This window comes from Heptranchias perlo, chromosome 3 (assembly GCF_035084215.1).
Source record: "Heptranchias perlo isolate sHepPer1 chromosome 3, sHepPer1.hap1, whole genome shotgun sequence".
Lineage (NCBI taxonomy): Eukaryota > Metazoa > Chordata > Chondrichthyes > Hexanchiformes > Hexanchidae > Heptranchias > Heptranchias perlo.
This window is the reverse complement of record NC_090327.1, coordinates 140,026,805-140,098,893: the sequence shown is the minus strand read 5'-3', so window position 1 is coordinate 140,098,893 and position 72,089 is coordinate 140,026,805. Positions and strand designations below refer to the sequence as shown.

Here is a 72,089-nt window from a genome sequence, read left to right as displayed (position 1 = left end):
TCACCTCTCTGACTCTCCTTTTACACCACGCTCACCTCTCTGACTCTCCTATTGCACCACGCTCTCCTCTCTGACTCTCCTTTTACACTGCGCTCACCTCTCGGACTCTCCTTTTGCACCACGCTCTCCTCTCTGACTCTCCTTTTACACTGCGCTCACCTCTCTGACTCTCCTTTTACACCACGCTCACCTCTCTGACTCTCCTTTTACACGACGCTCACCTCTCTGACTCTCCTTTTGCACCACGCTCTCCTCTCTGACTCTCCTTTTACACTGCGCTCACCTCTCGGACTCTCCTTTTGCACCACGCTCTCCTCTCTGACTCTCCTTTTACACTGCGCTCACCTCTCGGACTCTCCTTTTGCACCACGCTCTCCTCTCTGACTCTCCTTTTACACTGCGCTCACCTCTCTTACTCTCCTTTCACACTGCGCTCACCTCTCTGACTCTCCTTTTACACCGCGCTCACCTCTCGGACTCTCCTTTTACACTGCGCTCACCTCTCTGACTCTCCTTTTACACTGCGCTCACCTCTCTGACTCTCCTTTTACACCGCACTCACCTCTCTGACTCTCCTTTCACACTGCGCTCACATCTCTGACTCTCCTTTTACACTGCGCTCACCTCTCGGACTCTCCTTTTACACTGCGCTCACCACTCTGACTCTCCTTTTACACCACGCTCACCTCTCTGACTCTCCTTTTACACCGCGCTCACCTCTCTGACTCTCCTTTTACACCGCGCTCACCTCTCGGACTCTCCTTTTACTCCGCGCTCACCTCTCGGACTCTCCTTTTACACTGTGCTCACCTCTCGTACTCTCCTTTTACAATGCGCTCACCTCTCGGACTCTCCATATACACCGCGCTCAACTCTCGGACTCTCCTTTTACACCGCGCTCACCTCTCGGACTCTCCTTTTACACTGCGCTCACCTCTCTGAGTCTCCTTTTACACTGCACTCACCTCTCTGACTCTCCTTTTACACTGCGCTCACCTCTCTGAGTCTCCATTGACACGGCGCTCACCTCTCTGAGTCTCCTTTTACAACGCGCTCACCTCTCTGACTCTCCTTTTACACCGCGCTCACCTCTCGGACTCTCCTTTTACACCACGCTCACCTCTCGGACTCTCCTTTTACACCACACTCAACTCTCGGACTCTCCTTTTACACCGCGCTCACCTCTCTGACTCTCCTTTTGCACCGCGCTCACGTCTCTGACTCTCCTTTTACACCGCGCTCACCTCTCTGACTCTCCTTTTACACCGCGCTCACTTTCTGACTCTCCTTTTACACCGCGCTCACCTCTCGGACTCTCCTTTTACACCGCGCTCACCTCTCGGACTCTCCTTTTACACCACGCTCAACTCTCGGACTCTCCTTTTACACCGCGCTCACCTCTCGGACTCTCCTTTTGCACTGCGCTCACCTCTCTGACTCTCCTTTTACACTGCGCTCACATCTCTGACTCTCCTTTTACACTGCGCTCACCTCTCTGACTCTCCTTTTACACTGCGCTCACATCTCGGACTCTCCTTTTACACTGCGCTCACCTCTCGGACTCTCCTTTTACACTGCGCTCACCTCTCTGACTCTCCTTTTACACTGCGCTCACCTCTCGGACTCTCCTTTTACACGGTGCTCACCTCTCGGACTCTCCTTTTACACTGTGCTCACCTCTCGGACTCTCCTTTTACACTGCGCTCACCTCTCGGACTCTCCTTTTACACGGTGCTCACCTCTCGGACTCTCCTTTTACACTGTGCTCACCTCTCGGACTCTCCTTTTACTCCGCGCTCACCTCTCTGACTCTCCTTTTACACTGCGCTCACCTCGCTGACTCTCCTTTTACACTGCGCTCACCTCTCGGACTCTCCTTTTACACTGCGCTCACCTCTCTGACTCTCCTTTTACACTGCGCTCACCTCTCGGATCTCCTTTTACACTGTGCTCACCTCTCGGACTCTCCTTTTACACTGTGCTCACCTCTCAGACTCTCCTTTTACTCCGCGTTCACCTCTCTGACTCTCCTTTTACACTGTGCTCACCTCTCGGACTCTCCTTTTACTCCGCGCTCACCTCTCTGACTCTCCTTTTACACCGCGCTCACCACTCTGACTCTCCTTTTACACCACGCTCACCTCTCGGACTCTCCTTTTACACCGTGCTCACCTCTCTGACTCTCCTTTTACACCGCGCTCACCTCTCTGACTCTCCTTTTACACCGCGCTCACCTCTCGGACTCTCCTTTTACACTGTGCTCACCTCTCGGACTCTCCTTTTAGACCGTGCTCACCTCTCTGACTCTCCTTTTACACCGCGCTCACCTCTCTGACTCTCCTTTTACACCGCGCTCACCTCTCTGACTCTCCTTTTACACCGCGCTCACCTCTCTGACTCTCCTTTTACACTGTGCTCACCTCTCGGACTCTCCTTTTGCACTGCGCTCACCTCTCTGACTCTCCTTTTACTCCGCGCTCACCTCTCTGACTCTCCTTTTACACCACGCTCACCTCTCTGACTCTCCTTTTACACCGTGCTCACCTCTCTGACTCTCCTTTTACACCGCGCTCACCTCTCTGACTCTCCTTTTACACTGCGCTCACCTCTCTGCCTCTCCTTTTACACCGCACTCACCTCTCTGAGTCTCCTTTTACACTGCGCTCACCTCTCTGACTCTCCTTTTACACTGTGCTCACCTCTCTGACTCTCCTTTTACACCACGCTCACCTCTCTGACTCTCCTATTGCACCACGCTCTCCTCTCTGACTCTCCTTTTACACTGCGCTCACCTCTCGGACTCTCCTTTTGCACCACGCTCTCCTCTCTGACTCTCCTTTTACACTGCGCTCACCTCTCTGACTCTCCTTTTACACCACGCTCACCTCTCTGACTCTCCTTTTACACGACGCTCACCTCTCTGACTCTCCTTTTGCACCACGCTCTCCTCTCTGACTCTCCTTTTACACTGCGCTCACCTCTCTGACTCTCCTTTTGCACCACGCTCTCCTCTCTGACTCTCCTTTTACACTGCGCTCACCTCTCGGACTCTCCTTTTGCACCACGCTCTCCTCTCTGACTCTCCTTTTACACTGCGCTCACCTCTCGGACTCTCCTTTTGCACCACGCTCTCCTCTCTGACTCTCCTTTTACACTGCGCTCACATCTCTGACTCTCCTTTAACACTGCGCTCACCTCTCAGACTCTCCTTTTACACCGCGCTCACCTCTCGGACTCTCCTTTTACACTGCGCTCACCTCTCTGACTCTCCTTTTACACTGCGCTCACCTCTCTGACTCTCCTTTCACACTGCGCTCACATCTCTGACTCTCCTTTTACACTGCGCTCACCTCTCTGACTCTCCTTTTACACCGCGCTCATCTCTCTGACTCTCCTTTTACACTGTGCTCACCTCTCGGACTCTCCTTTTACACTGCGCTCACCTCTCTGACTCTCCTTTTACACTGCGCTCACCTCTCGGACTCTCCTTTTACACGGTGCTCACCTCTCGGACTCTCCTTTTACACTGTGCTCACCTCTCGGACTCTCCTTTTACTCCGCGCTCACCTCTCTGACTCTCCTTTTACACTGCGCTCACCTCTCTGACTCTCCTTTTACACCACGCTCAGCTCTCTGACTCTCCTTTTACACTGCGCTCACCTCTCTGACTCTCCTTTTACACTGCGCTCACCTCTCTGACTCTCCTTTTACACTGCGCTCACCTCTCTGACTCTTCTTTTACACTGCGCTCATCTCTCGGACTCTCCTTTTACACTGCGCTCACCTCTCTGACTCTCCTTTTACACTGCGCTCACCTCTCGGACTCTCCTTTTACACTGTGCTCACCTCTCGGACTCTCCTTTTACACTGTGCTCACCTCTCGGACTCTCCTTTTACACTGTGCTCACCTCTCAGACTCTCCTTTTACTCCGCGCTCACCTCTCTGACTCTCCTTTTACACTGTGCTCACCTCTCGGACTCTCCTTTTACTCCGCGCTCACCTCTCTGACTCTCCTTTTACACCGCGCTCACCACTCTGACTCTCCTTTTACACCACGCTCACCTCTCTGACTCTCCTTTTACACTGTGCTCACCTCTCGGACTCTCCTTTTACTCCGCGCTCACCTCTCTGACTCTCCTTTTACTCCGCGCTCACCTCTCTGACTCTCCTTTTACACCGCGCTCACCTCTCGGACTCTCCTTTTACTCCGCGCTCACCTCTCGGACTCTCCTTTTAAATTGTGCTCACCTCTCGTACTCTCCTTTTACACTATGCTCACCTCTCGGACTCTCCTTTTAGACTGTGCTCACCTCTCTGACTCTCCTTTTACACCGCGCTCACCTCTCTGACTCTCCTTTTACTCCGCGCTCACCTCTCTGACTCTCCTTTTACACCGCGCTCACCTCTCTGACTCTCCTTTTACACCGTGCTCACCTCTCTGACTCTCCTTTTACACCGCGCTCACCTCTCTGACTCTCCTTTTACACTGTGCTCAACTCTCTGACTCTCCTTTTACACTGCGCTCACCTCTCTGCCTCTCCTTTTACACTGCGCTCACCTCTCTGAGTCTCCTTTTACACTGCGCTCACCTCTCTGACTCTCCTTTTACACCGTGCTCACCTCTCTGACTCTCCTTTTACACCGCGCTCACCTCTCTGACTCTCCTTTTACTCTGCGCTCACCTCTCTGAGTCTCCTTTTACACTGCGCTCACCTCTCTGACTCTCCTTTTACATTGCGCTCACCTCTCTGAGTCTCCTTTTACACTGCGCTCACCTCTCTGAGTCTCCTTTTACACTGCACTCACCTCTCTGAGTCTCCTTTTACACTGCGCTCACCTCTCTGACTCTCCTTTTACACTGTGCTCACCTCTCTGACTCTCCTTTTACACCACGCTCACCTCTCGGACTCTCCTTTTGCACCACGCTCTCCTCTCGGACTCTCCTTTTGCACTGCGCTCACCTCTCGGACTCTCCTTTTACACTGCGCTCACCTCTCTGACTCTCCTTTTACACTGCGCTCACCTCTCTGACTCTCCTTTTACACTGCGCTCACCTCTCTGACTCTCCTTTCACACTGCGCTCACCTCTCTGACTCTGCTTTTACACCGCGCTCAACTCTCGGACTCTCCTTTTACACCGCGCTCAACTCTCTGACTCTCCTTTTACACTGCGCTCACCTCTCGGACTCTCCTTTTACACTGCGCTCACCTTTCTGACTCTCCTTTTACACTGCGCTCACCTCTCTGACTCTCCTTTTACACTGCGCTCACCTCTCTGACTCTCCTTTTACACCGCGCTCACCTCTCGGACTCTCCTTTTACACTGTGCTCACCTCTCTTACTCTCCTTTTACAGCACGCTCACCTCTCGGACTCTCCTTTTACACTGCTCACCTCTCTGACTCTCCTATTACACTGCGCTCACCTCTCTGACTGTCCTTTTACACCGCGCTCACCTCTCTGACTCTCCTTTTACACTGCGCTCACCTCTCTGACTCTACTTTTACACCGCGCTCACCTCTCGGACTCTCCTTTTACACTGCGCTCACCTCTCTGACTCTCCTTTTACACCGCGCTCACCTCTCGGACTCTCCTTTTACACTATGCTCACCTCTCTTACTCTCCTTTTACACCACGCTCACCTCTCGGACTCTCCTTTTACACTGTGCTCACCTCTCTGACTCTCCTTTTACACCACGCTCACCTCTCGGACTCTCCTTTTACACTGTGCTCACCTCTCTGACTCTCCTTTTACACCACGCTCATCTCTCTGACTCTCCTTTCACACTGTGCTCACCTCTCTGACTCTCCTTTTACACCACGCTCACCTCTCTGACTCTCCTTTTACACTGCGATCACCTCTCTGACTCTCCTTTTACACTGCGCTCACCTCTCTGACTCTCCTTTTACACCGCGCTCACCTCTCTGACTCTCCTTTTACACCACGCTCACCTCTCGGACTCTCCTTTTACACTGTGCTCACCTCTCTGACTCTCCTTTTACACTGCGCTCACCTCTCTGACTCTCCTTTTACACCGCGCTCACCTCTCTGACTCTCCTTTTACACCGCGCTCACCTCTCTGACTCTCCTTTTACACTGTGCTCACCTCTCGGACTCTCTTTTTACACTGCGCTCACCTCTCGGACTCTCCTTTTACACTGTGCTCACCTCTCTGACTCTCCTTTTACACCGCGCTCACCTCTCTGACTCTCCTTTTACACCGCGCTCACCTCTCTGACTCTCCTTTTACACTGCGCTCACCTCTCGGACTCTCCTTTTACACTGCGCTCACCTCTCTGACTCTCCTTTTACACTGCGCTCACCTCTCTGACTCTCCTTTTACACTGCGCTCACCTCTCTGACTCTCCTTTTACACTGCGCTCACCTCTCGGACTCTCCTTTTACACCGCGCTCAACTCTCTGACTCTCCTTTTACTCCGCGCTCACCTCTCGGACTCTCCTTTTACACTGCGCTCACCTCTCGGACTCTCCTTTCACACCGCGCTCACCTCTCTGACTCTCCTTTTACACCGCGCTCACCTCTCTGACTCTCCTTTTACACCGCGCTCACCTCTCGGACTCTCCTTTTACACTGCGCTCACCTCTCTGACTCACCTTTTCCACCGCGCTCACCTCTCGGACTCTCCTTTTACAATGCGCTCACCTCTCTGACTCACCTTTTACACCGCGCTCACCTCTCTGACTCTCCTTTTACACTGTGCTCACCTCTCTGACTCTCCTTTTACACCGTGCTCACCTCTCGGACTCTCCTTTTACTCCGCGCTCACCTCTCTGACTCTCCTTTTACACCGCGCTCACCACTCTGACTCTCCTTTTACACCACGCTCACCTCTCTGACTCTCCTTTTACACCGCGCTCACCTCTCTGACTCTCCTTTTACACCGCGCTCACCTCTCGGACTCTCCTTTTACACTGTGCTCACCTCTCGGACTCTCCTTTTACACTGCGCTCACCTCTCTGACTCTCCTTTTAGACTGTGCTCACCTCTCTGACTCTCCTTTTACACCGCGCTCACCTCTCTGACTCTCCTTTTACTCCGCGCTCACCTCTCTGACTCTCCTTTTACACCGCGCTCACCTCTCTGACTCTCCTTTTACACCGTGCTCACCTCTCTGACTCTCCTTTTACACCGCGCTCACCTCTCTGACTCTCCTTTTACACTGCGCTCACCTCTCTGAGTCTCCTTTTACACTGCGCTCACCTCTCTGCCTCTCCTTTTACACTGCGCTCACCTCTCTGAGTCTCCTTTTACACTGCGCTCACCTCTCTGACTCTTCTTTTACACCGTGCTCACCTCTCTGACTCTCCTTTTACACCGCGCTCACCTCTCTGACTCTCCTTTTACACTGCGCTCACCTCTCTGAGTCTCCTTATACACTGCGCTCACCTCTCTGACTCTCCTTTTACACTGCGCTCACCTCTCTGAGTCTCCTTTTACACTGCGCTCACCTCTCTGAGTCTCCTTTTACACTGCACTCACCTCTCTGAGTCTCCTTTTACACTGCGCTCACCTCTCTGACTCTCCTTTTACACTGTGCTCACCTCTCTGACTCTCCTTTTACACCACGCTCACCTCTCGGACTCTCCTTTTGCACCACGCTCTCCTCTCGGACTCTCCTTTTGCACTGCGCTCACCTCTCGGACTCTCCTTTTACACTGCGCTCACCTCTCGGACTCTCCTTTTACACTGCGCTCACCTCTCGGACTCTCCTTTTACACTGCGCTCACCTTTCTGACTCTCCTTTTACACTGTGCTCACCTCTCGGACTCTCCTTTTACACTGCGCTCACCTCTCTGACTCTCCTTTTACACTGCGCTCACCTCTCTGACTCTCCTTTCACACTGCGCTCACCTCTCTGACTCTCCTTTTACACTGCGCTCACCTCTCTGACTCTCCTTTCACACTGCGCTCACCTCTCTGACTCTCCTTTTACACTGCGCTCACCTCTCGGACTCTCCTTTTACACTGTGCTCACCTCTCTTACTCTCCTTTTACAGCACGCTCACCTCTCTGACTCTCCTTTTACACTGCGCTCACCTCTCTGACTCTCCTTTTACACCGCACTCACCTCTCTGACTCTCCTTTTACACTGCGCTCACCTCTCTGAATCTCCTTTTACACCGCGCTCACCTCTCTGACTCTCCTTTTACACTGCGCTCACCTCTCTGACTCTCCTTTTACACCGCGCTCACCTCTCTGACTCTCCTTTTACACTGCGCTCACCTCTCTGACTCTCCTTTTACACCGCGCTCACCTCTCGGACTCTCCTTTTACACTGCGCTCACCTCTCTGAATCTCCTTTTACACCGCGCTCACCTCTCTGACTCTCCTTTTACACTGCGCTCACCTCTCTGACTCTCCTTTTACACCGCGCTCACCTCTCTGACTCTCCTTTTACACTGCGCTCACCTCTCTGACTCTCCTTTTACACCGCGCTCACCTCTCGGACTCTCCTTTTGCACTGTGCTCACCTCTCTTACTCTCCTTTTACACCACGCTCACCTCTCGGACTCTCCTTTTACACTGTGCTCACCTCTCTGACTCTCCTTTTACACTGCGCTCACCTCTCTGACTCTCCTTTTACACCGCGCTCACCTCTCGGACTCTCCTTTTACACTGCGCTCACCTCTCTGACTCTCCTTTTACACCGCGCTCACCTCTCGGACTCTCCTTTTACTCCGCGCTCACCTCTCTGACTCTCCTTTTACACTGCGCTCACCTCTCTGACTCTCCTTTTACACCACGCTCACCTCTCGGACTCTCCTTTTACACTGTGCTCACCTCTCTGACTCTCCTTTTACACCGCGCTCACCTCTCTGACTCTCCTTTTACACCGCGCTCACCTCTCTGACTCTCCTTTTACACTGCACTCACCTCTCTGACTCTCCTTTTACACTGCGCTCACCACTCTGACTCTCCTTTTACACTGCGCTCACCTCTCGGACTCTCCTTTTACACCGCGCTCAACTCTCTGACTCTCCTTTTACTCCGCGCTCACCATTCGGACTCTCCTTTTACACCACGCTCACCTCTCGGACTCTCCTTTCACACCGCGCTCACCTCTCTGACTCTCCTTTTACACCGCGCTCACCTCTCTGACTCTCCTTTTACACCGCGCTCACCTCTCGGACTCTCCTTTTACACTGCGCTCACCTCTCTGACTCACCTTTTCCACCGCGCTCACCTCTCGGACTCTCCTTTTACAATGCGCTCACCTCTCGGACTCACCTTTTACACCGCGCTCACCTCTCTGACTCACCTTTTACACCGCGCTCACCTCTCGGACTCTCCTTTCACACTGCGCTCACCTCTCTGACTCTCCTTTGACATGGTGCTCACCTCTCGGACTCTCCTTTTACACTGTGCTCACCTCTCGGACTCTCCTTTTACTCCGCGCTCACCTCTCTGACTCTCCTTTTACACCGCGCTCACCTCTCTGACTCACCTTTTACACCGCGCTCACCTCTCGGACTCTCCTTTTACACCGCGCTCACCTCTCGGACTCTCCTTTTACACTGCACTCACCTCTCTGATTCTCCTTTTACATGGCGCTCACCTCTCTGAGTCTCCTTTTACACCGCGTTCACCTCTCGGACTCTCCTTTTACACTGCGCTCACCTCTCGGACTCTCCTTTTACACTGCGTTCACCTCTCGGACTCTCCTTTTACACCACGCTCACCTCTCGGACTCTCCTTTTACACCACGCTCACCTCTCTGACTCTCCTTTTACACAGCGCTCACCTCTCGGACTCTCCTTTTACACTGTGCTCACCTCTCGGACTCTCCTTTTACACTGCGCTCACCTCTCTGACTCTCCTTTTACACTGCGCTCACCTCTCGGACTCTCCTTTTACACTGTGCTCACCTCTCGGACTCTCCTTTTACTCCGCGCTCACCTCTCTGACTCTCCTTTTACACTGCGCTCACCTCTCTGACTCTCCTTTTACACTGCGCTCATCTCTCGGACTCTCCTTTTACACTGCGCTCACCTCTCTGACTCTCCTTTTACACTGCGCTCACCTCTCGGACTCTCCTTTTACACTGTGCTCACCTCTCAGACTCTCCTTTTACTCCGCGCTCACCTCTCGGACTCTCCTTTTACACCGCGCTCACCTCTCTGACTCTCCTTTTACACTGTGCTCACCACTCTGACTCTCCTTTTACTCCGCGCTCACCTCTCGGACTCTCCTTTTACACTGCGCTCACCTCTCGTACTCTCCTTTTACACTGTGCTCTCCTCTCTGACTCTCCTTTTACACTGTGCTCACCACTCTGACTCTCCTTTTACACCGCGCTCACCTCTCGGACTCTCCTTTTACTCCGCGCTCACCTCTCGGACTCTCCTTTTACACTGTGCTCACCTCTCTGACTCTCCTTTTACACTGCGCTCACCTCTCTGACTCTCCTTTTACACCGCGCTCACCTCTCGGACTCTCCATTTACACTGTGCTCACCTCTCAGACTCTCCTTTTACTCCGCGCTCACCTCTCGGACTCTCCTTTTACACTGTGCTCACCTCTCAGACTCTCCTTTTACTCCGCGCTCACCTCTCTGACTCTCCTTTTACTCCGCGCTCACCACTCTGACTCTCCTTTTACTCCGCGCTCACCTCTCGGACTCTCCTTTTACACTGTGCTCACCTCTCAGACTCTCCTTTTACTCCGCGCTCACCTCTCTGACTCTCCTTTTACATCGCGCTCACCACTCTGACTCTCCTTTTACTCCGCGCTCACCACTCTGACTCTCCTTTTACTCCGCGCTCACCTCTCTGACTCTCCTTTTACATCGCGCTCACCACTCTGACTCTCCTTTTACTCCGCGCTCACCTCTCGGACTCTCCTTTTACTCCGCGCTCACCTCTCTGACTCTCCTTTTACACCACGCTCACCTCTCTGACTCTCCTTTTACACCGCGCTCACCTCTCTGACTCTCCTTTTACACCACGCTCACCTCTCTGACTCTCCTTTTACACCACGCTCACCTCTCTGACTCTCCTTTTACACCGCGCTCACCTCTCTGACTCTCCTTTTACACCACGCTCACCTCTCTGACTCTCCTTTTACACTGTGCTCACCTCTCTGACTCTCCTTTTACACCGCGCTCACCTCTCTGACTCTCCTTTTACACCGTGCTCACCTCTCTGACTCTCCTTTTACTCCGCGCTCACCTCTCTGACTCTCCTTTTACACCGCGCTCACCTCTCTGACTCTCCTTTTACACCGTGCTCACCTCTCTGACTCTCCTTTTACACCGCGCTCACCTCTCTGACTCTCCTTTTACACTGCGCTCACCTCTCTGAGTCTCCTTTTACACTGCGCTCACCTCTCTGCCTCTCCTTTTACACCGCACTCACCTCTCTGAGTCTCCTTTTACACTGCGCTCACCTCTCTGACTCTCCTTTTACACTGTGCTCACCTCTCTGACTCTCCTTTTACACCGCGCTCACCTCTCGGACTCTCCTTTTGCACCACGCTCTCCTCTCGGACTCTCCTTTTGCACCACGCTCTCCTCTCGGACTCTCCTTTTGCACCACGCTCTCCTCTCGGACTCTCCTTTTCACTGCGCTCACCTCTCGGACTCTCCTTTTACACTGCGCTCACCTCTCGGACTCTCCTTTTACACTGCGCTCATCTCTCGGACTCTCCTTTTACACTGCGCTCACCTCTCTGACTCTCCTTTTACATGGTGCTCACCTCTCGGACTCTCCTTTTACACCGCGCTGAACTCTCTGACTCTCCTTTTACACTGTGCTCACCTCTCTGACTCTCCTTTTACACCGCGCTCAACTCTCTGACTCTCCTTTTACACTGTGCTCACCTCTCTGACTCTCCTTTCACACCGCGCTCACCTCTCTGACTCTCCTTTTACACCGCGCTCACCTCTCTGACTCTCCTTTTACACCGCGCTCACTTCTCTGAGTCTCCTTTTACACCGCGTTCACCTCTCGGACTCTCCTTTAACACCACGCTCACCTCTCGGACTCTCCTTTTACACCGTGCTCACCTCTCGGACTCACCTTTTACACCGCGCTCACCTCTCTGACTCACCTTTTACACCGCGCTCACCTCTCGGACTCTCCTTTTACACTGCGCTCACCTCTCTGAGTCTCCTTTTACACTGCACTCACCTCTCGGACTCTCCTTTTACACTGTGCTCACCTCTCTGACTCTCCTTTTACACCACGCTCATCTCTCGGACTCTCCTTTTACACTGTGCTCACCTCTCGGACTCTCCTTTTACACTGCGCTCACCTCTCTGCCTCTCCTTTTACACCGCACTCACCTCTCTGAGTCTCCTTTTACACTGCGCTCACCTCTCTGCCTCTCCTTTTACACCGCACTCACCTCTCTGACTCTCCTTTTACACTGTGCTCACCTCTCTGACTCTCCTTTTACACCACGCTCATCTCTCGGACTCTCCTTTTGCACTGCGCTCACCTCTCGGACTCTCCTTTTACACTGCGCTCACCTCTCGGACTCTCCTTTTACACTGCGCTCACCTCTCGGACTCTCCTTTTACACTGCGCTCACCTGTCTGACTCTCCTTTTACACTGCGCTCACCTCTCGGACTCTCCTTTTACACCGCGCTCACCTCTCGGACTCTCCTTTCACACTGCGCTCACCTCTCGGACTCTCCTTTTACACTGCGCTCACCTCTCGGACTCTCCTTTTACACTGCGCTCACCTCTCGGACTCTCCTTTTACACTGCGCTCACCTCTCTGACTCTCCTTTTACACTGCGCTCACCTCTCTGACTCTCCTTTCACACCGCGCTCACCTCTCGGACTCTCCTTTTACACTGCGCTCACCTCTCTGACTCTCCTTTCACACCGCGCTCACCTCTCTGACTCTCCTTTTACACTGCGCTCACCTCTCTGACTCTCCTTTTACACTGCGCTCACCTCTCTGACTCTCCTTTTACACCACGCTCACCTCTCTGACTCTCCTTTTACACTGTGCTCACCTCTCTGACTCTCCTTTTACACTGCGCTCACCTCTCGGACTCTCCTTTCACACCGCGCTCTCCTCTCTGACTCTCCTTTTACTCCGCGCTCACCTCTCTGACTCTCCTTTTACACTGCGCTCACCTCTCTGACTCTCCTTTTACACCGTGCTCACCTCTCTGACTCTCCTTTTACACCGCGCTCACCACTCTGACTCTCCTTTTACACCACGCTCACCTCTCTGACGCTCCTTTTACACCGCGCTCACCTCTCTGACTCTCCTTTTACACCGCGCCCACCTCTCGGACTCTCCTTTTACACTGTGCTCACCTCTCGGACTCTCCTTTTAGACTGTGCTCACCTCTCTGACTCTCCTTTTACACCGCGCTCACCTCTCTGACTCTCCTTTTACTCCGCGCTCACCTCTCTGACTCTCCTTTTACACCGCGCTCACCTCTCTGACTCTCCTTTTACACTGTGCTCACCTCTCTGACTCTCCTTTTACACCGCGCTCACCTCTCGGACTCTCCTTTTACACTGCGCTCACCTCTCTGAGTCTCTTTTTACACTGCGCTCACCTCTCTGACTCTCCTTTTACACCGCGCTCACCTCTCTGACTCTCCTTTTACACCGTGCTCACCTCTCTGACTCTCCTTTTACACCGCGCTCACCTCTCGGACTCTCCTTTTACACTGCGCTCACCTCTCTGAGTCTCTTTTTACACTGCGCTCACCTCTCTGCCTCTCCTTTTACACTGCGCTCACCTCTCGGACTCTCCTTTCACACTGCGCTCACCTCTCTGACTCTCCTTTTACACTGCGCTCACCTCTCTGAGTCTCCTTTTACACTGCGCTCACCTCTCGGACTCTCCTTTTACACTGCGCTCACCTCTCTGAGTCTCTTTTTACACTGCGCTCACCTCTCTGCCTCTCCTTTTACACTGCGCTCACCTCTCTGCCTCTCCTTTTACACTGCGCTCACCTCTCTGACTCTCCTTTTACACTGCGCTCACCTCTCTGACTCTCCTTTTACACTGCGCTCACCTCTCGGACTCTCCTCTTACACTGCGCTCACCTCTCGGACTCTCCTTTTACACTGCGCTCACCTCTCTGACTCTCCTTTTACACTGCGCTCACCTCTCTGAGTCTCCTTTTACACTGCGCTCACCTCTCTGACTCTCCTTTTACTCCGCGCTCATCTCTCGGACTCTCCTTTTACACTGCGCTCACCTCTCTGACTCTCCTTTTACACTGCGCTCACCTCTCTGAGTCTCCTTTTACACTGCGCTCACCTCTCTGAGTCTCCTTTTACACTGCACTCACCTCTCTGAGTCTCCTTTTACACTGCGCTCACCTCTCTGACTCTCCTTTTACACTGTGCTCACCTCTCTGACTCTCCTTTTACACCACGCTCACCTCTCTGACTCTCCTTTTGCACTGCGCTCACCTCTCTGACTCTCCTTTTACACTGCGCTCACCTCTCTGACTCTCCTTTTACACTGCGCTCACCTCTCTGACTCTCCTTTTACACTGTGCCCACCTCTCTGACTCTCCTTTTACACCGCGCTCACCTCTCGGAATCTCCTTTTGCACCACGCTCTCCTCTCGGACTCTCCTTTTGCACCACGCTCTCCTCTTGGACTCTCCTTTTGCACCACGCTCTCCTCTCGGACTCTCCTTTTCACTGCGCTCACCTCTCGGACTCTCCTTTTACACTGCGCTCACCTCTCGGACTCTCCTTTTACACTGCGCTCATCTCTCGGACTCTCCTTTTACACTGCGCTCACCTTTCTGACTCTCCTTTTACACTGCGCTCACCTCTCTGACTCTCCTTTTACATGGTGCTCACCTCTCGGACTCTCCTTTTACACCGCGCTCAACTCTCTGACTCTCCTTTTACACTGTGCTCACCTCTCTGACTCTCCTTTTACACCGCGCTCACCTCTCGGACTCTCCTTTCACACCGCGCTCACCTCTCTGACTCTCCTTTTACACCGCGCTCACCTCTCGGACTCTCCTTTTACTCCGCGCTCACCTCTCTGACTCTCCTTTTACTCCGCGCTCACCTCTCTGACTCTCCTTTTACTCCGCGCTCACCTCTCTGACTCTCCTTTTACACCGCGCTCACCTCTCGGACTCTCCTTTTACTCCGCGCTCACCTCTCGGACTCTCCTTTTACTCCGCGCTCACCTCTCGGACTCTCCTTTTACTCCGCGCTCACCTCTCTGACTCTCCTTTTACAGCACGCTCACCTCTCTGACTCTCCTTTTACACTGCGCTCACCTCTCTGACTCTCCTTTTACACTGCGCTCACCTCTCTGACTCTCCTTTTACACCGCACTCACCTCTCTGACTCTCCTTTTACACTGTGCTCACCTCTCGGACTCTCCTTTTACACCGCGCTCAACTCTCTGACTCTCCTTTTACTCCGCGCTCACCTCTCTGACTCTCTTTTTACACTGTGCTCACCTATCTGACTCTACTTTTACACTGCGCTCACCTCTCGGACTCTCCTTTCACACCGCGCTCACCTCTCTGACTCTCCTTTTACACCGCGCTCACCTCTCTGACTCTCCTTTTACACCGCGCTCACCTCTCGGACTCTCCTTTTACACTGCGCTCACCTCTCGGACTCACCTTTTACACCGCGCTCACCTCTCGGACTCTCCTTTTACACCGCGCTCACCTCTCGGACTCTCCTTTTACACTGCGCTCACCTCTCTGAGTCTCCTTTTACACTGCACTCACCTCTCTGACTCTCCTTTTACACGGCGCTCACCTCTCGGACTCTCCTTTTACACCGCGTTCACCTCTCGGACTCTCCTTTTACACCACGCTCACCTCTCGGACTCTCCTTTTACATGGTGCTCACCTCTCAGACCCTCCTTTTACACCGCGCTCTCCTCTCTGACTCTCCTTTTACTCCGCGCTCACCTCTCTGACTCTCCTTTTACACTGTGCTCACCTCTCTGACTCTCCTTTTACACTGCGCTCACCTCTCGGACTCTCCTTTCACACCGCGCTCTCCTCTCTGACTCTCCTTTTACTCCGCGCTCACCTCTCTGACTCTCCTTTTACACTGTGCTCACCTCTCTGACTCTCCTTTTACACTGTGCTCACCTCTCGGACTCTCCTTTTACTCCGCGCTCACATCTCTGACTCTCCTTTTACACTGTGCTCACCTCTCTGACTCTCCTTTTACACTGCGCTCACCTCTCTGACTCTCCTTTTACACTGTGCTCACCTCTCGGACTCTCCTTTTACACTGTGCTCACCTCTCGGACTCTCCTTTTACACCGCGCTCACCTCTCTGACTCTCCTTTTACACTGCGCTCACCTCTCTGACTCTCCTTTTACACCACGCTCACCTCTCTGACTCTCCTTTTACACCGCGCTCACCTCTCTGACTCTCCTTTTAATCCGCGCTCACCTCTCTGACTCTCCTTTTACACTGCGCTCACCTCTCTGACTCTCCTTTTACACTGTGCTCACCTCTCTGACTCTCCTTTTACACAGCGCTCACCTCTCGGACTCTCCTTTCGCACTGCACTCACCTCTCTGACTCTCCTTTTACACTGCGCTCACCTCTCAGACCTCATGAAGCATTGCATCATAGAATGGTTACAGCACAGATGGAAGCCATTCGGCCCATCGAGTCTGCACCGACTCTTTGCAAGAACAATGCAGCGAGTCCCACTCCCCCGCCCTATCCCCGTAGTCCTACAATTATTGTCCTTTCAGGTCATTACCCAGTTCCCTTTTGAAGGCTTACTTGAATCTGCCTCCACTGCCCCCTTGGGCAGTGCATTCCTGATCCTGACCACTCACTGTGAAAAAATCTATTCCTCACGTCAACTTTGGTTCTTTTGCTGATCAGCTTCAAATATGTCAATGGTTTAGACTTAAAAGTAGGGGGACGATTAAGAAGTTTGCAGCTGATAAACAAATGGCAGTGCAGTTGATCGTTAGAAGTAAAGCTGGAGACTTCATACTCTCTTTTTGTAGCTCTTACTATTTGTTTTGTGACCCTTTGTTGATCTTTGTATCTTTCCCATTCGCCAGGATCTGTGCCATTTTTTGTCTTTTTGTGTGCCCTTTCCTTACGTCTTATCATGCCCCTTACCTCTTTAGTTGTCCATGGCTGCTTTTTTGGCAAGTAAAGTTCTTGCCCCTCAGGGGTATAAACCGGTTCTGTATCACGTTAAATGTTTCTTTACATATTGCCCACTGATCATCATTTGGTCTCCTTATCTGAGGAAGGATGTCCTTGCCATGGAGCGAGTGCAACAAAAGTTTACCAGACTGATTCCTGGGATGGCAGGACTGACGTATGAGGAGAGATTGGGTCGACTCGGCCTGTATTCACTAGAATTTAGAAGAATGAGAGGTGATCTCATCGAAACATATAAAATTCTAACAGGACTAGACAGACTAGATGCGGGCAGGATGTTCCCGATGGCTGGGGAGTCCAGAACCAGGTATCACAGTCTCAGGATACGGGGTATGCCATTTAGAACCGAGATGAGGAGAAATTTCTTCACTCAGAGGGTGGTGAGCCTGTGGAATTCTCTACCACAGAAGGCAGTGGAGGCCAAGTGATTTGATGTATTCAAGAAGGAGATAGATATATTTCTTAATGCTAAAATAATCAAGGGATATGGGGAAAAAGCAGGAACAGAGTACTGAGTTAGACGATCAGCCATGATCATTTTGAATGGCAGAGCAGGCCCGAAGGGCCGATTGGCCTACTCTTGCTCTAATTTTATATGTTTCTATGTTTCTATTATATACCACAAAAAGCAAGGGACCAGGTACTGAGTCCACCAGAACACCACTGGCAACAGCCTTCCAGTCACAAAAATAACTGTCGACCATTACCCTTTGCTTCCTGCCACTGAGCCAATTTTGGATCCAACTTGCCAGTTTCCCTCGGATCCCATGGGCTTTTACTTTTCTGACCAGTCAGGCTTGTGGGGCCTTGTCAAAATCCTTGCTAATATCCATGGAGACAACATCAAACGCGCTACCCTCATCGACCCCCCCCTTGTTACCTCCTCAAAAATTTCAATCAGGTTAGTCAGACATGACCTTCCCTTAACAAATCCATGCTCACTGTCCTTGATTAATCCGTGACACTTCTACGTGACGATTAATACTGTCCCTCAGATTTTTTTCCAATAATTTGCCCACCACCGAGTTTAGGCTGACTGACCTGTAATTACTCAGTCTATCCCTTTCTCCTTTCTTAAACAAAGGTACAACATTAGCAGTCCTCAGTCCTCCGGTACCACTTCTGTAACCAGAGAGGATTGGACAATGATAGACAGACCCTCAGTTATTACCTCCCATTCAATATTTCACACACTTCCTCCTTAACTACAATGTCTGAAACCTCCCCCTCTTTTGTGAATTCAGATGCAAAGTATTCATTAAGAACCATACCCACATTTTCCACCTCCACACACAGGTTAGAATCAAAGAATCATAGAAAGGTTAGAGCACAGAAGGAGGCAATTCGGCTCATCGAGTCCGCGCTGTCTTTATGCAAGAGCAATCCAGCTAGTCCCATTCCCCGCTCTATCCCCGTATCACTGCAAATTTTTCACTTTCAATTACTTATCCAGTCCCCTTTCGAAGGCCATGATTGAATCTGCCTTCACCACCCCTTCAGGCAGTGCATTCCAGATCCTAACCACTCGCTGGGTAAAAATGTTATTCCTCATGTCACCTTTTGTTCTTTTGCCAATCACCTTAAATCTATGCTTACGGGTTCCTGACCCTTCCGCCAATGGGATCAGTTTCTCTCCATCTACTCTGCCTAGACCCTTCATGATTTTGAATACCTCCATCAAATCTCCTCGCAACCTCATTTGTTCCAAGGAGAACAAGCCCAGCTTCTCCAGTCTATCCACGTAACTAAAGTCCCTCATCCCTGGAATCATTCTAGTAAGACTCTTCTGCACCCTGTCGAAGGCTTTCAGATCTTTCCTAAAATGTGGTGCCCAGAACTGGAAACAATACTCCAGTTGTGGCTGAACCAGTGTTTTGTAAAGTTTCATCATGGCTTTTGCACACTAGGCTTCTATTTATAAAGCCCAGGGTCTCATATACTTTTTTAACCGCTTTCTCAATCTGCACTGCCACCTTCAACAATTTGTGCACATATACCCCCCAGATCTCTCTGTTCCTATACCCCTTAGCTATTTGCCCTCTAGTTTAGATTGCCTTTCCTTGTTCTTCCAACCGAAATGTGTCAATTCGCATTTTTCTGTGTTAAATTTCATCTGCCACGTGTCTGCCCATGACACCAGCCTCTCTATATCCTCTTGAAGTCTATCACTATCCTCCTCACTGTTCACTACCCTTCCAAGTTTCACGTCATCTGAAAATGTTGAAATTGTGCTCCTTACACTCATGTCCAAATCATTAATATATATCAAGAAAAGCAGTGACCCCAGTACTGACCCCTGTGGAACACCACTGTACACCTACCTCCAGTCCGAAAAACAACCGTTCACCACCACTCTCTGTTTCCTGTCACTTTGCCAATTCTGTATCCATGTTGCTTCTGCCCCTTTTATTCCATGGGCCGCAATCTTGATGACAAGCCTACCATGTGGTACTTTATCAAACACCTTTTGAAAGTCCATATACACCACTCTGTTAACTCATCAAAAAAAACTCTATCAGGTTAATTAAACATGATTTTTCTTTAGCAAATCCGTGCTGGCTTTCACTAATCAATCCACACTCGTCCAAATGACCGTTAATCTGGTTCCGGATTATCGTTTCTAAAACTTTCTCCACCACCGAGGTTAAACTGACTGGCCTATAGTTGCTGGGTTTATCCTTATATCATTTTTTTGAACAACGATGTAACATTTGCAATTCTCAGTCCTCTGACACCACCCCCGTATCGAAGGATGTTTGGAAGATTATGACCAGTACCTCTCCAATTTCCACCCTTGCTTCCCTCAGCAACCTGGGATTCATCCCATCCAGACTGGGTGACTTATCTACTTTAAGTACAGATAGCCTTTCTAGTTCCTCTTCTTTATCAATTTTAGCCCATCCAGTCTCTCAACGACATCATCCTTCACTGAGACTCTGGCAGCATCTTCTTCCTTTGGTGAAGACAGATGCAAAGTACTCATATAGTAGCTCGGCCATGCCCTCTGCCTCCATGAGTAGATCTCTTTTACGGTCCCTATTTGCCCCCCTCCTCTGACTACCCGCTTACTGTTTACATGCCTGTAGAAGACTTCTGGATTCCCTTTTATGTTGGCCACCAGTCTATTCTCATACTCTCTCTTTGCCCCTCTTGCTTCCTTTTTGACTTCTCCTCTGAATTTTCTATATTATTCCTGTTCTCACTTGCGATATCAACCTGACATCGACCATACGCCCCATTTTTCAGTTTCATCTCACTCATTATCTCTTTTGTTGTCCGGGAAGCTCTGGCTTTAGTTCCCCTACTTTTCTGCATCATGGAATGAGCCTAGACTGCACCCGAACCATCTCCTCTTTAAATAACGCAGACAGGTCGAGACAGCTGCTAGACAGACACAGGCAATCCTGTGTGTGACTCAGTGTCATCTCCTGTACATGTACATCTCACTGCGGGTAAGAACATAGGAACAGGGATAGGCCATTTCGCCCCTCGAGCCTGTTCCACCATTCAATGTGATCATGACCGATCTGTGACCTAACTCCTTATGTCCACCTTCGCCCCATATCCCATAATACCTTATGCTAACAAAAATATATCAATGTCAGATTTAAAATTAACAATTGAGCTAAGATTGACTGCCCTTTGTGAAAAAGAGTTCCAAACTTCTACCATCCTTTGCGTGTAGATGTGTTTCCTAACTTCAATCCTAAAAGTCCTGGCTCTAATTTTTAGGCCACGTCCCCTCGTCCTGGACTCTCCAACCAGCGGAAATAGTTTCTCTCTATCTACCCTATCAGTTTCCCTTAATATCTTGAAAAAATCGATCAAATCACCCCTTAATCTTCTAAAGGAATACAACTCCAGTTTGTGTAATCACTCCTCGTAATTTAACCCTTGGAATCCAGGTATCATTCCTGTAAATCTACGCTGCACTCCCCCCAAGGCCAATATATCCTTCCTAAGGTGCGGTGCCCAGAACTGAACCCAGTATTCCAGGTGTGGTCCGACTGGGGCTTTGTGTATCTGTAGGATAACTTCTAACCCCTTGTATTCTAGTCCTCGAGCTATAAAGGCCAGCATTCCATTAGCCTTTTTGATTATTTTCTGTCCCTGTCCATGACATTTTAATGATCTATATTCATGGATCCCGAGGTCTGTTTGGACCTCCACTGCTTCGACCTCTTCACCATTTAGAAATTACTCCGTTCTATCTTTTTTAGGTCCGAAGTGGATGACCTCACAATTGTCTTCATTGAAATCCATTTACCCATTCACGTAATCTATTAATATCTCTCTGTAATTTCATGCTTCCACCTACACTGCTTACAATGCTGCCTATCTTTGTGTCATGGGCAAACTTGGATATGTGGCTCTCTATCCCGTCATCTAAGTCATCAATAAATTCAGTGAATAGTTGAGGCCCTAACACACTTTCCTGTGGGGCACCACTAGTCACATCTTGTCAATGTGAGTACCTGCCAATTATCCCTACTCTCTGTCTCCTGCCACTTAGCCAATTTCCGATCCAGATCAATAATTTGCCCTCAATTCAATGACTTTAGCTAATGATCTCTTTTGAGGGACTTTTTGGAATGCCTTTTGGAAGTCCATATAAACAACGTCCGTAGACGTTCCCCTGTCCACTTCTTAGTCACCTTTCAGTGCCATTATTTTCTTCATTACTGTTAATTTGCTTACGTTAATTATGGTGAGTGCCCGACCTAATGATTCAAAAGTAGTTTCCTTGGGGTGTCCTGCTTTCCACCCTCTTCCTCTACTCTAAATACTGAGGTAAAGTAATTATTTAACATGTCCACCATTTCCTTATTTTGATTTATAATGTCACCATTTTTAAGGAACCCTCATTGCTCTTGGCTACCGTCTTTTTCTAATATAATTGTAAAAAAGAAATATTTGATTTTGATACCCCTAGGAAGTTTCTTTTCATACTCCCTTTTTATAGTTCTTACCATCTGTTTTGTCATCCTTTGCTGTTCTTGGTATCTCTCCCACTTGCCAGGATCTGTGCTATTTTTGGCATTTTTGTATGCTTTTTCTTATAGCTTCATGTTGTGCCTTACCTCTTTTGTCGTGCATGGCTGGTTTTTTTTGGTAAGTAGAGCTCTTGCCTCTTAGGGGCATAAAGTGGTTCAGTATCTCATTAAATGCTTTTTTGAACAACTCCCATTGATCTTCTGTCGTTTTACCCATTAACAGATTTCCCCAGTTTACTGTGGACAGTCTCTGTCTCATCCCATTGAAGTCGGCCTGACCTAAATTTAGAACCTTAGCAGCTGATATGGATTTCTCCCTTTTAAACTCACCGATGAACTCATTCACACTATTGTCACTATTGTTAGATAAATGTTCACGCACCATTCGTCTGTTGACTAAATCTGGCTCGTTACTCATTATTGAAGCTAATATGGCCTGCTCCCTTATTGGTTCCAGGACATATTGTTGCAGAAAGCTGTCCTGAACATACTGAAGAAATTCGTTACCTTTCTGACATGAGCTCGTCTGCTTATCCCAATCTATATGAAAGTTAAAATCCCCCATTAAAACCACTCTGCCTTTGCTTCATGCTTGTCCAATCTCTGCATTTATACATTCCATCACTTCACAGCTGCTACCAGGGGGCCGATACACAACTCCCACTACAGTCTTAAATCCTTTTCTATTTCTAAATTGTACCCATAAAGTCTCCACTGCCAAATTGCCTCTCGTTATGTCCTCTCTTATCATTGAAGTCATTTCATCCTTAATCAGTAAGGCTGCTCCTCCCCCTCTACCAGTTTCCCTCTCCTTCCTCTATTCCTTATAACCTGGTTTATTCCGTTCCCAGTCCTGCCGCCTTGCAGCCGTGTCTCAGTAATGGCAAACACATCGGACCCACTAAGTTGAATTTGCGCCTGCAATTCATTGAGTTTCTCTTTTATACTCCGTGCATTCGTATAAAAAACGCTTATTTGAGCCACACACCCTTATCTGTCCTTCTACTAATTTTGCCTTTCTCACACATTTCTTATTTCTCCCTCCCGATTTAATTACTTTCCATCTTTTCGTTTTTCCTTTACCCGTCGTGCCTAAAGCATAATCCCTGACTCTCACTCGACTCTCTTCATTTTTGTTTGTTTTAGAATTATTATTTATACTCCCTTTACCACCTGCGCTGTCCCCCAAACCACCATTTACTCTTTAAAAGTCCTTGTGACTAATCGTTTGGGGTCAGAGAGGGGAAGGTGAGAGGGGATATGAAAACACGACAAAGTGTGAGATTGGTGGGAGGGATGGAGTCAGAGGAAAGCAAAGGGGAACAAGGATCAGGAGGGGCGCTGATATCTAAAGCTTGTTGAAACTTGCAGTCCTTGACAAATGAAAGGAAAAAGAAAAGTTTGCTGTTAAAGCACCGGATGAGGTGAAGGATAAAATGGAACTGTGGACCAGGACAGCTCTGAGATAGAGTGAGTCGGTGCTGCTGGAGAGAGAGGTGGAGAGTGTGGATATGTCGGCGCATGACATTGAGCGTGGATCTGAGGAAACGGCGAGAGCAGTGGTTCGAGGGACGCTGAATATCAGGGAGATATCTGTAATCACGGGTGGATTAGAAACATGACGGGGGAAATTTAAGTTCAAAATCACGTGGGATAAGTCGGAGCTGGGGACAGTTAATGAGGAAAGAGTTATGTCTGTGAAAGAGAGTTTTAGTAGAAACCTGATCAAACAGGAGAGGGGAACAGAAATCAATGAAGGTGAACAAGTTAAAAGAGACAAATGGAAATCCAGTCGGAGAGAAGAGCAGAACTTCTTCAAGGTGGAGCATTCCTGGGAGAGAAGTGGCCGTGAATTAAACACTAAATCAAATCAAAATACCGCGGATGCTGCAAATCTGAAATAAAAACAGAAAATGCAGGAGAAGCTCAGCAAGTCAGGCAGCATCTGTGGGGAAAGAAAGAATTAACGTTTCAGGTCGATGATCTCACTTCAGAAATGGAAGAAGTTGAAGATGAAACAGTTTTTTTAGTAAGTACAGAGCCAGGGAAAGGAGGGGGTGAGGAGGGGGAGGAAAGAACAAAAGGGCCGACCTCTGATAGGGTGGAGAGCAGGAGTGATTAAATGACAAAAGGGATGATGGTGCAAGGCAAGGAGGGTGGGAATGGGACAAGAAAAGAAACAAAAGAAGGGTCTAGAGTAGTGTAAATGGCAACAGCTGAACCATTACCAACACCTGCTGTCCGAATAAAAATGGGAGCAGTGGTGATGATCTGAAGTTATTGAAATCAACATTGATTCCGGAAGTTGTAAAATGTCTAATCGAAAGATGAGGGGCTGTACCTCGGGCTTCCGTTGAGATTCATTGGAACAGTGTAAGAGGCAGAGGACAGAGAGGTCAGAGTGTGACCAAGACGGGAATTAAAATGGTGAGCGAGCTTCTGGATTGAGCGGAGGTGTTCAGCAAAGTGATCACACAATCTGTGATTGGTCTTCCCAATGTCGAGGAGACCGCATCATGAGCAGTAGTATACTAAATTGAAAGAAGGACAAATAAAGGGTAAACTGAGTGCGATGAATGATACAGCGAGACACCAACAGAGGGAGAGAGATAAAGGTGAGACTGAGTGGAGTGATGCAGAAACACCAATAGAGGGAGAGAGATAAAGGTGAGACTGAGTGGAGTGACGCAGAAACACCAACAGAGGAAGAAAGATAAAGGAGAGTCTGAGTACAGTCAGTAATACAGATATACCCCAGATCTCTGTGTTCCTGAACCCCATCTGGAATTGTACCCTTTAGTTTTCATTGCCTCTCCTCGTTCTTTCTTCCAAAATTTTTCACTTTGCATTTCTGCATTAAATTTCATCTGACACGTGTCTGCCCATTCAACCAGCCTCTCTATGTCCTCTTGAAGTCGATCACTATCCTCCTTGCTGTTCACTACCCTTCTAAATTTTGTGTACTCTGCAAATGTTATAATTGTGCCCTGTACCCCTAAGTCCAAGTCATTAATATATATGAAGAAAAGCAGTGTTCCTAGCACCGAGCTCTGGGGAACACCATCGCATATCTCCCTTCGCTCTGAAAAAAGTTCACCACTACTCTCTGTTTCCTGTCACTTCAACAATTTTGCATCCATGCTGCTACTGCCTTCTTATTCAATGGGCTTCAATTTTGCTGACAAGCCTATTATGTGGCACTTTATCAAAAACCTTTTGGACGTCTATATACACTACATCAACTACATTACCCTTATCGATCCTCTCTGTTACCTCGTCAAAAAACTCAATCAAGTTCGGTAAACGCGATTTGCCTTTAACAAATCCGTGCTGGCTTTCCTTAATTAATCCACACTTGTCCAAGTGACTGTTAATTTTGTCCAGGATTATCATTTCTAAAAGTTTCCCCACCACCGAGGTTAAACTGATTGGCCTATAATTTCTGGGTTTATCCTTGCACCGTTTTTTGAACAAGGGTGTAATATTTGCAATTCTCCAGTCCTCTGGCACCACTCCCAGTATCTAAGGAGGATTGGAAGATTATAGACAGTACCTCCACAATTTCCACACTTACGCCCCTCAGCATCCCATCTGGACCGGGGGACATATCGAATTTAAGTACAGCTACACTCTCTAGAACCTCCTCTTAATCTTTTTTTAGCCCATCCAGTATCTCAACTAACTTCTCTTTTACTGTGACTTTGTCAGTATCTTGGTAAAGATGAACGCAAAGTACTCATTTTGGACCTCCATCATGCCCTCTGCCCCCATGCGTAGATCTCCTTTTTGGTCCCGAATCAGTCCCACCTCTCCTCTTAATACTTGTTTAATGTTTACATGCCTATAGAAGACCTTTGGGTTCCGTTTTACGTTAGCTTGCAATCTATTCTCATACTCTCTCTTTGCCCCTCTTGTTACCTTTTACATTTCCCCTCTGAACTTTCTATATTCAGCCTGGTTCTCACTGGTATTATCAACCTGATATCTGTCATTGGCACCTTTCTTTTCTGCTTCACCTTACTCTCTATCTCTTTCATCATCCAGGGAACTCTGGCTTTGGTTGCCCCACCTTTCCCTCTCGTGGGAATGTACTGAGACTCTACCTGAACCTTCTCCTCTTTAAAAGCCGCCCATTGTTCGATTACAGTTTTGCCTGCTAACTCTTGATTCCAATTTACCCGGGCCAGATCCGTTCTCAACCCACTGAAATTGGCCCTACTCCAATTTAAAAAATTACTCTAAAATGCTCCTTGTCCTTTTCCATAACTAATCTAAACCTTATGATACGACGATCGCTGTCCACCAAATGTTCCCCCACTGACACTTGCTCCATTTGGCCCGCCTCATTCCCCAGAACCAGATCCAGCAATGCCTCCTTCCTCATTTGGCCGGAAACGTACTGGATAAGAAAGTTCTCATGAGCACACTTCAAAATTCCTCCCCCTCTTTGCCCTTTACACTATTACTATCGCAGTCTATATTTGGATAGATAAAGTCCCCCATTATCACTGCTCTATAGTCCATGCACATCTCTGTAATTTCCTTGCAAATTTGCTCCTTTATGTCCTTCCCACTAGTTGGTGGCCTATAGAACACATCAAGTAGTACGCTGGCAACTCTATTGTTTCTTAACTCTAATCGAATAGATTCTGTCCTTGACCCCTCCAGGATATCCTCTCTCTCCAGCACTGCAATGTTCTCCTCAATCAATACTGCCACCCCCTCCCCCACTTTCTTTCCTTCCCTATCTTTCCTGAACAACTTGTATCCTGGAATATTTAGTACCCAATCCTGCCCTTTTTAGAGTCAGGTCTCTGTTATCACCACGACATCATATTCCCATGTGGCTATTTGTACCTGCAGCTCACCGACCTTGTTTACCATGCTTGGTGCGTTTACACACATGCACTGTAAACCTATCTTAGACCTTCTTGTATTCAGTCTTAGCCTGATCCCACCTAATGCCACCTATTTCTTACTCGAGTGCTGTCTGTCCCCCCCAATGCTTTGTACACTTTGTTTCTCCTTTCCAATGCTACATCCTGGTGCCCATCCCCCTGCCAAATTAGTTTAAATCCTCCCCGAGAGCACTGGCGAACCTCCCTGCGAGGATATTGGTCCCAGCTCTGTTGAAGTGCAACCCGACCGGCCTGTACAGGTCCCACCTGCACCAGAACCGGTCCCCATACCCCAGGAATCTAAAGCCCTCCCTCCTGCACCATCTCTCCAGCCACGCATTGATCTGCTCTATCCTCCTATTTCTGTACTCGCTGGCGCGGGTTAGTGGGAGTAATCCGGAGATTACTACCTTTGAGGTCCTCCGTATTAATCTCGTTCCCAGCTTCCTAAATTCTGCCCACAGGACCTCATCCCTCTTTCTACCTGTGTCGTTGGTATTGATATGAACCATGACCTCTGGCTGTTCACCCTCCGCCCTCAGAACATTCCGCAGCTGCTCAGTGATATCCTTGACCCTGGCACCAGGGATGCAACATCCCATCCTGGACTCAGGTCTGTGGTCACAGAAACGCCTGCCTGTTCGCCTAAAGATAGAATCCCCTCTCACTATTGCTCTCCTGACCTTTCTCCTCCCCCCTGTACAGTTGAGCCACACATGGTACCTTGGACTTGGCTCTGGCTGTACTCCCAAAGGGAACCATCATCCTCACCAGTATTGATACCGTTTAGAGTGTGAGATACACTCAGGGGACACTTGCACTACCTGCCTGGTCATCCTTGTCTGTCTGGGGGTCACCCAGTCCCTCTCTGCCTGCACTCTCTTAAGCTGCAGGGTGACCACCTCCTGAAACATGTTATCCAGGTAGCTCTCGGCCTGGCGGACGCTCTGTAGTGACACCAGCCGCTGCTCAAGCTCTGAGCTCGAGCTCCTCCAGCTGGCGACACTTCCTGCACCTTTGATTGTCCAGAACACAGGAAGCATCCTGGAGTTCCCACATGGCACAGGGTGTGCATTCGATGGGGCTGAGGAGCTCTGCCATGCCTCGATTTATTAGATTACTCGCTAAACTCATCAGAAATAAACTAAAATACTCATTATTAATTTACTTACTGTTTACTTACCCCGATTAACCGACCCCTTTTTAATTTCCCAGCTCTTAGTGTAAACCACAGTCCTGGAAAAACGGGAAAACTCACCGATCAATCACTGACCTGGTGCCCTGTGATCTCACTCCTGTATTGCTGTTGTTGTTGTTTGTGAGCCACTCTGCGCTCACTCCTGTCAGGCCCGGTCCCTCACCATCTCACTCTGCACCACTTCGGTCCCCTCCCCCCACACCCAACTCCCTTCCCCCTCACCCAATTCCTCCCCTCCCCCACCCCTCCCCCTCCCCCGCTCCGGTCCCCCTCCACCCTCTCCCACCCCTCCCCCTCCCCCGCTCCGGTCCCCCTCCACCCTCACCCACCCCTCCCCCTCCCCGCTCCGGTCCCCCTCCACCCTCACCCACCCCTCCCCCTCCCCCGCTCCGGTCCCTCTCCACCCTCACCCACCCCTCCCCCTCCCCCGCTCCGGTCCCCCTCCACCCTCTCCCACCCCTCCCCCTCCCCCGCTCCGGTCCCCCTCCACCCTCACCCACCCCTCCCCCTCCCCCGCTCCGGTCCCCCTCCACCCTCACCCACCCCTCCCCCTCCCCCGCTCCGGTCCCCCTCCACCCTCACCCACCCCTCCCCCTCCCCGCTCCGGTCCCCCTCCACCCTCACCCACCCCTCCCCCTCCCCCGCTCCGGTCCCCCTCCACCCTCACCCACCCCTCCCCCTGCCCCGCTCCGGTCCCCCTCCACCCTCACCCACCCCTCCACCTCCCCCGCTCCGGTCCCCCTCCACCCTCACCCACCCCTCCCCCTCCCCCGCTCCGGTCCCCCTCCACCCTCACCCACCCCTCCCCCTCCCCCACTCCGGTCCTCCTCCACCCTCACCCACCCCTCCCCCTCCCCCACTCCGGTCCCCCTCCACCCTCACCCACCCTTTCCCCCTCACCCTTATCCCGCTCCAGTCCACTTCCTCGTCTCACCCATTCCCCACTCCGGTCTCCTGCCCGCTCACCACTTGCCTCCTCACCCATCACCCACCCTCACCCATCAATTCTCACCCCCTCCCCTCTTCCTCACCTCTCCACTCCGGTCCACTCCTCACTAACACCCTCCCCACCCCCTCACCCCTCCCCTGCTGCGGTCCCCTCCCTCTCAAATCCCCTTGCCCCGACTCCTCCCCTACTCTGGCCCCCTCTTCCCTCACCCAATTCCACACTCACAACTCCCGCCAATTCCTTCACCCTCACCTCTCCCCCTACCCACCCACCCAACTTTCTCCTCACCCGTCCCTTCCCTCCCACTCACCCCCTCCACTCAACCTCCCTCTCACCACTCCCTCCACCCACACCACCTCCTCCTACCCACTCTCGCCTCTCCCCTCCCCCACTCCGGTCCACCTCCCCTCTCACACTCCTCCTCCCACCGCTTCAGTCACTCTCATTCCACAAATCACTCCCTCTCCCCCACTCAGCTCCCCCTCCACCCTGAGCCTCCCAGTTCACCCTCCCCCGCTCAGACCACCGCCCCTCCGCCAACCAGGTCACCGCCCCTCCCCCGCTCAGGTCACCGCCCCTCCCCCGCTCAGGTCACCGCCCCTCCCCCGCTCAGGTCACCGCCCCTCCCCCGCTCAGGTCACCGACCCTCCCCCGCTCAGGTCACCGCCCCTCCCCCGCTCAGGTCACCGCCCCTCCCCCGCTCAGTTCACCGCCCCTCCCCCGCTCAGGTCACCGCCCCTCCCCCGCTCAGGTCACCGCCCCTCCCCCGCTCAGGTCACCGCCCCTCCCCCGCTCAGGTCACCGCCCCTCCCGCTCAGGTCACCGCCCCTCCCCCGCTCAGGTCACCTCCCCTCCCGCTCAGGTCACCGCCCCTCCCCCGCTCAGGTCACCGCCCCTCCCCCGCTCAGGTCACCGCCCCTCCCCCGCTCAGGTCACCACCCCTCCCCCGCTCAGGTCACCGTCCCTCCCCCGCTCAGGTCACCGCACCTCCACCAATCATGTCACTGCCCCTCCCCCTCAGGTCACCGCCCCTCCCCCGCTCAGGTCACCGCCCCTCCCCCGCTCAGTTCACCGCCCCTCCCCCGCTCAGTTCACCGCCCCTCCCCCGCTCAGGTCACCACCCCTCCCCCGCTCAGGTCACCGTCCCTCCCCCGCTCAGGTCACCGCACCTCCACCAATCATGTCACTGCCCCTCCCCCTCAGGTCACCGCCCCTCCCCCGCTCAGGTCACCGCCCCTCCCCCGCTCAGGTCACCGCCCCTCCCGCGCAGGTCACCGCACCTCCCCCGCTCAGGTCACCGCCCCTCCCCCGCTCAGGTCACCGCCCCTCCCCCGCTCAGGTCACCGAACCTCCCGCTCAGGTCACCGCCCCTCCCCCGCTCAGGTCACCGCCCCTCCCCCGCTCAGGTCACCGCCCCTCCCCCGCTCAGGTCACCGCCTCTCCCCTCCCCCGCTCAGGACACCGCCCCTCCCGCTCAGGTCACCGCCCCTCCCCCGCTCAGGTCACCGCCCCCCCCCCCCCGCTCAGGTCACCGCCCCTCCCCCGCTCAGGTCACCGCCCCTCCCCCGCTCAGGTCACCGCTCCTCCCCCGCTCAGGTCACCGCCCCTCCCGCTCAGGTCACCGCCCCTCCCCCGCTCAGGTCACCGCCACTCCCCCGCTCAGGTCACCGCCCCTCCCCCGCTCAGGTCACCGCCCCTCCCCCGCTCAGGTCACCGCCCCTCCCCCGCTCAGTTCACCGCCCCTCCCCCGCTCAGGTCACCGCCCCTCCCCCGCTCAGTTCACCGCCCCTCCCGCTCAGGTCACCGCCCCTCCCCCGCTCAGGTCACCGCCCCTCCCCCGCGCAGGTCACCGCCCCTCCCCCGCTCAGGTCACCGCCCCTCCCCCGCTCAGGTCACCGCTCCTCCCCCGTTCATGTCCCCAAATTATTGAATGTTTTCAGGGAGGGGCCAACCCAAGGCAAACTTTCTCTGCTGATGGTGGAGTTTCCTGGAGGTGAGTGTGAAGTGACGACTGTGAAGGGCAATTTCCAAACAGTGACCCGGAAGTTCCCTCAAATGGTGGAGTGCTTGATCAGCATATCAGAAAGAGCAGGATCAATGCTTGTATTTTTAGTTTTCCTCGGGGCAATTGACCTGAAACAAAAGTGGCGTCAGTTTTCAGCGAGCCTGCAACCCACGTACTTCCTGAGCTTCGCCTCGTGCTGTGGTACGGAGAGGTCAAAGGGCAGCAAATCGATTGGTTTGCTGCAGGAAGCAAAAGTTCTTGATTTTACTGTTGAGTAAAGATGGAAAAAACGCTCCACAAACCCTGAAGCCTTTTTCTCAGGATTGAAATCAGGGCCTTCAGGATTAATGAAAGTGACGTGCTGCCTGCTGCGTTAAGGAAGTGGGACAGTTTGCAACGCATCAAAAGTCATAAAGTAATGCGCAGTTTGCAAAAACTTTCCAACCAGGTCGGATTCGAAACTACAAACTATTAATCCAGAGCCAAATATGTTAACCATTGCTCCACTGGTGCAAGTTGTGAAGTGTCAGCAGCAGTTCACGCTCTCACAGAGCTGCAGTATGAGCAGGTACCGAGTCAGTCTCGGTCATGTCCACGTAACTCCACGAGTCCAGGAGTGTCCAAAGGTGCACGGTGAACAATCACCAACGAGACGAGCCTTTGTTGCTCTCTCTCGATAGGTCAGCTGCTCGAGCAGATGACATACAGTAAAAAACCGAAACACAAATCATCCTGAATTTACCGGTTCCATTCTGCCTCGAAGGAGTGAGTGTGCTTTTGGAGTAAGCAGCAATTAGCTCAAGGCCGGGCTCTTAACTTTACGGGTAGTTTACAGTTTAACATGTTGGCACAAAGGCACAGAACAACTTTTTAGCTTTCTCAAACATTAAAGGTTTCTGTGTCTGCCCGAACACGACTGTTTATCTCGAGCATTTCATAGAATCATCAAAAGTTACAGCACAGATGGAGGCCATTCGGCCCATCGTCTCCATTCGCCTCCACTCACCAGCAGGGGGTGCCTTTGAGCAGCAACACTTCAAACCCTTTTTCTTCTTGATTTTTCAAAATATACTTTATTTCATAAAATTTAAGGATACATCTCTTTAATACTTTGAGTACAATACAAGGTCGGATTGCCTTACACGGTGGCCTTTCCCCACAGGGCCTTTGTGTAGGTCACAGCACGTACTCCTGGACCTTGGAATGTCCAGTCGGATACTCTCAGTCATGGACAGCTCCTTCAGCTGGAAGACCAGCAGGTTTCAGGCGGACCAAAGGACCTCCTTCACCGAGTTGGTGGTCTTCCAGCAACAGTTGAATTCTGTCTCAGTGTCATCCCTGGAAACAGCCCGTAGAGCACAGCGTCCTGTTTTACCGAGCTGTTGGGGATGAACTGGGACAGATACCAACACATCTCTCTCCTCACCTTCTGTGTGAAGGGGTGGTCCATCAGGAGGTGGGCAGCGGTCTTCTCTGTGCTGTAGCCTTGAGGGCAGCTCGCAGCAGTGCTGAGATTCTGTGCATGTTGGAAGGACCACACTGGGAGGGCCCTTCTCAACACAATCCAGGCTACACCCTGTTGGTCAGTTCTGGTGACGAGACGTTCTGATTGGTGAATTGCCCGATCGGCTCCACCCTCTCCTTTCCCTGCAGGACCCCCAGAACATTCGGTGTTGACCACGGTCTGATGGCCTTGTGGTAGAAGGGGTTCCTCGTCAGGACCTTCTTCACCTGGGACAGGTGGTGGGGGACAGTCCAGATGGACGTTCTGCGTCTGCTCGGCCAGCGTGGCCAGACCCAGCCTTCTCAGTGTGGTGGACAGGTAGAAACTCAGCACGTAGTGACAGGTGGGGGTTGATTTTAAACCCCAAGAACGGGTGGGTGGGGGGCCGGTGGGAGTTGAAAACATTTGTTTTTTGGGTCGCGAATGCAGCCTGGCTTTATTTGCGGTTTACCGTCAGCACAGAAATGTACAGGCTTCCCACTGGGAACGCCAAGTCCAAAAATTTTGCGGTCGCAACCCAAGAAAAACCAACTATTTTCAACTCCCACCCGCCCCCGTCCCACCCGTTCTTGAGGTTTAAAATCACCCCCTTGGTCTTTGCGTACTGGGGCTCCACACACATCTTCATGCAGCCACACACAAAGGTGGCCATCAGGATCAGGGCAGCATTGGGGGCGCTCTTCCCTCCTTTGTCTGGGGGCTTGTACATGGTTTCCCTGCGGACGCGTTCTGCCTTGGACTTCCAGACAAATTGAAAGATAGCTCGGGTGACTGTGTTGGCCAAGGGGCGATGAATGGGCCAGACATGGGACACGTTGAGCAACACCGCGAGTACCTCATACCTTGTCACCAGATTCCTGCATGGGACGGACAGGGATCGCCCCATCCACATACCAAGCTTGTATTTGGCCTTGGCGATCTGCTCCTCCCAGTTCTTGATGCAGGCTTGTGGCCCACAGAACCTGATCCCCAGCACCTTCTGGTAGACGGATCTGATGGTGAAGGGGACAAAGGATCGAGTCTCCCACCTGCCAAAGAACATGGCCTCGCTCTTATTGCGGTTCACTCTGGCCCCCGAGGCCAGTTCGAACCAGTCGCTGATGCCCATCAGTCTGTGAACCGACCATTGATCGGAGCAAAACATGGTGCCATTGTCCATGTGCAGGGAGGTTTAACCTGAGAGCCTCCGCTGCCTGGGATTGTCATGCCCCCACCCCCGCCTCCCAAATACCTGCGTCCTTCCTGACGGACGCGGCAAACGGCCGATACAACGTACGAACAAGACCACAGAGAGAGAGGGCAGCCTTGTCTGACTCCAGATCTGATTGGAAAGCTCTCCGACTCCCACCTGTTGATTAGACCTGCACTACGGATATCTGCAGAGAGCAGTCGGATCCAATCAGGGATTCCCTCCCCAAACCCCATTTTGGAGAGCACGTCCATCATGTACGTGTGGGATATTCTGTCAAAGACCTTCTCCTGGTCCAGGCTGATGAGGCAGGTGTTCACCCCCTGTCCTGCACATAGGCGATTGTATCCCTGAGCAGCGCAAGGTTATCAGAGACCTTCGTGCCAGGTACGGTACAGGTCTGATCCGGGTGGATCACCCGCTCTGGAGCAGACTCCAGCCTGTTGGTGATGAGCTCAGACAGAATCTTGTGGTCGACATTTAACAAGGAAAAGGATGTCCAATTTCTGATTTCTTCCCTCTCCCCCTTCCACTTGTTGATAAGGGTGATGATGCCTTTACTCATGGACTCTGATACGCTGCCCGCCAGAAGCAAACTCTCATACACTTCCAGCAGGTCTGGGCCTATCCAGTCCCACAGAGCCGAGGACAACACAACCGGTAAACCATCGCTTCCGGGAGTTCTACTTTTCTCGAAGGGCCGGATGGCTTTCGTCAGCTCGACCAAAGTCGGTGTCTGACCCACGCTCTGCCACTCGCTGTCCTCGAAGACTCTGTGATAGACGACAGGGAGGACTGGGAGGCCGTGCTGTCTGTGGGCTTTGCGTCATACAGCACGGCATAAAAGGACTTGCTGATCCTCAGTTTGTCGGCCTGTGAAGACGTCACCGAGCCGTCTTCCTCCTTCAGGCTGCTGATCACAGAGCTCTCTCTGTGCAGCTTCTGGAACAAGAAGCTCGAGCACTTCTCGTCCTGCTCCACGGAGCGGACTCTGGACCGGAAGATGATCTTTGGGTCCTCAGAGGCAAAGAGCGAGGCTTGCTGGCCCTTCACCTCTCTGAGTGCCTCCCCGGCATCGACCCCCATCGACTGCAGCTGGAGCAGATCCTGCATGCTTCTCTGGAGCTGGGACAATCACCTCTGTCACTCTCTCGCCTTTGACTCGATGGAACTCGATGCATTCCAGCGCATCAAGTCGGTGTAACCAACATGGAGACCAAGGGCTGCCAAACACTGTTTCATCAGGGAGAGGCCCCTTTAACTGGACGGGTCAAACTGTGAGATCTCAGGGTGAGGTCCCTTCAACTGGACGGGTCACACTGTGAGATCACAGGGTGAGGTCCCTTTAACTGGACGGGTCACACTGTGAGATCACAGGGTGAGGTCCCTTTATCTGGACGGGTCACACCGTGAGATCACAGCGTGAGGCCTCTTTATCTGGACGGGTCACACCGTGAGATCTCAGGGTGAGAAAACGTTATCTGGACGGGTCACACCGTGAGATCACAGGGTGAGGCAACGTTATCTGGACGGGTCACACCGTGAGATCTCAGGGTGAGGCCCCTTTAACTGGACGGGTCACACCGTGAGATCACAGCGTGAGGCCACGTTATCTGGACGGGTCACACCGTGAGATCACAGGGTGAGGCCCCTTTAACTGAACGGGTCACACCGTGAAATCACAGGGTGAGGCCACGTTATCTGGACGGGTCACACTGTGAGATCACACGGTGAGGTCCCTTTAACTGGACGGGTCACACCGTGAGATCTCAGGGTGAGGCCCCTTTAACTGGACGGGTCACACCGTGAGATCACAGGGTGAGGCCACGTTATCTGGACGGGTCACACCGTGAAATCACAGGGTGAGGCCCCTTTAACTGGACGGGTCACACCGTGAGATCACAGGGTGAGGCCACGTTATCTGGACGGGTCACAACGTGAGGTCACAGGGTGAGGCCCCTTTAACTGGACGGGTCACACCGTGAGATCACAGGGTGAGGCCCCTTTAACTGGACGGCTCGCATTACCACATTGCACTGGTCAGAGTTGGTCAATCTAAGGTATCTTCTTCTGTTCTGTAATTGAGCAGCAGTAGATGGGGAATGCGCTGAATGGTCAGTGGGCTACAGTCACCATTTGGTCCAGTGGGCAAATGGAGCGGATTCGAAGGTGTGAACATTTGAACAGATCCAGTAACACTGAGGCACAGCAGGGTCGAGTGATTGATTTGTTGTCACTGTCAGATTTCCTGTGACTTTACCCACAGGTAGGCCGAGGCCTGGAGTGCGGTTACTGATACTCACTGGGCCTCCAAGTGGAAACTTAGGACTGGATGTTCCCCTCGGCAGTAGTCCCACTGGAACTGCATTGACTGAGCTTGGGAGCAGCCCCAATGTTCCTGACATTGGAGCAGGTGGTAAGTTTCAAGAGGGAATTAGATATACACTGAAGGAGACATTTTCAGGTCTATGGGAAAGAGCGGGGGAGTGGGACTAATTGGATAGCTTTATAAAAGAGCCGGCTCAGGCATGATGGGCTGAATGGCCTCCTTCTGTGCTGTAGGATTCCAGGTGGGATTTCCTCGCTCGGCTAATTTAAATATGTGAGGTGGCGAGAATGTTGGTGAAATGAAGACTTGAGATGGCAGAAGCTCAGATCAGGGACTCAGCAGCAGTGGGACCAGGTCTGTACTTTGTAACTGGAGCAGGAAAATAGCAGTGGGAACGGAAATCACAAAATCACAAGAGACTTTGGGGTCCATGTACATAGATCATTAAATGTCATGGACAGGTACAGAAAATCATCAAAAAAGACTCATGGAATGCTGACCTTTCTATCTAGAGGACCAGAATACAAGGGGGTAGAAGTTATACTGCAGATATACAAAGCCCTGGTTAGACCACAGCTCGAGTACTGTGTTCAGTTCTGGGCACTGAACCTTAGGAAGGATATATTGGCCTTGGAGGGAGAACAGCGTAGATTTACTAGAATGATACCTGCACTCCAAGGGTTAAATTACGAGGAGAGATTACACAAACTCGGGTTGTATTCCCTGGAGTTTACAAGATTAAGGAGTGATTTGATCGAAGTTTTCAAGATATTAAGGGGAACTGATATGATAGATAGAGAGAAACTATTTCCACTGTTTGGGGAGTCTTGGACGAGGAGACTTCGTCTCAAAACTAGAGCCAATACTTTCAGGAGTGAAGTTAGGAAACACTTCTACACACAAAGGGTTTGGAACTCTCTTCCACAAATGGCAGATTATGCGAGCTCAATTGTCAATTTTAAATCTGACATTGAAAGATTTTTGTTAACCAAAGGTATTAATGGATATGATGCTAAGGCCCAATATCCATTCATACCTTTGGTATTATGGAGGTAACAGATCAGCCATGATCTCATGGAATGGTGGTACAGGCTCGAGGGGCTGAATGGCCTACTCCTGCTATTATATTCCTATGTACCTATGTGTCAGCTTTCTGACTTTATAAACACTTCAATGCATTTCACTCCGTGTCCAACACTGAGAGGTTAACCTGGTCTGTCAGCTTTCTGTGCTTGGAAACATAAGAACATAAGAACATAAGAAATTGGAGCAGGAGTAGGCCAATCGGCCCCTCGAGCCTGCTCCGCCATTCAATAAGATCATGGCTGATCTGATCCCAACCACAAATCTAAAGAACACAAGAAGTCGAAGCAGGACCCGGCCACATAGCCCCTGGGCCCTCTCCGCCACCCACAGGGCATTGACCGATCCGAACTCAGCTTCATGTCCAATTTCCTGCCCGCTCCCCATAACCCCTAATTCCCTTTACTTCTAGGAAACTGTCTATTTCTGTTTTAAATTTATCTAATGATGTAGCTTCCACAGCTTCCTGGGGCAGCAAATTCCACAGACCGACCACCCTCTGAGTGAAGAAGTTTCTCCTCATCTCAGTTTTGAAAGAGCAGCCCCTTATTCTAAGATTATGCCCCCTAGTTCTAGTTTCACCCATCTTTGGGAACATCCTTACTGCATCCACCCGATCAAGACCCTTCACAATCTTATATGTTTCAATAAGATCGCCTCTCATTCTTCTGAACTCCAATGAGTAGAGTCCCAATCTACTCAACCTCTCCTCATATGTCCGCCCCCTCATCCCCGGGATTAACCGAGTGAACCTTCTTTGTACTGCCTCGAGAGCAAGTATGTCTTTTCTTAAGTATGGAGACCAAAACTGTATGCAGTATTCCAGGTGCGGTCTCACCAATACCTTATATAACTGCAGCAATACCTCCTTGTTTTTATATTCTATCCCCCTAGCAATAAAAGCCAACATTCCGTTGGCTTTCTTGATCACCTGCTGCACCTGCATACCAACTTTTTGATTTTCTTGCACTAGGACCCCCTTACGGCATCTCAATATATTTCACTCCTTGTCCAACACTGTGGTGTCTCCCCTGGTGTGTCAGCTTTCTGTGTTTATAAACACTTGAATGTATTTTACTCCGCGTCTAAAACTGTGGTGTCTCCCCTGGCGTGTCAGCCTCCAGTGATTATAAATACTTCGGTGTACTTCAGTACATGTCCAACACTGTAAGGTCTCCCCTGGCGTGTCAGCTTGCTGTGCTTAAAAACACGTCACTGTATTACTCTCCGTGTCCAAAATTGTGAGGTTTCACCTGGTCTGTCAGCTTTCGGTGATTATAAACACTTCAATGTATTTCACTCTGTGTCCAACACGGTGAGGTGTCGCTGGTGTGTCAGCTTTCTGTGGTTATAAACACTGTACTGTATTTTACTCCGTTTCCAACAAAATGAGGTCTCCCCTGGTGTGTCAGCTTTTTGTGTTTCTAAAGACTTCAATGTATTTCAATCCGTGTCCAACTTTGTCCAACTTTGTGAGGTCTCCCCTTGTGTCTCAGCTTTATGTGGTTATAAACACTCCAATATTTGGCATTGTAGTAATCAATTAAATAAATAAAATAGTTATGACACGGCAGGAGATGTGTTGCAGCTGCAATATGTGGGAGCGACCAGACAGTATTGTTCAGGGCGACTACATCTGCGGTAAGTGTCTGCAGCTCGAGGAACTTCAGCTCTGAGTTGAGGAGCTGGAGTCCGAGCTGCAAACATTGCGAAGCATCAGAGAGGGAGAAAGTTACCTGGACACTTTGATCCAGGAGGCAGTCACTCCCTTAGACTAAATACGGGATCTTGATAAATTGGGCCAGTGGGCCGATGAATGGCAGATGGAGTTTAATTTAGATAAATGTGAGGTGATGCATTTTGGTAGATCGAATCGGGCCAGGACCTACTCCGTTAATGGTAGGGCATTGGGGAGAGTTATAGAACAAAGATATCTAGGAGTACAGGTTCATAGCTCCTTGAAAGTGGAGTCACAGGTGGATAGGGTGGTGAAGAAGGCATTCGGCATGCTTGGTTTCATTGGTCAGAACATTGAATACAGGAGTTGGGATGTCTTGTTGAAGTTGTACAGGGCATTGGTGAGGCCACACTTGGAATACTGTGTACAGTTCTGGTCACCCTATTATAGAAAGGATATTATTAAACTAGAAACAGTGCAGAAAAGATTTACTAGGATGCTACCGGGACTTGATGGTTTGACTTACAGGGAGAGGTTGGATAGACTGGGACTTTTTTCCCTGGAGAGCAGAAGGTTTAGGGGTGATCTTATAGAAGCCTATAAAATAATGAGGGGCATAGATGAGGTAGATAGTCAAAATCTTTTCCCAAAGGTAGGGGAGTCTATAACGAGGGGGCATAGATTTAAGGTGAGAGGGGAGAGATACAAAAGGGTCCAGAGGGGCAATTTTTTGACTCAAAGGGTGCTGAGTGTCTGGAACGAGCTGCCAGAGGCAGTAGTAGAGGCGGGTACAATTTTGTCTTTTAAAAAGCATTTGGACAGTTACATGGGTAAGATGGGTATAGAGGGATATGGGCCAAGTGCAGGCAATTGGGACTAGCTTAGTGGTATAAACTGGGCGACATGGACATGTTGGGCCAAAGGGCCTGTCTCCATGTTGTAACTTCTATGATTCTATGATTCTATGATATAAATACTGCAGAATTGGCACGTGGTCAGGGACAGGAGGGTGTGACTGCGAGTGAGGCAGGTATGGGGATCCAGGAGGGAGCATTGCAGGAGCCTCAGCCTCTGCTCTTGTCCCATAGATATGGGGTTCTTGCAGCCCTTGTGGACGAGTGCAGGGACTGCAGGGAGGATGAGCAAACTGGCCACGGCACTGTGGTTCAGGGGGCCGTTCAAGTGGGGGGAGTAAAAAGGAATGTGGTTGTAGTAGGCGACAGTATAGTTAGAGGGACAGACACAGTTCTCTGCAGCCAAGAGCGAGAGTCCCGAAGGCTGTGTTGCCTACCCGGTGCCAGGGTTAAGGACATCTCCTCAGGGCTGGAGAGAAACTTGGAGTGGGAGGGGGAGGATCCAGTTGTCTTGGTCCACGTAGGTACCAATGACATAGGTAGGACCAAGAAAGAGTTTCTGCTGAGGGAGTTTGAGCAGCAAGGGACTAAATTAAAAAGCAGAACCACAAAGGTGATAATCTCTGGATTATTACCTGAGCCACGAGCAAATTGGCAGAGGGTAAATCAGATCAGAGAGATGAATGCGTGGCTCAAAGATTAGTGTGGGAGAAGTGGGTTTCGATTCATGAGGCACTGGCACCAGTACTGGGGAAAGAGGGAGCTGTTCCGTTGGGATGGGCTTCACCTGAACCATGCTGGGACCAGTTTTCTGGCGAACTGAATAACTAGGGCGGTAGAGAAGGCTTTAAACTAAATAGAGGGGGGGGCGGGGTGGAGGGTTCAGTGGGGCGAAGTTTAGATTGATAAAGAGAAAAGACAAGGAAGTAGTACAGGAAAGTAATGGGAGTAATGATAAACAGTGTGTCAGGAAGGGACAGAGCGTACAAACATAAGAGTGCACTAGCAAATGGGGCCGGGGTAGGAAGGAATGGTAAAAAGACAAAATTAAAGGTTCTTTATCTGAATGTGCGCAGCATTCGTAATAAGATAGATGAATTGACGGCACAAATAGAAACAAATGGGTTTGATCTCGTGGCCATTACAGAGACGTGGTTGCAAGGTGACCAAGGTTTGGAGCTAAGATTACTGGTCGGCCTGAAGATTGGGAAAACTTTAAAACTTTAAAAAGCAGCAAGGGATGACTAAAAGAATAATAAAGAGGGAGAAAATCAATTGAGAGTAAACGAGCAAGAAATATAAAAACTGACAGTAAAAGCATCTACAAGTATATAAAAAGGAAGAGGATAGCTACAGTAAACATTGGTCCCTTAGAGGATGAGACTGGGGAAATAATAATGGAAAACAAGGAAATGGCAGAGGAATTGAACAGATATCTTGTATTTGTCTTCACAGTAGAAAACACGAATAATGTACCAATAATAGTAGAAAATCAAGGGGCAAAGGGGAGGAAGGAACTAAAAACAATCACTATCACTAGAGAAAAAGTACTAGGTAAAGTAATGGGTCTAAAGGCTGACAAGTCCCCTGGACCTGATGGCTTGCATCCGAGGGTCTTAAAGGAAGTGGCTACAGAGATAATGGATGTATTGTTTGCAATCTTCCAGAATTCACTAGATTCTGGAAAGGTCCCAGTGGATTGGAAAACCGCAAATGTATTGAAGAATGGAGTGAGACAGAAAGCAGGTAACTATAGACCAGTTAGCCTAACATCTGTTATTGGGAAAATGCAAGAATCCATCATTGAGGAAGTAGTAGCAGGACATTTGGAGACTTATAATACAATCAAGGAGAGTCAACATGATTTTATGAAGGGGAAATCGTGTCTGACAAATTTATTAGAGTTCTTTGAGGAAGTAACGGGCAGGGTGGATAAAGGGGAACCAATGGATGCAGTATATTTGGATTTCCAAAAGGCATTCGATAAGGTGCCACATAAAAGATTACTTCACAAGATAAGAGCTCATGGTGTTGGGGGTAATATACTGGCATGGATAGAGGATTGGCTAACTAACAGAAAACAAAGAATCGGGATAAAAGGGTTATTTTCAAATTTGCAATCTGTAACTAGTGGGGTGCCACAGGGATCAGTGCTGGGGCCTCAATTATTTACAATATATATCAATGACTTGGATGAAGGAACAGAGGGTATTGTGGCCAAACGTGATGATGATACAAAGGTGGAAAAGTAAGTTGCGATGAGGACACAAAGTGTCTGCAAAGGGATATCGACAGGTTATGCGAATGGGCAAAAATTTGGCAGATGGAATATAATGTGGGAAAATGTGAAGTCGTCCACTTTGGGAGGAAAAATAAAAAAGCAAAATATTTTTTGAATGGAGAAATATTACAAAATGCTGCAGTACAGAGGGATCTGGGTGCCCCCGTACATGAAACACAAAAAGTCAACATACAGGTGCAGCAGGTAATCCGGAAGGCAAACGGAATATTGGCCTTTATTTCTAGTGGGATGGAGTATAAAAGCAGGGAAATCATACTACAACTGTACAGGGTGCTGGTGAGACCACACCTGGAGTACTGCGTACAGTTCTGGTGCCCTGATTTAAGGAAGGACATACTTGCATTGGAGGCAGTTCAGAGAAGTTTCACTCGGTTGATTCCGGGTATGGAAGGATTGTCTTATGAGGAAAGATTGAACAGGTTGGGTCTATACTCACTGGAGTTGAGGAGAATAAGAGGAGATCTTATTGAAACATACAAGATTCTGAGGGGACTCGATAGGGTAGATGCTGAGAGGATGTTACCCCTCATGGGGGAATCTAAAACTAGGGGGCATAGTCTCAGAATAAGGGGTCGCCCGTTTAAGACAGAAATGAGGAGGAATTTCTTCTCCCAGAGGATTGGGAATCTTTGGAATTTTTTACCCCAAAAAGCTGTGGAGGCTGAGTCATTGAATACAATCAAGGCTGAGTTGGACAAACTTTTGATCAGCAAGGGAGTCAAAGGATATGGGGAAAAGGCAGGAAAGTGGAGTTGAGGTAAAAATCAGATCAGACATGATCTCACTGAATGGCAGAGCAGGCTTGAGGGGCCGAATGGCCTACTCCTGCTCCAATCTCTTATGGTCAATATATTTCACTCCTTGTGGCTCAAATATTGGTGTGGGGGAGTGGGACTCGATTCGTGAGGCACTGGCACCAGTACTGTGGAAAGACAGAGCTATTCTGTTGGGCAGACTACACCTGAACCGTGCTGGGACCAGAGTTCTCTCGAATCTAATAATTAGGGTCATAGATGGGGCTTTAAAGTAAATAGGCGGGGGGAGGGTCCTGATGGAGCGAAGTCGAGAACGCTAAAGAGAAAAGACAAGGACGCAGTGCAGGAAAGTGATTGGGATAAGGATAACCAGATTGTTCTTTAGGAAGGGACAGAGCGTATAAATGAAAAAGTGCACTAACAAATAGGGTGGGGGTAAGAAAAAATGGTAATAAGACAAATAGGGCCATAGTACAAAAAAATGTTAAGATGTCTAAAAATTTTAAAAATACAAATCTAAAGGCACATAACCTGAATGCACGAAGCATTCGTAATAAGGTAGACAATTTCACAGCACAACTTGATGTAAACAGATACAACATAATTGCGATTGCGGAAACGTGGCTGCAGTGTGATCAAGGCTGGCAGCTGAATATCCAAGGGTATTTGATATTTGGGAAGGACAGACAAAAAGGAAAAGGAGGTGGGGTGGCTTTGTTATAAAAGGATGAAATCAGAGCAATCGTGAGAAAAGACATTGGCTCAGAAAATCAAGATGTAGAATTAGTGTGGGTGGAGTTAAGAAGCACCAATGGGCAGAAAACACTGGTGCGAGTTGTCTATAGGCCTCCAAACAGTAATGTTAATGTAGGGGACGGCATCAAACAGGAAATTAGAGATGCATGTAACAAGGGCACTACAGTAATAATGGGTGACTTTAATCTACATATAGACTGGCCAGAACAAATTAGCTATAATACTGTGGAGGATGAATTCCTGGAGTGTGTACAAGATGTTTTTTTTAGACCAGAAGATTGAGAAACCAACTCGGGAGCAGGCTATCCTAGATCCAATGAGAAGGGGTTAATTAATAATCTTGTTGTGTGGGGTCCTTTAGGGAAGAGTGACCATAACATGATAGAATTCTTCATTCAGATGGAAAATGAAGTAATCTAATGCAAAATTGGGTTCCTAAATCTAAACAAAGGAACTACGAATTTATGAGCAGTGAGTTGGCTATGACAGATTGGAGAGCTTCATAAAAAGGCACGATGGGGGATAGACAATGGCTAACATTTAAGAAACAAATGCATGAATTGCAACAATTATACATTCCTTTCTGGAGCAAAAACACAAAAGGAAAAGCGGCCCAACCATGGCTAACAAAAGAAATTAAGGATAGTATTAGATCCAAAGAGGAGTCATATAAAGTTGCCAGAAAAAGTAGCAAGCCTGAGGATTGGGAGCAGTTTAGAATTCAGCAAAAAAGGACGAAGAGATTGATTAAGAGGGGAAAAATAGAGTATGAGAGTAAACTTGCAAGGAACATAAAGGTGGACTGTAAAAGCTTGTACAAGCATGTAAAAAGAAAAAGATTAGTGAAGACAAATGTAGGTCCCTTACAGTCAGAAACGGGAGAATTTATAATGGGGAACAGGGAAATGGCAGAGCAATTAAACAAATACTTTGGTTCTGCCTTCATGGAAGAGGACACAAATTAATTTCCTAGAAATGCTGGGGAGCCAAGGGTCCAGTGAGAATGAGGAATTAAAGGAAATCAGTATTAGTAAAAAATAGTGCTGGAGAAATTAATGAGTCTGAAAGCCGCTAAATCTATAGGGCCTGATAATCTGCATCCCAGAGCACTAAAAGAGGTCGCCATGGAAACAATGGATGCATTAGTTGTCATCTTCCAAAATTCTATTGATTAAGGAACAGTTCCTGCAGATTGGAGGGTGGCAAATGTAACCCCACTATTTAAAAAAAGGAGGGAGAGAGAAAACAGGGAATTACAGACCGGTTAGCCTAACATCAGTAGTAGGGAACATGCTAGAGTTTATTATAAAGGATGTGATAACAGGACATTTAGAAAATATCAACAGGATTTGACAAGGTTAACATGGATTTATGAAAGGGAAATTATGTTTGACAAACCTAATGGAGTTTTTTGAGGATGTAACTTGTGGGATAGATAAGGGAGAACCAGTGGATGTGGTGTATTTGGATTTTCAGAAGGACTTTGATAAAGTGCCACGTTAAGAGGTTTGTGTGCAAAATTAAAGCACATGGGATTGGGGGTAATATACTGGCATGGATTGAGAATTGGTTAACAGACAGGAAACAGAGAGTAGGAATAAATGGGTCTTTTTCGGGGTGGCAGGCGGTGACTAGTGGGGTACCGCAGGGACCAGTTCACAATATATATCAATGATTTGGATGAGGGAACCAAATGTAATATTTCCAAGTTTGCTGACGACACAAAACTAGGTGGGATCGTGAGTTGTGAGGAGGATGCAAAGAGGCTTCAAGGCGGTTTAGACAAGTTGAGTGAGTGGGCAAATACATGGCAGATGCAGTATAACATGGATAAATGTGAAGTTATCCACTTCAGAAGGAAAAAACAGAAAGGCAGAGTATTATGTAAATGTGATAGATTGGGAATGTTGATGTACAAAGGGACCTGGGTGTCCTTGTACACCAATCAGTGAAAGCAAACATGTAGGTGCAGCAAGCAGTTAGGAAGGCAAATGGTATGCTGGCCCTCATTGCAAGAGGATTTGAGTACAGGAGCAAGGATGTCTTACTGCAGCTATACAGGGCCTTGGTGAGACCACACCTGGAGTATTGTGTGCAGTTTTGGTCTCCTTACCTAAGAAAGGATATACTTGCCAGAGAGGGAGTGCAGCGAAGGTTCACCAGACCGATTGCTGGGATGGCAGGACTGTCGTATGAGGTGAGATTAGGTCGATTAGGCCTGTATTCTCTCGAGTTTAGACGAATGAGAGGGGATTTTATTGAAACGTACAAAATTCTGACAGGGCCGGACAGACTGGATGCAGGGAGGATGTTTCCCCTGGCTGGGGGGTCCAGAACGAGGGGTCACAGTCTCAGGATACGGGGAAGGACATTTAGGACTGAGATGGGGAGAAATTCCTTCACTGAGAGGGTGATGAACCTGTGGAATTCTCCACCTCAGGAGGCTGTGGAGGACAAGCCACTGAATATATTTAAGAAGGAGATGGATAGATTTCTAGACAGAGAGGCATCAAGGGGTATGGGGAGATAGCGGGAATAAGATATTGAGATAGAGGATCAGCCATGATCATATTGAATGGTGGAACGGGCTCGAAGGGCCGAATGGCCTACTCCTGCTCCTATTTTCTATGTTTCTTTGTTTTAACACTGTGAGATCTCCCCTGGTCTGTCAGCTTACTGTGTTTATCAACACTTAATTGTATTTTTCTCCGTTTCTAACAATGTGAGATCTCCCCTGGTCTGTCAGCTTTCTGTGTTTATCAACACTTAATTGTATTTTACTCCGTGTCAAACAATGTGAGGTCTCCCCTGGTCTGTCAATTTTCTGTGTTTATAAACACCTCGATATATTTCACTCCTTGTGCAACAATGTGAGGCCTCCCCTGGTGTGTCAGTTTTCTGTTTTAATAAACACCTGAATGTATTTCTCTCCGTGGCTAACACTGTGAGGCCTCCCCTGGTGTGTCAGCTTTCTGAGTTTATAAGCAATTCAGTGTATTTGACTCCGTGTCCATAACTGTGAGGCCTCCCCTGGTGTGTCAGCTCTCTGTGTTTATGATAACTTCAGTGTACTTCACACCGTGTCATATTCCAGTGTTTATAAAAACTTCAGTGTATTTCACACTGCACACAGTATGGGTACGGTAGCATAGTGGCTATGTTACTGGACTAATAATCCAGAGTCATGAGTTCAAATCCTATCACAGCAGCTGGGGAATTTAATATTCAATTAATTAAATAAAATCTGAAATTAAAGAAAAACTTATATCAATAATGGTGGACATGTGATTGTTGTAAAAACCAATCTGGTTCACGAATATCTTTTAGGGAATGAAACATGCCGGCCTGGCCTCTCTGTGACCACAGACCCACAGCAATGTGGTTCATTCTTAATCACTCTCTGAAATAGACGATCAAGCCATTCAGTTGGACAATCTCGCTGAAGAAAGTCATAACAAGAATATAACCGGACGGACCACAAGGCACCGGACACAACAAAGGCAAACCAAGCCCAGCCGACTCTGCAAATTCCTCCTCACCAACATCTGGGGACTTGTGCCAAAATTGGGAGAGCTGTCCCACAGACTAGTCAAGCAATAGCCTGACATAGCCATACTCACAGAACCATGGGCTCGATGTTAGCAGGGCTGTGGGTTCGCGGCGGGGGGGCGATTGGGCGCGTGGGTAACGCGCCCGGTGAAATTAGTCAGCCACCCGCGCGATCGCAGCCCAATTGGAGCCACTTACTCTGTCTTCCGGGTTCCCCACTGCTGATCTGCGCATCGGGCGGACTGCGCATGCGCAGTAAGATCTGTCAGCTGGAGGAGCTCTATTTAAAGGGGCAGTCCTCTACTGACAGATGCTGCAACAAATAGGAAAAATTACAGCATGGAGCAGCCCAGGGGGAAGGCTGCTCCCAGTTTAATGATGCCTCACTCCAGGTATCAATAGATGGGGTGAGGAGGAGGGGGAGGAAAGAGATCTTCCCCCCGGTGGGCGGGAGGAAGCGGCCTGCCTCTGCCACCAAGAAGGCCTGTCTCGAGGTGGCAGAGGAGGTCACCAGCACCACCAACATATCACAAACCTGCATACAGTGCAGGAGGCGCTCCAATGACCTAAGTAGGTCAGCCAAAGTGAGTACACTTACTCATTCCCCTACACTCCGTCTGCCACATCACTGCCCCCACCCCACACCTCCTTCTGCACTGCCAACACTACTCTGTCACATCACCCCTCACACCCACTCAAACCTCATCCTCATCTTACCTGCACTTACTCACCTCGCCAGTACTCATCCCACCACTACCACTCAACCCAATCCTCATACAATCTCATGGCTCTATCTCATACTCACCCTCTCGTGCATCTCTTTCACGGTCAGCCTCACTCAACCTGCCACTACCTGTGCTGCAGCCACAGGACATGCATCACATATGTGCAGTGGGAAGCGTAAGGCAAACGTGTCGTGAGCATGAAGGGGATGCACAAGGGTGTTTGAGGGTTTGTCATGGGTGTTACGTATATTGAATTTCTGAACAACTCACATTACATATTATATTGGCACCACTACTGCCACGTCTTCGCGAATCCTGTCTGGTTTGTGCAATAATGCCCTTTCCTGAGGATCACTATGAAGACCCACAACTGATGTCACCCATTGTGTCACTGCAGAGTGGGTGTAGGTGTATTTTCAGGGCTCTTTTGTGCAGACGACTGAGAGACGTCGGCGATGTCCCCGGTGGCACCCTGGAAGGATGCGGAGGAGAAGTTGTTGAGGGCAGTGGTGACTTTGACAGCGACAGGTAAGAAGATGGTGCTCGGGCCAGCCAGGAGCAGCTCGGCATGAAAGAGGCTGCAGATGTCCAAGGCGACATGTCGAGTGACTCTGAGCCTCTCTGTGCACTGCTGCTCAGAGAGGTCCAGGAGGCTGAGCCTCGGTCTGTGGACCCTGTGGCGAGGGTAGTGCCCTCTGCGACGCATCTCTCTCTGCGGTAGCCCTCCCTCCTGCTGTACAGGTGGATGTGTCACAGCACTGTGTTGTGGAGCTCCACGTGTCAGAGGTGGACGGCGTGGATGGCAAGGCTGGTGAGGCTGGTGATGCTGTTCGCCCTCCGAGGAGGTCATGACTGCAGCTACGGCGGCCCCCATCCGCAAGATGTACATCCGAGGGGGTCCGCAAGGTAGGTACATGTCTCCGGACCCCGGGGTAAGTGTGCAGGTTGGTGAATTTGATTGTCAGGAGGAGGGTGGTGGAGGCCAAACTTTGTCCCAAGTGACAGAGTGGCCTCCTGCAATGGGTGAGGGTCTCCCCCCACACCTGTCAAATGGACCTTTGCAGCTGCCACAGGCTGACAGCTGCAACAGGTCCATTTGACCTGGGAGTGTTTCCCCCAGTGTGGGAAACAGTCCCACTTTGTTCTAAAATCCCACATAGTCCCTTAATCAGGTCAGTTAATGACCTGAAATACCTAAATAAATACTGTCAAGTAGCATCCCGCTGGCTTTAATTGCCTGCGGGATTCCCACCAGCGGGGGCTGCGCGCGCACGCCGGCGCGTCAGCGGGGAACCCGGAAGTGCGCGGGTTCGGGGCGGGCTCCGGTACCGCGCCGGGATTCTCCGATTTTCGGAGCCCCCCCGCCAGGAACGCACCCGATAGCGGGTGGTAAAATAGAGCCCATGATATTAGTTAATAAACTCAAAACGTGAGAGCAGGGAGCTGATCAGTCAAATCAGGCTTGCTTAGTCCTTGATATCATAAGGCAGGAGTTTGACCAATGCTTTTCATCCCGAACACTGTGAGGTCACCGCTGGTGGGTCAGCTTTCCATAACTTCAATGTATTTCACTCCAGGGGTGTGTGAGGGAGAGAGTGTGGACTTTATTACTCACTGCTCTCCCCAGGGGTGTGTGGGGGGAGAGAGTGTGGTCTTTATTACTCACTGCTCTCCCCAGGGGTGTGTGGGGGAGAGAGTGTGGACTTTATTACTCACTGCTCTCCCCAGGGGTGTGTGTGGGGAGAGAGTGTGGACTTTATTACACACTGCTCTCCCCAGGGGTGTGTGGGGGAAGAGAGTGTGGACTTTATTACTCACTGCTCTCCCCAGGGGTGTGTGGGGGAAGAGAGTGTGGACTTTATTACTCACTGCTCTCCCCAGGGGTGTGTGTGGGGAGAGAGTGTGGACTTTATTACTCACTGCTCTCCCCAGGGGTGTGTGGGGGGAGAGAGTGTGGACTTTATTACTCACTGCTCTCCCCAGGGGTGTGTGTGTGTGGGGAGAGAGTGTGGACTTTATTACTCACTGCTCTCCCCAGGGGTGTGTGTGTGTGGGGAGAGAGAGTGGACTTTATTACTCACTGCTATCTTACAGGGAATGCCGAGATGGTACTAATATTAAATAATATTTCTCTTGTTTCCTTTTCAATTCTCCAATACGGTGAAACATTTGGTGTAATTAGTTGCGATATGTTATTTTACAACTTGTACTTCATTGAGATATAAACTTTGACAAATGCTGTAAATGAGTTGATAAATTCCCTCAGGTTATAAAGGTTTCAGTGATTGGAGAATACACAGTGTTTGCAGCACCGTGGCCTGGTGGAGAGAGAATCAGACACCGTATGACGCAGAATGGTCTCTGATCTGAGAAAGTCTTCAGATCTTCTTATTATTTAATGAATTTTATAATTACAGTAAAGGGATATTTCACCACATTCGTCAACTGCTCTCTGAATTTAGACTGTGTCACGGCATAAATACAAGTGTTTGTGCAGCAACTCATGAGCTGGAGCATGTATCCCAGTTCTAGTATCAACCTGGGTAGAGTTACAGAATAAAACCCCAACACCCACATCCGGTACCATATAGAATGCACCATAAACAGCGCCCATAACAGTATAAAGTTTCCTGATATAACAAACAGTAAAATGATGGATTTCCTTCGGCTCTCCATCTCTGGGTCTCTGGGACTCTCCCCACTGCTGTGACCCCGGAGTCTCCTGCGGGCTCTGCTGGCCACTAAAATGTATCTGACGGTGAAAGCATTGAGCAGCAGAATCAGAACAAATGGGACCCCCGGGGTGAGGATATAATGAAGGAGTTCGATGACTGTCCACACACGTGAAAACATAACAAGGACAGGTACAGCACAAAACCACGGTTGGTTGTAAAGATTATACTGGCCCGTGAACATAAAGTACCAGAACATATTCTTCAAACAGCCCAGCACACTCACTGTTCCCAGAACCACAGCCGCCGTTCTCTCGGTGCAATATTTAGTTTTCAGATTCTGGCAACAAATGGCCACAAATCGATCGAAGGTGAAAGTGACGGTGAACCAGACGGAACAGTCTGTGGCTGCGAAAAGCAGGACGGCGTGGATATTACACACGGGGATGGACCGCATGAAACGAAACTGACCCTGATAGACAATGGGAATCTGCCTGAGTATCAGATCGAAGATAACGACCAGTAGATCCGCCGCTGCCATCGCCACCAGGTAACGAGTGACACATTTGGAGAGACCGCACTTTCCCCGAGATAGGATCACAATCGTCAATAAGTTAACTGTAAGGAAGGGAAATAAACAGGGCAATTGTACATCAGGCTGGAACTGCCTGTAAATATTATTACCATCCCTGGATCTCCAGTAAATATTATTACCATTTCTGGATCTCCGATAAATATTCGCACTGCCTCCGGATCCACTGTAAATATTAATACCGTCTCTGGATCCCGTGGAAATATTAGTAATGTCTCTGGATCCTCTGTAATATTAGTACTGTTTGTGGATCTCCTGTAAATTTTAATAAAATCTGTGGAATCCCTGTAATTATTACTACCGTCTCCGGATCCCACTGCAAATATTATTGCCATCTCTGAATCATCTGCAAATATTCGTTAAGACTCTGGTCCCCCTGTAATTACTAACGCCATCCATGTAAATATTCGTTAAGACTCTGGACTTCCTGTAAATATTAGTACCGTCATTGGATCCCCAGTATATATTCGTAAAGTCTCTGCATCCCCTGTGAATATTAATACCGTCTCTGGATCCCCCTGCAAATGTTATTGCAGTCTCTGAATCATCTTCAAAATTCTATAGATTCTGGAACGGTTCCTGCAGCTTGGAGGGTAGCAAATGTAACTCCACTATTTAAGCAAGGAGGGAGAGAGACAACAGATAACTGCAGACCTGTTAGCCTGACATCAGTAGTAGGGAAAGTGCGAGACTCTATTATAAAGGATGTGATAACAGGACACTGAGAAAATATGAACGGGATTTGGCAGACTCAACATGGATTTTTGAAAGGGAAATCATGTTTGCAAACCTATTGGAGATCTTTGAGGATGAAACAAGTAGAATCGAAAAGGACAAACCAGTGGATGTGGTGCATTTGGATTTTCAGAAGGCTTTCGATAAGGTCCCAAACAGGAGGTTGTTGAACCTCAATGCCCTTCCCTCCATCATAAGGTCAGAAATGATGATATTCACTGATGATTGCACAGTGTTCAGTTCCATTCACAACCCCTCAGATAATGAAGCAGTACGTGCCTGCATGCAGCAAGACCTGGACAACATCCAGGATTGGGCTGATAAGTGGCAAGTAACATTCACGCTGGACAAGTGTCAGGCAATGACCATCCCCAACAAGAGAGAGTCTAATCACCTCCCCTTGACATTCAATGGCATGACAGTTGCAGAATCCACCACCATCAATATCCTGGGGGTCACCATTGACCAGAAACTTAACTGGACCAGCCATGTAAATATTGTGGCTACGAGAGCAGGTCAGAGGCTGGGTATTCTGCGGCGAGTGACTCACCTCCTGACTCCCCAAAGCCTTTCCACCATCTACAAGGCACAAGTCAGGAGTGTGATGGAATACTCTCCACTTGCCTGGATGAGTGCAGCTCCAACAACACTCAAGAAGCTCGACACCATCCAGCACAAAGCAGCCCGCTTGATTGGTACCACATCCATCACCCTAAACATTCACTCCCTTCACCACCGGCGCACCGTGGCTGCAGTGTGTATCATCCAGAGGATGCACTGCAGCAACTCACCAAGGCTTCTTCGACAGCACCTCCCAAATCCGCGAACTCTACCACCGAGAAGGACAAGAGCAGCAGGCACATGGGAACAACACCACCTGCACGTTCCCCTCCAAGTCACACACCATCCCGACTTGGAAATATATCGCTGTTCCTTCATCGTCGCTGGGTCAAAATCCTGGAACTCCCTTCCTAACAGCACTGTGGGAGAACCGTCACCACACGGACTGCAGCGGTTCAAGAAGGCGGCTCACCACCACCTTCTCAAGGGCAGTTAGGGATGGGCAATAAATGCCGACCTTGCCAGCGACGCCCACATCTCATGAACGAATAAAAAGAAAAGTTAGAGCACATGGAATTGGGGATAATATACTGGAATGGATTGAGAATTGGTTAACAGACAGAAACAGAGAGTAGGAATAAACGGGTATTTTTCGATTTGGCAGACTGTGACTGGTGGGGTGCCGCAGGGATCAATGTTTGGGCCCCACCGATTCACAATCTGTATCAAAGATTTGGATGAGGGGACCAAATATGATATTTCCAAGTTTGCTGATGACACACATAACTCGGTGGGAATGTGAGTTGTGAGGAGGATGCAATGGGGCTTCAAGGGGATACAGACAGGTTAAGTGAGTATGAAGGAACATGGCAGATGGAATATAATGTGGAAAAATGTGATGTTATCCACTTTGGTGGGAAAGACAGAGAAAACAGAAATGCAGAATATTTTTAAATGGTGAGAGATTGGGAGATGTTGATGTTCAAAGGGACCTGGGTGTCCTTGTACATGAGTCACTGAAAGCTCACATGCAGGTGCAGCAAGCAATTAGGGAGGCAAATGGTATATTGACCTTTATTGCAAGAGGATGTGAGTACAGGAGTAAAGACATCTTACTGCAATTAATTGTGACTGCATCAGGAGTGTTGTGCACAATTTTGATCTCCAAGAATATACTTGCCATAGAGGGAGTGCAACGAAGGTTCACCAGACTGATTCGTGTGATGGAGGGATTGTGGTATGAGGAGGGATTGAGTCGACTCGGCCTGCATTTTCTCGAGTTTGGAAGAATGAGAGATGATCTCATTGAAACAGGCAAAAATTCTTAAAGGGCTCGACAGAGTGGATGCAAGGAGGATGTTTCCCCTGGCTGGGGAGTCCAGAACAAGTGGTCACAGTCTCAGAATAAGGGGTGGGCTATTTGAGACTGAGATGAGTGGAAATTTCTTCACTCGGAAGGTGGTGAATCTTTGGAATTCTCTTTGGAGGTTCAGTCATTGAGTACATTCAAAACAGAGATCGATAGATTTCTACATATTAAAGGCATCAAGGGATATAGGGATAGTGCAGGAAAATGGTATTGACATAGAAGTTCAGCCATGATCTTGTTGAATGGTGGAGCAGGCTCGACGGGTCGATTGGCCTTCTCCTGCTCCTATTTCGTAAGTTCTTATGTTCTTATGTACCGTCTCTGGATTCATGGAAATATTGGAAGCACATCTGGTTACGCTGGATATATGAGCACCTTCTCTTGATCCACTCTGACTATTGATTCAGACTGTGCATCCCCTGCCTTGATTAGTACCATCTCTGGTTCTCTGTAAATATTACTACTGTCACTATATCCCCTGCAAATATTAGTACCGTCTCTGGATCCCACTGTAAATATTAGTACATTCTCTGGATCCCCTGTGAAACATGATTTATATAATTAATAGCTGGATGTAGAGACTTACCAGGAATACCGACATCAATGAGTGTGGGAAAGAGAATGACAAGAACGGTAATACAGTGAAACATGACATACAGGCTTCCCGGAGACACCAACAGCAGCAAGTGTTGGACAGGGAATAAGAACGGTAATACAGTGAAACACGGTTTGCAGAATTAACATCAACAACTTGCAATTATATCGCGCTCTTAACGTAGTAAAACATCCCATGACGCTTCACAGGAGCGATTATCAAACAAAATTTATGACCGAGCCACATAAAGAGTTATTCGGACAGATGACCAAAAGTTCGGTCAAAGAGGGAGGTTTTAAGAAGAATCTTAAAGAAGGAGAGAGGTGGAGAGCTGAAGATGTCTCGGGAGAGAATTCCAGAGCTTGGGACGTAGGCAGCTGAAGGCATGGCCGCCAATGGTGGAGCGATTAAAATCGGGGATGAGCAAGAGACAATAATTTGATAAGTGGAAAGATCTCGGAGGGTTGTAGGGCTGGAGGAGGTTGCAGAGATCGGGAGGGGCGAGGACATGGAGGGATTTGAAAACAAGGATGAGAATTTTAAAATCGAGGTGTGACCAAAACGGGAGCCAATGGAAGTCAGGGAGCACTGAGGTGATGGGAGAACGGGACAAGGGGTGAGTTCAGTTACGGGCAACAGAGTTTTGGATGAGCTCAAGTTTATGGAGGGTGGAAGATGGGAGACCCACCAGGAGAGTATTTGAATCATCAAGTCTAGAGGTAACAAAGGCATGGGTGAGGGTTTCAGCAGCAATGAGTTGAGGCAGGAGCGGAGGCTGACGGAGTGCGAAGTAAGCGGTCTCCGTGATAGAGCGGATATGTGATCGGTAGCTCATCTCAGGGTCAAATAGAAACGGTCTGGTTCACCCTCAGAGAGTGGCCAGGGAGAGGAGTGGAGTGGGTGGCTGGGGAATGGAGTTTGTAGCGGGGACCGAAAATAATGGCTTCAGTTGTCCCAATATTTATTTGGAGGAAATTGTTGCTCATCCATTCTTGGATATTGGACAAGAAGTGTGACAAATGAGAGACGGTGGATGGGCCGAGGGAGGTGGTGGGGAATAAACAGCTGGATGTAGAGACTTAGCACCGACATTGACAGCAGTGAGTCTGTGACCGTAAATGAGAGAACGGTAATAGAGTGAGACATGGTTTATAGAATTAATAGATAGATATAGAGACTTACCAGAGACACCAAGATCAGCGAGTGTGGGAAGGGAATGATAAGAACAGTAATACACTGAAACATGGTTTATAGAATTAATAGCTGGATATAGAGGCTTACCAGTGATACCAACAACAGCGAGGAGGGGATAGTAAATCACTTGTATACAGGCAAGGGCAAAATACATCCGATCCTCTAATAATTGCGAATCATAATGTGCATAAAGATATTGAAACATCCAGAATGGACTGTTCCAATCTATTGTTCTCAGATTCCGACCCATTGTTGGAACATTCCAATCTATTGTTCTCAGATTCCGACCCATTGTTGGAACATTCCAATCTATTGTTCTCAGATTCCGACCCATTGTTGTAACATTCCAATCTGTTGTTCTCAGATTCCGACCCATTGTTGTAACATTCCAATCTGTTGTTCTCAGATTCCGATCTATTCTTTCCCTCTCTGTGGAGCCGCTGATCCCTGTTCGTGCCGGGGGTGATGCTCCCACTGACACTATGGGATAACACGTTGAAAGTCGTCGCTTATAAATAACAGAGAGAAACACTCCAGTGACACAATTAGGGCCAATGGAGACTGACATTAATTACAGTCACTGAACAAACAGATTCAGTTAAAATCTTTAAACCCATCACTTTTTATATCACAACATATATTTAACCAAATATTACACAGTTGGAAAGCCCAAAGCCCTGTATATTATTTTAACAATTATTTGGAACAATGAGACCCACAGTCTTGACAGCACTGATGTCATGAGAGAACAGCTTCATTTGCAGATTTTAGTTTATTTCTCAGTGAAATCCTTTAATCTGAGAGACTTTCAACCCACTTTCAAGGGTTGGGTTTAAACTCAGAGATGGAACTGAACCATTACACTGGTCAGTTTGGAGACCGCCTGCTAATATTGGTGCAATCTCTGGATACTCCGTCAAAATTGACAAGTCTATGGATCCTCTTGTTAATATTGGTACAGTCTCTGGATCGACCAGTAAACAATGGCATCGTCCTTGGATTGCACTGTAAATATTCGCACAGTCAATGGATTTCCCTGCTAATATTCCTACAGACTCTCGTTACATAGAAAATAAAACATAGAAAATAGGAGCAGGACTCGGCCATTCGGCCCTCCGAGCCTTCTCCGCAAAATTACTCCCAACCAGACCTCCCAATGTGGTGCCGTCCGCAAATTTTGAAACTGTACGTCCAATTCACGAATCCAAATCGTTTATTTAAATTTTGAACATCTGCGGTCCCAACACTGACCAATGTGGGACACCATTTCCCACCTTTTGCTGGTCTGAGGAGCTACTTTTAACCCCTACGCTCAGTTTTCTGTTTCGTAGCCAAGTTGCTATCCGTTCTGCTACTTGTCCACTGACTCCACATGCTCTGACCTTAGTTATGAGTCTTAAAATCTTCTTCAAAGAATTCAATAAGTTTGATCAAACTGGGTACAGCATGAATGTGCATCGTCCCTGGTACTGCTCTAAATATCGACTCACTCTTATAGACCCCTGTAAGTACTGATAAAGTCTGGCTGCTGCCTGAATGTCGACAGTTCTTGTACCACTAAATGAATTATCAGATTCTCACAGACCCCGATAAATACTGACACAGTCTGGGGACATCTTGAATGTCCACAGTTCTTGGTTCCACTTTATATATTGATTCTCACTAACTGACATCTTATAATCAATGACACAGTCCGGGGACTCCCTTAATGTCCACAGTCCATCGTGCTCCTTTATATATTGACTCACAGTCATGGACCCCTCTTAATGTTGACCCAGTCTGTGGCCAGCCTGAATATCTACAGTCCTTGGTATTACGATATATATTGACTCACTCTCACAGACCCCTGTAAAAATTGACACAGACTGGGGACTCGCTGAAAGTCTCCACTACATGGCACCCCTTTATATATTGATACACTAACACAGATCCCTGTAATACTGTCACTGTCTGGGGACTGCCTGAATGTCTCCTATCCTTGATACCCCTTTATATATTGACTCACTCTCACTGGCGCCTGCAAATGGTGAGGTGAGAGTGACTGCCCTTGACATCAAGGCAGCATTTGACCGAGTGTGGCACCAAGGAGCCCAAGTAAAATTGAAGTCAATGCGAATCAGGGGGAAAACTCTCCAGTGGCTGGAGTCATACCTAGCACAAAGGAAGATGATAGTGGTTGTTGGAGGCCAATCATCTCAGCCCCAGGGCATTGCTGCAGGAGTTCCTCAGGGCAGTGTCCTCGGCCCAAACATCTTCAGCTGCTTCATCAATGACCTTCCCTCCATCATAAGGTCAGAAATGGTGATGTTCGCTGATGATTGCACAGTGTTCAGTTCCATTTACAACCCCTCAGATAATGAAGCAGTCTGAGCCCGCATGCAACAAGACCTGGACAACATCCAGGCTTGGGCTCATAAGTGACAAGTAACATTTGCGCCAGACAAGTGCCAGGCAATGACCATCTCCAACAAGAGAGAATCTAACCACCTCCCCTTGACATTCAACGGCATTACCATCACCAAATCCCCCACCATCAACATCCTGGGGGTCACCATTGACCAGAAACTTAACTGGACCAGCCATATAAATACTGTGGCTACGAGAGCAGGTCAGAGGCTGGGTATTCTGCTGTGAGTGACTCACCTCCTGACTCCCCAAAGCCTTTCCACCATCTACAAGGCACAAGTCAGGAGTGTGATGGAATAGTCTCCACTTGCTTGGATGAGTGCAGCTCCATCAACACTCAAGAAGCTCAACACCATCCAAAATAAAGCAGTCCGCTTGAGTGGCACCCCATCCACCACCCTAAACATTCACTCCCTTCACCACCGGCGCACAGTGGCTGCAGTGTGTACCATTCACAGGATGCACTGCAGCAACTCACAAGGCTTCTTCGACAGCACCTCCCAAACCCGCGACCTCGACCACCGAGAAGGACAAGAGCAGCAGGCACATGGGAACAACACCACCTGCACGTTCCCCTCCAAGTCACACATCATCCCGACTTGGAAATATATCGCCGTTCCTTCATCGTCGCTGGGTCAAAATCCTGGAACTCCCTCCCTAACAGCACTGTGGGAGAACCGTCACCACACGGACTGCAGCGGTTCAAGAAGGCGGCTCAATACCACCTTCTCAAGGGCAATTCGGGATGGGCAATAAATGCCGGCCTCGCCAGCGACACCCACATCCCATGAACGAATCAAAAAAAAATACTGACAGAGTCTGGGCAATCCTCAATGTCTACAGTCTTGATACCTCTTTATATATTGATTCACTCTTGCAGACCCCGTAAATAGTGACACAGTCTGGGAATACCCCTGAATGCCGACAGTCCTTGGTACACCTTTATTTATTAACTCATCTCACAGACCCCAGTATAGTGATACAGTGTGGGGGCACCGTGAACGTTTACAGTCCTTGATGCAGTTAAATACTGATTCACTCTAACAGACCCCTGTAAATACTGACACAGTCTGCGTACAGCCGAAAAGTCTACACTTCCAAGGGAAACCCTTTATATATTGATTCATTCTAAATGACCTCTGCTGTAAATACTGCCACAGTCTGGGGCCTCCCTTAATGCCGAGAGTCCGACGTATCCCTTTATATATTGATTCAGACTAATACACCGCTGTAAATACTGATGCAGTCTGGAGAATCCTGAATGTTTACAGTCATTGTTACCCCTTTATATATTAACTGACAGACCCCTGTAAACACTGACGCAGTCTAGGGACTCAATGAATGTGTACAGTCCTTGGTACCCCTTTATATATTGACTCACTTCCATTGACGCCTGCAAATACTGATGTGGTCTCGGGACTCCCTCAATGTCTACAGTCCTTGGTACCCCTTTATATATTAACTGATAGACCCTTGTAAATTCTGACACAATCTCGGTCCAGCCTGAATATCTACAATCCTTGGTGCCCCTTTATATATTGATTCACTCTCTACCCAACAGTACTGTGTGAGAACCTTCACCACACGGACTGCAGAGTTTCAAGAAGACAGCTCACCACCACCTTCTCAAGGGCAATTAGGGATCAGCAACAAATGCTGGCATTGCAGGCGACGCCCACAACCCATGAATGAATAAAGAAATTCACTCTCGTTTACCCCTGTAAATACTGACAATCTGGGGACTCGCTGAACGCCCACAGTACTTTGCACCCCTTTACATTTTATAGAATCATAGAATCATAGAAGTTTACAACATGGAAACAGGCCCTTCGGCCCAACATGTCAATGTCGCCCAGTTTATACCACTAAGCTAGTCCCAATTGCCTGCACTTGGCCCATATCCCTCTATACCCATCTTACCCATGTAACTGTCCAAATGCTTTTTAAAAGACAAAATTGTACCCGCCATTACTACTGCCTCTGGCAGCTCGTTCCAGACACTCAGCACTCTTTGAGTGAAAAAAATTGCCCCTCTGGACCCTTTTGTATCTCTCCCCTCTCACCTTAAATCTATGCCCCCTCGTTATAGACTCCCCTACCTTTGGGAAAAGATTTTGACTATCTACCTGATCTATGCCCCTCATTATTTTATAGACTTCTATAAGATCACCCCTAAACCTTCTACTCTCCAGGGAAAAAAGTCCCAGTCTATCTAACCTCTCCCTATAAGTCAAATCATCAAGTCCCGGGAGCATCCTAGTAAATCTTTTCTGCACTCTTTCTAGTTTAATAATATCCTTTCTATAATAGGGTGACCAGAACTGTACACAATATTCCAAGTGTGGCCTTACTCATGTCTTGTACAACTTCAACAAGTCATCCCAACTCCTGTATTCAATGTTCTGACCAATGAAACCAAGGATGCCGAATGCCTTCTTCACCGTCCTATCCACCTGTGACTCCACTTTAAAGGAGCTATGAACCTGTACTCCTCGATCTCTTTGTTCTATAACTCTCCCCAATGCCCTACCATTAACAGAGTCGGTCCTGGCCCGATTCGATCTACCAAAATGCATCACCTCACATTTATCTAAATTAAACTCCATCTGCCATTCATCGGCCCCTTGGCCCAATTTATCAAGATCCCGTTGCAATCCTAGATAACATTCTTCACTGTCCACAATGCCACCAATCTTGGTGTCATCTGCAAACTTACTAACCATGCCTCCTAAATTCTCATCCAAATCATTAATATAAATAACAAATAACAGCGGACCCAGCACCGATCCCTGAGGCACACCGCTGGTCACAGGCCTCCAGTTTGAAACACGACCCTCTGCAAACACCCTCTGTCTTCTGTTGTCAATCCAATTTTGTATCCAATTGGCTACCTCACCTTGGATCCCGTGAGATTTAACCTTATGTAACAACCTACCATGCGGTAACTTGTCAAAGGCTTTGCTAAAGTCCATGTAGACCATGTCTACTGCACAGCCCTCATCTATCTTCTTGGTTACCCCTTCAAAAAACTCAATCAAATTCGTGAGACATGATTTTCCTCTCACAAAACCATGCTGACTGTTCCTAATCAGTCCCTGCCTCTCCAAATGCCTGTAGATCCTGTCCCTCAGAATACCCTCTAACAACTTACCCACTACAGATGTCAGGCTCACCGGTCTGTAGTTCCCAGGCTTTTCCCTGCCGCCCTTCTTAAACAAAGGCACAACATTTGCTACCCTCCAATCTTCAGGCACCTCACCTGTAGCTGTCGATGATTCAAATATCTCTGCTAGGGGACCCGCAATTTCCTCCCTAACCTCCCATAACGTCCTGGGATACATGTCATCAGGTCCCGGAGATTTATCTACCTTGATGCGCGTTAAGACTTCCAGCACCTCCCTCTCTGTAACATGTACACTCCTCAAGACATCACTATTTATTTCCCCAAGTTCCCTAACATCCATGCCTTTCTCAACCGTAAATACCGATGTGAAATATTCATTTAGGATCTCACCCATCTCTTGTGGTTCCGCACATAGATGACCTTGTTGATCCTTAAGAGGCCCTACTCTCTCCCTAGTTACTCTTTTGTCCTTTATGTATTTGTAGAAGCTCTTTGGATTCTCCTTTGCCTTATCTGCCAAAGCAATCTCATATCCCCTTTTTGCCCTCCTGATTTCTCTCTTAACTCTACTCCGGCAATCTCTATACTCTTCAAGGGATCCACTTGATCCCAGCTGCCTATGCATGTCATATGCCTCCTTCTTCTTTCTGACTAGGGCCTCAATCTCCCAAGTCATCCAAGGTTCCCTACTTCTACCAGCCTTGCCCTTCACTTTATAAGGAATGTGCTTACCCTGAACCCTGGTGAACACACTTTTGAAAGCCTCCCACTTACCAGACGTCCCTTTGCCTGCCAACAGACTCTACCAATCAACTTCTGAAAGTTCCTGTCTAATACCATCAAAATTGGCCTTTCCCCAATTTAGAAATTTAACTTTTGGGCCAGACCTATCATTCTCCATATCGATCCTAAAACTAATGGAATTCTGATTACTGGTCCCAAATTGATCCCTCACTAACACTTCTGTCACCTGCCCTTCCTTATTTCCCAAGAGGAGGTCAAGTTTTGCCCCCTCTCTTGTCGGGCCATCCACATACTGAATGAGAAATTCCTCCTGAATACACTCAACAAATTTCTCTCCATCCAAGCCCCTAATGCTATGGCTGTCCCAGTCAATGTTGGGAAAGTTAAAGTCCCCGACTATTACCACCGTATTTTTCTTGCAGCTGTCTGTAATCTCCTTACATATTAGCTCCTCAATTTCCTGTTGACTATTTGGGGGTCTGTCGTACTATCCTATCAAAGTGATCTCTCCCTTCTTATTTTTCAGTTCTACCCATATAGACTCAGTGGGCGAACCCTCGGATATATCCCCTCTCACTACTGCCGTGATGTTCTCCCTAATCAAGAACACAACTCCTCCTCCTCTCTTACCTCCTGCTCTATGTTTCCTGTAGCATCTGCACCCTGGAACATTGAGCTGCCAGTCCTGCCCCTCCCTTAGCCATGTTTCAGTGATAGCTATAACATCCCAGTCCCATGTACCCATCCATGCCCTGAGTTCATCTGCCTTGCCCATCAGACTTCTTGAATTGAAATAAATGCAGTTTAATCTAGACTTTCCTTGGTCTTTGCCCTGCTTTCTCAGACCATCTGTCCGATCATGTTTTGTACACACTCCCTTACTGCCTTTTGTTTCTGTCACCACTTTACTTCCCACTGACTTCCTGCATCGGTTCCCATCCCCCTGCCACATTAGTTTAAACCCTCCCCAACAGCACTAGCAACCACTCCCCCGAAGACATTGGTTCCAGTCCTGCCCAGATGCAGACCGTCCAATTTGTACTGGTCCCACCTCCCCCAGAACCGGTTCCAATGGCCCAGGAATTTGAATCCCTCCCTCTTGCACCATCTCTCAAGCCACGTATTCATCCTAGCTATCCTGTCATTCCTACTCTGACTCGCCCGTGGCACTGGTAGCAATCCTGAGATTACTACCTTTGAGGTCCTACTTTTTAGTTTAACTCCTAACTCCCTAAATTCAGCTTGTCGGACCTCATCTCGTTTTTTACCTATATCGTTGGTACCTATATGTACCACGACAACTGGCTGTTCACCCTCCCCCTCCAGAATGTCCTGCAGCCGCTCTGAGACATCCCTGACCCTTGCACCAGGGAGGCAACATACCATCCTGGAGTCTCGGTTGCGTCCGCAGAAACGCCTGTCTATTCCCCTTACAATCGAGTCCCCTATCACTATAGCTCTGCTACTCTTTTTCCTGCCCTCCTGTGCAGCAGAGCCAGCCACGGTGCCATGAACCTGGCCACTGCCACCTTCCCCTGGTGAGCCATCTCCTACAACAGTATCCAAAACGTTATACCTGTTTTGGAGGGAGATGACCGCAGGGGACCCCTGCACTGCCTTCCTACTCTTCCTCTGTCTGTTGGTCACCCATTCACTATCTCCCTCAGTAATTTTTATCTGTGGTGTGACCAACTCACTGAACGTGCTATCCACGACTTCCTCAGCATCGCGGATGCTCCAAAGTGAGTCCATCCGCAGCTCCAGAGCCGTCAAGCGGTCAAACAGTCGCTGCAGCTGGACACACATCCCACAGGTGAAGGAACCAGGGACACAGGAAGGATCCCTGAATTCCCACATCCCACAAGAGGAACATGACATGGCTCTGGGATCTCCTGCCATGACTTAACCCTTAAGTTATCTTAACAACAACGACAATGTCAAGAGAAAAAAAAAGGAAAGAAAAACTACTTCCCAGTCACCAGCCAATCACTCACCTGTTGGCTGTGACTTCGTGCCTCCAGCAGCTCGATCCTCCCCCGAAACAATCAGCGACTCACCAATCAGCTCCTTCCCTTCTGCTGACGTCACTTTGGGGTTTTTTTCTCTCTCCCTAACCCTCGCGCTCGGCCGCTCCTCCGTCCCTCCGTCCCTCCGCTCCTCCGTCCCTCCGTCCCTCCGTCCCTCCGCCCCTCCGTCCCTCCGTCCCTCCGTCCCTCCGCTCCTCCGTCCCTCCGTCCCTCCGCTCCTCCGTCCCTCCGTCCCTCCACTCCTCCGTCCCTCCGCCCCTCCGCCCCTCCGCTCCTCCGCCCCTCCGCCCCTCCGCTCCTCCGCCCCTCCGTCCCTCCACTCCTCCGTCCCTCCGCCCCTCCGCCCCTCCGCTCCTCCGCCCCTCCGCCCCTCCGCTCCTCCGCCCCTCCGTCCCTCCGCTCCTCCGTCCCTCCACTCCTCCGTCCCTCCGCCCCTCCGCCCCTCCGCTCCTCCGCCCCTCCGCCCCTCCGCTCCTCCGCCCCTCCGTCCCTCCGCTCCTCCGTCCCTCCGCTCCTCCGTCCCTCCGCTCCTCCGTCCCTCCCCTCCTCCGTCCCTCCGTCCCTCCGCTCCTCCGTCCCTCCGCTCCTCCGCTCCTCCGTCCCTCCATCCCTCCCCTCCTCCGCTCCTCCGCCCCTCTGTCCCTCCGCCCCTCTGCCCCTCCGTCCCTCCGCCCCTCCGCTCCTCCGCCCCTCTGTCCCTCCGTTCCTCCGTCCCTCCGTCCCTCCCCTCCTCCGTCCCTCCGTCCCTCCGCTCCTCCGTCCCTCCGCTCCTCCGTCCCTCCGTCCCTCCCCTCCTCCGTCCCTCCGTCCCTCCGCCCCTCCGCCCCTCCGCTCCTCCGCCCTTCCGTCCCTCCGTTCCTCCGTCCCTCCGTCCCTCCCCTCCTCCGTCCCTCCGCTCCTCCGTCCCTCCGCTCCTCCGTCCCTCCCCTCCTCCGTCCCTCCGTCCCTCCGCCCCTCCGCCCCTCCGCCCCTCCGTCCCTCCGTCCCTCCGCTCCTCCGTCCCTCCGCTCCTCCGTCCCTCTGTCCCTCCGCTCCTCCGTCCCTCCCCTCCTCCGTCCCTCCGTCCCTCCGCCCCTCTGCCCCTCCGTCCCTCCGCCCCTCCACTCCTCCGTCCCTCCGTTCCTCCCTCCCTCCGCTCCTCCGCCCCTCCGTCCCTCCGCCCCTCCCCTCCTGCGTCCCTCTGCTCCTCCGTCCCTCCGCCCCTCCGCCCCTCCGCTCCTCCGCTCCTCCGCCCATCCGCCCCTCCGTCCCTCCACCCCTCCCCTCCTCCGTCCCTCCGCTCCTCCGTCCCTCCGCCCCTCCGTCCCTCCGCCCCTCCCCTCCGCCCCTCCGTCCCTCCGCCACTCCGTCCCTCCGCCCCTCCGTCCCTCCGCTCCTCCGCCCCTCCGTCCCTCCGCCCCTCCGCCCCTCCGTCCCTCCGCCCCTCCGCCCCTCCGTCCCTCCGCCCCTCCGCCCCTCCGCCCCTCCGCCCCTCCGTCCCTCCGCCCCTCCGCCCCTCCGTCCCTCCGCCCCTCCGTCCCTCCGCTCCTCCGCCCCTCCGTCCCTCCGCTCCTCCGCCCCTCCGTCCCTCCGCCCCTCCGCCCCTCCGTCCCTCCGCTCCTCCGCCCCTCCGTCCCTCCGCTCCTCCGCCCCTCCGTCCCTCCGCCCCTCCGCCCCTCCGTCCCTCCGCTCCTCCGCCCCTCCGTCCCTCCGTCCCTCCTCTCCTCCGTCCCTCCGTCCATCCGCTGAACACCTCCTGAAAATCCATATTTATGACATTTGCTGCAATCCTTTTTATCGATTCAATCGATCACTTCTTCAAAAAACTCAGTGAAATTTTCCACGCATGAATTGCCTTCAACAAATCCATGCTGGCTGTCCTTGATCCTGTGCTCCTCACTCCCCCCTCTGCTCCACCGCCTCAGCTGATCCTGTGCTCCTCACTCCCCCCTCTGCTCCTCCGCCTCAGCTGATCCTGTGCTCCTCACTCCCCCCTCTGCTCCACCGCCTCAGCTGATCCTGTGCTCCTCACTCCCCCCTCTGCTCCTCCGCCTCAGCTGATCCTGTGCTCCTCACTCCCCCCTCTGCTCCTCCGCCTCAGCTGATCCTGTTCTCCTCACTCCCCACTCTGCTCCTCCGCCTCAGCTGATCCTGTGCTCCTCACTCCCCCCTCTGCTCCTCCGCCTCAGCTGATCCTGTGCTCCTCACTCCCCCCTCTGCTCCACCGCCTCACTTGTCTCAGAGGAAGTGTCAGAGGCAGTTTCGTTTCCTCTAAAGATATGATTGACCCTGTTGCTGTTTTACTTCAAAATTTCACTTCCCAACGCCAGAACCACGAAAATTCAACTACTTTAGGACCAGAGGTTACAACCTCTCTCCCTTTCCCCCTCTCTTGCTCTCTCTCTCTTGCGCTCTCACTCTCCTCCTTTATCTCAAGGGGATTGGACTACAATGGGGTGAAATTATGTGCCAGCTGTACAGACCAGTGGAGAGACTCCATCTGAAATACTGCATTCAGTTCTGGGCACCGCGCCACAGGAAGGATATGTTAACCTCCAGGCTCGAGGGGCTGAATTCCCAACCCCTGCTCTTCTGTTCCAATGAATGAAACAATAATTCAGGTATCGAGAACTTCTGTCCAAAGTACTGATTTCAGTATTTGACTGTCCTCAGTGTCCCAGCTCAGTGCAGTCCAGTCCAGACAAGCTGCTGGCACAAAGTGGCATTTTCTGTGAGACAAGAATGACTTGTTGAGGCAGTGAGAGCACCGAGTGCGGGTAGGCCTGCGCGTGAAATGGAAAGTGAGGTCAAATTCGACACAAGCTGCTGATGTCTCTGTTTCCATTTCCAAAACACACGCACGCACGGCCCAAATCGATGCATCTCCCGGGAAAGCTGCGAGGTGACGCAGGGTCGCCCTGGATCATGTGAAGCAATTGCCCACATACAAGGTTCTGCTCGTTTCACACAGGAACCTAAGAATTAGAAGCTGGAGAAGGTCATCCAGCCCCTCGAGCCTGCTCCACCATTCAACAAGATCAGGACTGAACTTCTACCTCAACACCATGTTCATGCACTATCCCCATATCCCTTGATGTCTTTAATATCTAGAAATCTATCGATCTCTGTTTTGAATGTACTCAATGACTGAGCCTCCACAGCCCTCTAGGGTAGAGAATTCCAAAGATTCACCACCCTCTGAATGAAGAAATCTCTCCTCATCTCAGAACTAAATGGCCTACCCTTTATTCTGAAACCATGACCCCTGGTTCGAGACTCCCCAGCCAGAGGAAGCATCCTCCCTGCATCTGACCTGTCGAGACCTGTAAGAATTTTTTAAGTTTCAAAGAGATCACCTCTCATTCTTCTAAACTCTAGAGAATACAGGCCTGGTCTACTCAATCTCTCCTCATACGACAATCCTGCCATCTCAGGAATCAGTCTGGTGAACCTTTGTTGCACTCCTTCTAGGGCAAGTATATCCTTTCTTCGGTAAGGAGATCAAAACTGTACACAATACTCCAGGTGTGTTCTCAACAAGGCCCTATTTAAATACAATAAGGCATCTTTACTCCTGTACTCAAATCTTCTTGTATTAAAGGCCAACATGCTATTTGCCTTCCTAATTGCTTGCTGCACCTGCATGTTAGCTTTCAGTGACTCATGTACAAGGACACCCAGGTCGCTTTGAACATCATCATTTCACAATCTCTCACGATTTAAAAAATACTTTGTGTTTCTGTTTTTCGACCAAAGTGGATAACTTCACATTTTTCCACATTATATTCCATCTGCCTTGTTCTTCCCCACTGACGAAACCTGTCCATATCCCTTTGAAGCCTCTTTACATCCTCCACACAATTCACATCCCGACTTAGTTTTGTGTCATCAGCAAACTTGGAAATATTACATTTGGTTCCCTGATCTAAGTCATTGATATAATTGTGAATAGCTGGAGCCCAAGCACCAATCCCTGCAGTACCCCACTAGTCACAGTCTGCCAACCTGACAAAGACCCGTTTATTCCTACTCTCTTGTTTCTGGCTGTTGATCAATTCTCAATCCATGCCAGTATATTACCCCCAATTCCATGTGCTCTAACTTTGTTCACCAACCTCCTGTGTGGGACCTGATCTGAAGCCTTCTGAGAATCCAAATACACCACATCCACTGGTCCCCTCTAATCTATTTCACGAGTTACATCCTCAAAGAACTCCAATAGGTTTGTCAAATATGATTTTCCTTTCATAAATCCATGTTGACTCTGCCAAATCCTATTATTATTTTCTGAGTTTCCTGTTATCACATCCTTTATAATAGATTCGAGCATTTTTCCGACTCCTGATGTCAGGTTAACAGGTCTGTCGTCCCTGTTTTCTCTCTTTCTCTTCTCTTAAATAGTGGGGTTACATTTGCTACCCTCCAATCTGCAGGAACAGTTCTATAATTTCTAGAATTTTGGAAGATGACAACCAATGCATCCACTATCTCCATAGCCACCTGTCAAAACCATGTGATATAGATCATCAGGTCCTTGGGATTTATTGACTTTCAGTCCCATTCATTCCTCGAGTACTATTTTTTTTACTGATACTAATTTCTTTCAGTTCCTCATTCTCCCAGACCCTTGGTTCTCTACTATTTCTGGGAGTTTTTTTTGTATCTTCTTCCGTGAAGACAGACACAAAGTATTTGTTAATTTCACTGTCACTTCCTTATTCCCCATTATAAATTATCCCGTCTCTGTCTATAAGGGATCCACATTAGCCTTTGCCAGTTTTTTTTTCCTTTTTACATCCCTATAGAAGCTTTTACAGTCCGTTTTTATGTTTCTCGCTAGTTTACTCTCATATTCTATTTTCCCTTTCTTTATCAATTTCTTGGTGCTGCTTTGCTGAATTCTATTATGCTCTAATCCGCAGGCTTACTGCGTTTTTTGGCAAATTTATATCCCTCTTCCTTTGATTTAATACGATCTTTAATTTCTCTTGTTAGCCACGGTTGGACCACTTTACCTCTTGGGTTTTTGTGCAGTAAAGGAATATATATTTGTTGCAAATTATGTATTCATTCTTTAAATGTGAACCATTGACTGTCTACCGTCATACCTTTTAATGTAGTTCCCCAATCAACCACAGAAAACTTGCACCTCATCCCTTCGTAGTTTCCGTTGTTTAAATTAAAGATCCTAGTTTCAGATACAACTACATCACTTTCAAACTTAATGAAGAATTCCATCATATTGTGGTTACTCTTTCCTAAGGGTTCCCTTACAGGATTATAAATTAACCCTTTCTCATTGCACAATACCAGATCTGTACCCTAGTTGGTTCCTCAACATACTGATCTAGAAAACGATCTCGTATACATTGCAGGAATTCGTCCTCCACAGTATTACTGCTAATTTGGTTTGCCCAATCTATATTGTAGACTAAAGACCCCCATGATTACTGCATTACTCTTGTTATATGCACTTCTAATTTCCTGCTTTACACCGTGCCCTACATTACCACTACTGTTTGCTGGCCGAGAAACAACTCCCACCAATGTTTTCTGCCGCTTGCTGTTTCTTAGCTCCACCCAAACTGATTCTATATCTCAACGTTCTGAGCCAAGATCCTTTCTCACTATTGTGCTGATCTCATCCATTATTAACTGCGCTACCCCACCTCCTTTTTCCTTTTTGCCTGTCCTTCCTAAATGTCGAATATTTTTGAATAATCAGTTCCCAGCCTTGGTCACCCTGCAGCCACGTCTCCGTAATGGCAATTACATCAAACCCATTTACTACTATTGGTGCTGTCAATACATTTACCTTGTTGCGAATGCTGCGTGCTTTCAGATAAAGTGCCTTTAATTTTTCCCTGTCAACATTTTTGTCCTATTTTGACCTGTAATCCGGTCACGTGGCTTCTCCTGTTTCTGATTCTTTCTTCCCTCCTGCTTCCTCTGCTTCCCCAACTGCCAAGTGAATTAGGTGCTCGAAGCAATCACAGCGAATTCCTGAAACCCATCCTGACATGGGCAGCAGGGAGAGAGAGAATGAAAGGTGCTGGGCATTGAGAGCTGATGGAATTTGAACATGCTGGATAAATAGACACATAAATCTCATCTCCCTCTTTCTTTCCTATGCGGAATATTTTAATGCTCAGGAGATGATTTCACTGCCACCCGTGCTCTTCTGCTTCTTTGGGTCGATTCTTGCATTTATTTACAGTGAAAATCTATTCCTGCCACTGAAGGATTGGGGATGTAAAAGACACGCGTCAAGGTTGGAAAATATTTCTATCGTCTTCATTGAGCTTTTATTTCTCAGTTACCTTCTGTCTTTATCTCTTGTTTTTGTCTCTCTCAGTGCCGGGTGACCATTTGATTTGATGCATTTGTCCTGAACTGATGCCTTTTCCACATCTCGAGGCGGTCAGACACGTTCTATCTGTCTGTTACTGCTGATGACCATTAATGGGGACAGGCCGCGAGTTCATCGTTTATCTGCAAAGCGGAGAAAGACAAATAAAAAGAAAGATCTGTTTCTCCACCACAAGGGCAAAGATGCAAAGGATGTTATTCAAAAAACTGTCCCCGTGACTTTGTGTTTGGATTTGTTTGCAAAGCTTGCATTTTAAAAGTTAAAAAATACCCGACACAAAGTGAACTTCTCACCAGCCCATAAAGGAATCAAACACACAATCACAACATGTTCTAAGCAAGCAGGATAACCAGCCGTTACTAACATCTCATAGGAACATAGGAACAGGAGAAGGCCATTCAGCCCCTCGTGCCTGCTCCGCCATTTGATAAGATCATGGCTGATCTGTGATCTAACTCCATATACCTGCCTTTGGCCCATATCCCTTAATACCTTTGGTTGCCAGAAAGCTATCTATCTCACATTTAAATTTCGCAATTGAGATAGTATCAATTGCCGTTTGCGGAAGAGAGTTCCAAACTTCTACCACCCTTTGTGTGCAGAAATGTTTTCTGATCTCGCTCCTGAAAGGTCTGGCTCTAATTTTTAGACTGTGCCCCCGACTCCTAGAATCCCCAACCAGCGGAAATAGTTTCTCTGTATCCACCCTATCCGTTCCCCTTAACATCTTATAAACTTCGATCAGATCACCCCTTAACCTTCAAAACTCGAGAGAATACAACCCAAATTTGTGTAATCTCTCCTCGTAACTTAACCCTTGAAGTCCGGGTATCATTCCAGTAAACCTACGCTGCACTCCCTCCAAGGCCAATATGTCCTTCCGAAGATGCGATGCCCAGAACTGCTCACAGTATTCCAGGTGCGGTCTAACCAGGGTTGTGTATAGCTGCAGCATAACTTCTGCCCCCTTGTACTCTAGTCCGCTAGATGTAAAGGCCAGCATTCCATTAGCCTTATTGAATATTTTCTGCACTTGTTCATGACACTTCAATGATCTATGAACCTGAACCCCTAAGTCCCTTTGGGCATCCACAGTTTTTAACTTTTTACCATTTAGAAGTACCCTGTTCTATCCTTTTTTGATCCGAAGTGGATGACCTCACATTTGTCTACATTGAATTCCATTTGCCACAATTTTGCCCATTCACCTAATCTATCAATATCCCTTTGTAATTTTATGTTTTCATCTACACTGCTTACAATGCCACCAATCTTTGTGTCATCGGCAAACTTAGATATGAGACTTTCTATGCCTTCATCTAAGTCGTCAATAAATATTGTGAATAATTGAGGCCCCAAGACAGATCCCTGCGGGACTCCACGAGTCACATCTGCCAATGTGAATACTTACCCATTATCCCTACTCTCTGTCGCCTTTCGCTCAGCCAATTTCCTAACCAAGTCCGTACTTTTCCCTCGATTCCATGGGCTACTATCTTAGCTAACAGTCTCTTATGTGGGACCTGATCAAATGCCTTCTGGAAGTCCATCTAAATAACATCCATTGACATTCACCTGTCCACTACTTTAGTCACCTCATCAAAAAATTCAATCAGGTTTGTCAGGTATGACAAACCTTTCACAAATCCATGCTGGCTCTCTCTGATTAACTGAAAATTCTCGGTGTTCAGTCACCCTATCCTTAATTATAGACTCCAGCATTTTCCCCACAACAGATGTTCGGCTAACTGGTCCATAATTCCCCGGTTTCCCTCTCTCTCCTTCCTTAAAAAGCGGAGTGACATGTGCAATTTT

At 49.2% G+C, this 72,089-nt stretch overlaps 1 protein-coding gene across 1 annotated transcript; it reads right to left on the bottom strand.

Annotated features, from left to right (window-relative positions):
* Positions 1-50,297: 50,297 nt before the first annotated feature.
* Positions 50,298-56,000, bottom strand: LOC137307685 (probable G-protein coupled receptor 139). Its single transcript, XM_067976899.1, has 2 exons — positions 55,712-56,000; positions 50,298-51,196 (listed from the first exon to the last, which is right to left on the bottom strand). The coding sequence occupies exons 1-2, from the start codon at positions 55,998-56,000 to the stop codon at positions 50,298-50,300; spliced, it is 1,188 nt and encodes a 395-aa protein (XP_067833000.1).
* Between the last annotated feature and the right edge of the window lie 16,089 nt (positions 56,001-72,089).

Excerpts from the sequence above, each read along its gene's own strand:
- LOC137307685 (XM_067976899.1), bottom strand. The coding sequence starts at position 56,000 with ATGGGTCGGAATCTGAGAACAACAGATTGGAATGTTACAACAATGGGT. Across the intron at positions 51,197-55,711 it reads CGCTGTTGTTGGTATCACTG|TTAACTTATTGACGATTGTG; the intron begins GTAAGCCTCTAT and ends CCTTCCTTACAG.